Source organism: Equus quagga, chromosome 9, assembly GCF_021613505.1.
Source record: "Equus quagga isolate Etosha38 chromosome 9, UCLA_HA_Equagga_1.0, whole genome shotgun sequence".
NCBI lineage: Eukaryota > Metazoa > Chordata > Mammalia > Perissodactyla > Equidae > Equus > Equus quagga.
The window spans coordinates 65,562,497-65,633,077 of NC_060275.1; the positions used below are offsets into that span (position 1 = coordinate 65,562,497).

The 70,581-nt window shown below is 50.0% G+C and overlaps 3 protein-coding genes across 3 annotated transcripts in view; 2 read left to right on the forward strand and 1 right to left on the reverse strand.

Annotated features, from left to right (window-relative positions):
- Positions 1–11,434: 11,434 nt before the first annotated feature.
- Positions 11,435–21,941, reverse strand: SMIM7 (small integral membrane protein 7). The gene is made up of 5 exons (XM_046671757.1): positions 21,847–21,941; positions 21,725–21,766; positions 21,185–21,237; positions 17,480–17,570; positions 11,435–12,553 (listed from the first exon to the last, which is right to left on the reverse strand). Exons 1-5 carry the CDS (start codon positions 21,870–21,872, stop codon positions 12,538–12,540), a joined length of 228 nt encoding a protein of 75 aa, XP_046527713.1. The 5' UTR covers positions 21,873–21,941; the 3' UTR covers positions 11,435–12,537.
- Positions 21,942–22,175: 234 nt separating this feature from the next.
- TMEM38A (transmembrane protein 38A) lies at positions 22,176–42,605 on the forward strand. The gene is made up of 6 exons (XM_046671756.1): positions 22,176–23,072; positions 35,714–35,870; positions 36,135–36,319; positions 38,584–38,671; positions 40,331–40,448; positions 41,216–42,605. The coding sequence occupies exons 1-6, from the start codon at positions 22,949–22,951 to the stop codon at positions 41,441–41,443; spliced, it is 900 nt and encodes a 299-aa protein (XP_046527712.1). The 5' UTR covers positions 22,176–22,948; the 3' UTR covers positions 41,444–42,605.
- A 20,741-nt stretch (positions 42,606–63,346) lies between these two features.
- Positions 63,347–70,581, forward strand: part of NWD1 (NACHT and WD repeat domain containing 1) — a 68,390-nt gene continuing 61,155 nt past the window's right edge. The window contains 3 exon segments of the mRNA XM_046672465.1: positions 63,347–63,389; positions 63,392–63,426; positions 66,356–66,472. Of these exon segments, the coding sequence (XP_046528421.1) occupies positions 63,347–63,389; positions 63,392–63,426; positions 66,356–66,472 (195 nt within the window).

Genomic DNA, 70,581 nt, shown 5'->3' on the forward strand with positions numbered 1-70,581 from the left:
TTTTGGGCTGCGGGGTGGGGAGGGCGACGGCAGGACTCGTCCTCGAGCAGAAAAGCCTTCCCCGCACTGATGGGGATGACAGGAGACGCGGGCGGGAGAAGCTGCCAGGTTGTCCGAGCCCGGGAGTTCTTCCCAGCCTCGATCGGCGCTCGTGGGGGCGAGGCGCACAGGCGTGCACGCCGCGACTGCGCGGAAGGGTCATCTGAGGGGCGCCGAGGCCAGCCCGTCCCCGCCCCGTCGCGGGGCGCAGGTGTGGGGCTGGGGTTTGCAGCGCCTCGCGCGCTGGCATCACCGAGAGACGAGGCAGTAGCGCCTGTCGGAGGAGGCGCCAACCCGGCTGCAAAAGCCCGGAAGCCAGCCCCAGGAGCTGACCCCAAGGGTTTCTCAACCTGGGCACCGTGACGTTTCGGGCCTGACCGCTCTGTTGTAGGGGCCGTCCCATTCACTGTAGGAGGTTCAGCAGCATCCCTGGTCTATACCCACTAGATGCCAGTAGCACCCTCTCCTCCATTAGGGACAAACAAAAATGTCTCCAGTCATTGCCAGACGTCCCCTGGCGGGCAGAATCGCCCTCTGTTGAGAACCACTGGTTTAAAGGACCCTTCCACCCTGCTTTGCATGGAAATGCTGGAAAACTGAATCAAACATTTCACAAAGGAGGAAAGTGAGACCCAAGGTCACCCAGTGTTACAGGTTAATCACAGAATTGTTAATGTCAAGTCTAAGGGCTGTCCCTGCCCCCGCCCCCTTACTGCCTTCTTTCATTGCTGTCTCTTCTCTCTGGAAGCTCTGTTAGAAATACTGTTATGAGAAGGAGTGGAAAAGCAGGCTGAGTGGATTATTAGCCGCAGCCCTGGGAGAAAGCACTTTTTTCGTTGTTATAGGAAGACCTAGATTTAAAACAGGAGAAAGGCAGCTGATGAGAACCACATGTGCGCCTTGGATGCACACTACACCTGTTAGTCTTGCATTTGTCTTGCTTCTGGGAAGCATTTTTATTTGCAAAAACGGCTGTTTCTGCACGTGGTTGTGGTTGCTTGCTTCTGCACACGTTAAAAGTTTTACAGCACACTTGTAGGAGAAAACAAACACAGGCAAAATACTTCTTTTTAATTTACTTACTCTCCCTCCTAGAATGAAGTGCTTTGTATACACGGTCCAAGTTGGAAACCCGCCACTTGGAGATATTCTTTATCTTACTTCAGATAAGCAAAATAAACAAGCTGTCCCCCAAGCATATTCCGGCCCCGCCTCTCTTTTTAATTTCTAACTCAGATGTATAATATCTTATTTTTTTAATCAAGGATTACATAGAAATAAGCAATGTGTTTTGCATGAGTCAGGTTATTTAAGAAAAATTTGGAAAGCACTCAACTTACCTGCTCTTTTTAAACTAAAAAGAAACATTAAGATGACAGTGGCATCTGCAAGGGCACTGACTCCACTCAGTATCCCAAGTACACAGAAAACAGCTTATGAAATATTTGTGAAGTGAGTGAATGAACGTCTCGTGAGATACCTGGCAGCTGTATACACCCAGACACAGGTATACAGCTCAGAGCCACAGATCTGGCACCCCAGTCGGGCTCAAGAAATATTTAACGAGTGAATTAAATATTAAATATAATAAGTAAATACTATATATACGTGCGGATGCACATAGACATACACACAGATATATACGGTTTTATTTCACATTTAACATATATAAAAGGGTACTTGTAAAGATTAAATCAGCTGGCCACTGAATGGGAGTCTTGAAAATGTTAGCAGATTCTCTTAGGTCCAGAATAGACACTGCAGTTCACCTAGCAGACTTTCTGCTTCGAGGAAGAGACACTTGAAATGGCTCCTATCCCTTATGCACAGGTGGAGCTTGAGGTAAAACCTCTTGCTGTAATGTAATGGTTCTTCTCCAGCAATACATCCCTCAAGTTGAGTACAGAGAGCATAAGCCCCACTATCCTGAGGGGACAAGATCTTTTGTGCTTGGAATGCCCTTGAAAAGGCTGCCTCACCTCTTAGCAAGGCGGTGTCCAAAGAGAAGAGATGACTCTGAGTCCATGCCTTGCTCTTGCCATGGGAAGTGGCACGAAGGCAGTTTCAGGAGCCCAAGTGCAGAGCATCCTCAGCCCAGCCTGGCAGTGAGGGAGGGGGCTGGTTCTCCTTTGGCGAACTGCTGTGGTCCAAGCTGGACAAGCAACGGCATCACAGAAGGAAGCCATGAGCAGCCCAGCTCCTACAACTGCACAGGACCAGTCTTCAGCAGCAACACCACATGGGGCAAGGAGCGACAGCAGGAATGCACAGGGCAGACTCATTTCTAAAGTGAAAAGCAACCGTGTGCCCCTTTAGACACACAAACCCCTGCGAGTTACTGGCTTTACCCCAATCAAGTATGCGAGGGTTCCAGTGATTAACAGGAAAAATAAATGTTTCCTCTCAGTTTAACAGTCTGGTGGGAATTTTTAAAAACATTCTCTCTTGTATTAACTCAATCAACAATGTCAATGATCTCAGAAGTACCTAGAGATGGGTTTCAGAGTTCTGCTTGGCTATGCAGCAAGTCCTGTTTACTCTAACCAATTTCAATTGGTTTTGAATAGTCCTGAAATGTCACTTTTTTTAGGAAGGGCATCGGAGATAGACAAGAGAACTCAAACCATTTTTATCATGCCTTCAGGTAGGGAGATGCAAAGATGCACAGAGCTTGCTCCTGAGGATCCAGCTGGAAGCCAAGCACTGACAACAGGCTGAGGGCCCATTAATACAATACCATAATTGTACCGTCCGAGCAAAATGCAGCAGGAGCACCAAGGAGGGGAAAGGCCAACCTGGACAAGAGTATCGGGAAAGATGTTTGACAAGGAGGCGGCATTTCAACCGAGAGCATTCCCATATGTTCATGTCCCCAACCCAGCATTTCACAACTTCTAGAAATGTATCTGAATGAAGCAATCAGATGCAGACAAATGTGTATGTACATGGAAGTTCAGGGCAGCATCGTTTATAAGGGTGAAAGACTGGAAGCAGCCTATGTGTCCAGTAATAGGGGGGTATGTAAATAAACTGGGGTCAATTTGTGAAAATGGGAAGGTTACAGACTGAGAGGGACCACAGGATTCTGTAATTCCACCTGAGTGGTGGTCTTGTCTTATGAGTGTATGCAACGTATAAATTCATCAAGCTGCAGGTTACTGTAGATTAAATTTAAAAAATAAATACATAAAAGGATATACATATAGACAGATAGGTGATCTAGCCATTAAAAACCAGTATTGAATAACATGGGAAAATGCTCCCAATTTAATATTAAATGATAAAATGCAGCATATAAACTATATCCATTGATTTTAGTTTTATTAAAATATATTTACTTATGCACATGATGCATAGAGAAAATACTGGAAGGAAAGAAACCAAAATATTTACAGTATTTCTCTCTGACGGGCAGAATGAGAGGTGATTTTCCTTCTGACACCTTTGCCTGCAGTTCCACATTTCCTAGAAGGAACAGGTGGGGCCTCCTGGTCATCTCGTTCAGTGCTGGGGTTGTTCTGACCCCCAGCAGCCTCTAGATTCCCCCCTTGTGACTTGGGTACTGCTAATCTGAATGTGCCCAGAATCTCCAAAATCCTGAAGGTGGATCTGCTATCAGGCCAACCGATGGATGTGAAGCTAAGTGCTAACAGCTTATGTTTTCCCTCCTGCCCCAGTTTTGCATCATTATTCTTAGTAATTAAGGGAATAACAGGAATTGACATTTATTGAGTCCCTACTACACGTCAGGTTTCACGATGAGGGCTTCACATGAGGATCCTGATGAACCCCTTTAGACAGCCAGGCCTTCATGTGGACCACTCCCCACGACTCTGGAGGGGCCTGCAGCTCACTTTAGCCTAGAGAATGCAGTGGAAGCCATGCTCTGCCTGGTCCAGGCTAAAGCTTAAAGAAGGCCCAGGAGCTATCACACAATCCAGCAATTCCACTCCTATCAATCTCACCAAGAAAACCAAAAACAGGCACCCACACATACTTGTACAGGTAGATGTCCATTGCAACACTATTCTGAACAGGTGCAAACACCAAATGCTGTCAACTGGTGAATGGATAAATGAAATGCACATCTACACAGCGGAATAGTACTCAGTCATAAAAAGGAATGAAGCCCTGGCACATGTTACAACGTGGACAAACCTCGAAAACAACATGCTGGGTAAAAGAAGTCAGACACAAAAGGCCACATAGTATATGATTCCATTTGTATGAAAAGTCCAGTACAGGCAAATCCACAGAGACAGAAAGTAGACTGGTGGTTGCTGGGAGTGAGTGGGAGCGCTAACAGGTGCAGGGTTTCTTTTGGGGTCATAAAAATGTCCTGGAATTAGACTGTGGTGATGGTTGCACAACTCTGTAAATATACCAAAAACCATTTAACCATACATTTTAAAAGAGGTGAACTGTATGTGAATTATATTTCAATAAAGCTGTTACACAAACAAAAGAGGAGATAGCAGCCTTGGCAGTGCTGGTCTTGCCATCCTGGGAGGACTGAGCTGCCGTGTCAGAATCCGGCGACTGTGCTGGAGGGCCACATGACAAGAGAGAGCAGCCCGGGGCCTCCATGGAAGAGAACGAGGAACCTGGCACCAGAGAATGCTGAGCCCCACATGCCTGAGCCCAGCTGGCTGGGCCATCCTGGCTGAGGCACCAGACATGAGGGTCAGAAGCATCCTAAGGGCTCAGAGACAGCCCCACTGTGCCACGTGCACTTTCCTGCCCACAGAACAGGGACTAAACAGTGGACATGTTAAGCCACTTCATCCTGGGGTCGTTTGTTACACAGCGCTAGCTACCTGGGACATAGTTGCTGTCATATTCCTTAATGACAGACGGGGAGCTGAGGTTGAAGAGTGAGGAGACCTGACCATGGCCACATAGCCCCCAACAGTGCAGCTGGGACTCCAGGCTGGACCCTTCTGACTCCCACCTCTGCTCTGTGGTTCCTCTGTTCCTGTCCCCTCCTGAACCACACCCTGCGCCAGTCCTCTCCCCTGCTGGCTGTCCTCTCCTCCAATTTGCTGGATGCAGGCATCCAGGAAGCTCTTTTTTATTTTTAGCTTTAAATTATCTTATGGTAACCTTCATTCAGTTATGTGCAAGGTAAAGAATAATCATACATAAAATAACACAGTACACACATCTTCACACACAGAGACACACAAACATGAAGGAAATAAAGGATCAATCTCTCTCTCTTCAGATTCCACTGCTGTCCATGCTTTTTCTAAGGGCTATAGGAATGCCTGGATCAATCTTTTTAGTTTATATTTAATTCTTCAGAACACAAACCAGATAACACACTTTGTAAAACTGTAAAATCGATATTTTCTGTCTTTGGTTTGTAGTCCTAAAATTATTATTCTTGTTTTGTTTCTCTTTTTAAAAAAAAGACCTTGGAAAAAACTTGCTCAAATAATGTGCAATCTAATTGAAATGTTCAAATAATCTAATCACTCAATCAGAATGATCTAATCATTCGTTAGATTAGATTAGAGGCTATTATTCTGCTTAACGCAATTTTATGTCCTCTCAATTACTCTCATGAAGCAAAGAAACAAAATCAGTAGCTGTTCTAATTCTCTAGTGAATGATTTTTTTTTTTTTAAAGATTTTATTTTTTCCTTTTTCTCCCCAAAGTCCCCCCAGTACATAGTTGTGTATTCTTCGTTGTGGGTTCTTCTAGTTGTGGCATGTGGGACGCTGCCTCAGCGTGGTCTGATGAGCAGTGCCATGTCCGCGCCCAGGATTCGAACTAACGAAACACTGGGCCGCCTGCAGTGGAGCGCACGAACTCAACCACTCTGCCACGGGGCCAGCCCCTCTAGTGAATGATTTTGACCAACATTTTATTTCAGTGTCTACAGAAATAAAATAAACAATCATTGTTTTCTCAGTAAAGGAATTGCAGGATAAACTCTAAATGTACCGTAGCTCCTAGCCATGATTGGCCTTTTCTCCTCCAGGCAGCTCCTTCTGACACAGGGTTTGAATCTTCTCGTCCCCTCCTCTAAAAACTCAGTGGTCTCCCACTTCATCTAGCCTAAGCCCTTGCCTAGTGAGGTCCTCTTATCACATACCACCCATGTCACAAACTGATACGTGCGTACACAAGCGCTATCCATGTTCTTGGCCATCTTATTTCTCACCATCCCTAAGTGGGCTGTCTCCACTCCTGTCACACTGGTTACCTAACTATGCAACCAGATGACTTGGTCCTTGCTCCTCAGAGGAGTGAGGTGGCAAAGTCATGTGGGTGGATTTTGGACAGGACAATGGCTCTGGCCCAGAGCTCAGGGTTCCCCGACTTACAGGGAAACACATGAACCACATCAGGTACAAGCCACTTCCCCAAGGAGCAGACAGTGCCAGGGGCGAGTGCTGAAAACCAAACCAACTAGAAGACAGTGAAGAGGGTGGAGCAGATGGAACCGCCACAAAAGACCCCGAACGGGCCAATGGAACTTCTCAGAAACAAAGGCGCAGCGGTAGTGCCCCAACACAGAAAGCAGCCTGATGAAGGGGCACATGCTCCAAAAAGTATGTCCTAGGAACACTGCGGGCTACACAGAGAGACGGGGCAAGAGTCAAGTCCTGGTGAGTACCTGGTCCCAGGCCGTCCCTGTCACAGGCAGAGAAACTGATGCCCAAAGAGGAGGGTCGACTCTCCCAAAGAGAGGGAGGACAGGGACTGACAGCCAGGCCCGCGGTTCCTTCCCCACCACTCCAAAACCCGGAAGCTCTGACAGCTGTCTTGGGAAACTAAGTGTGCAGATGTCCTTGTATTTGAAAAGGGTCTGAGGGACGCAAGCCCACTGATTCAGGAAGCCGCGTGCCCTGAGCGCGCCCTGGGCTCTGCCAACGTCCTGGGCGCACAAAAGTGAGTGCGGAAAAGGATGGCTCCTCTACAGGGTCCACCTGGGTCTCTTCCCTTTGTCACCTCAACACAGGGCTGGTTTTCCTCATGTTTCCTGAATGCTCTCACATTTACTTCTTTGTGTATTTTTTTCTTTCCTGATTACAAGAGTAACAGATGTTTGGTGTAGAAAGCCAAGTACAGCAAAATATAAAAAAACATTTTGAGAAAACCACCCCTGACATACGGGTATGTGGGAATGCACCACGCTAGTCTACCTTTGTATGTGTTTTCAATTTTCCATAAGAAAGTTCAAGACAAAAAAAGGGAAAAGCAATCACACAGCCAAGCCCATTCGTTTATGTATTGTCTCCGGCTGTCTTCACACTATAGGGCAGAGTTGCATCGTTGAGAAAGAAGAGTGTGTGGTCCACAAAGCCAAAAATATTTACTGTCTAGCCCTATGGTAGGCAGAATAATGTCCCCTCCACCTCCAAAGATGTCCCCATCCTAATTCCTGGAACCTGTAAATAAAGTGTGATGGGGGCCGGCCCGGTGGCGAAGTGGTTCACCAGTTCGGATCCCAGGTGCGGACACGGCACCGTTTGGCAAACCATGCTGTGGTAGGCTTCCCACATATAAAGAAGAAGAAGATGGGCATGGATGTTAGCTCAGGGCCAATCTTCCTCAGCAAAAGAGGAGGATTGGCGGCAGATGTTAGCTGAGGGCTATCTTCCTAAAAAATAAATAAATAAATAAATTTTAAAATCACTAAATAAATTATGCTACATGGGAAGAGAGAATTAAGCTTGCATTTGGACGTAAAGTTGCTAATCAGCTGACCTTAGGATAGAGAGACTATCCCGGCTTATCCTGGTGAGCTCAATGTAACCCTTAAATTGGTCCTTAAATGAGGAAGAGGGAAGAACTCAGAATTGGAGAGAGGGCATCATGAGAAAGATTCAAGCAGCCACTGCTGGCGTGGACAATGGAGGATGGGGCTGTGAACCAAGGATGCAGGCAGCGTCTAGAAGCTGGAAAGGCAAGGAAACGGATTCTCCCCAGAACCTCCGGAAGGAAGCAGCCCTGCCCACACCTGGTTTCAGCCCCATCAGACTTATTTTGGACTTCTGACCTCCCGAACGATAAGATAAGAAATCTGGGTTGTTTTAAGCAATGAAGCGTGTGGGCATTTGTTACGGCTGCCATAGGGACTCATACAGTCCTTGATTTAAAAAGCTGACCAGCCTCTCCCTTAGATGCAGCACTGCCTAATTACAGCTTTCTGCAGTGGAACGCACTTGAAATGTAGCTACTGTGACTGAGGGACTGGTTTTTAGTTTTAGTTTCTTAAGATGGAAAATGATATAGCCACATGTGGCGAGCAGCTACTCAGTGGACAGCAAAGGCCCTTGCTACTCAAAGTGTGGTCCAGGGACCAGCAGCATGGGCAGCCCCTGGGAGCTGATCTTAGGCTCCACCTTGAGCCTGCTTAGTCAAATGCACACTTCGCCAAGACGCCTGGGGGATTCACGAGGACATTAAAGTCTGAGATGCCTGGTCAAAGACACCATCCACTTCCACACAAATGCTTTACTACGGAACATCGGGAGGCAAAGACCCTTCATAGCAGTTCTCAGGGTGCTGGCCTAGACCTCACAGAGTGTTTTTAATCTCTTGACATATACTATTAGCCAAGGAGATGAATTAACAGCTGTAGAATGTCTACCACAGGCCAGACTCTTGACCATCTGTTATGGACTGAAGTGTGTCGCCCCCAAATTCATATATTCAAGCCCTAACCCCTAGTGTCTGTATTTGGAGATGGGGCCTTTAAGGAGGTAATTGAGGTTAAATGAGGTCATCAGGGTGGGGCCCTGATCCAATATGGTTGGTGTCCTTATAAGAAGAGAGACACCAGCAATGCCCACGAACAGAGGAAAGGTCATGTGAGGACACAGCAAGAAGGTGGCCATCTGCAAGCCAAGGAGGGAGCCCTCACCAGGAACCAACCCTGACAGCACTTTGATCTTGGACTTGCAGCCTCCACAACTGTGAGAAAATAGATGTCTTCTGTTTGTGCCACCCGGTCTGTAACATGTTATGGCAGCCCAAACAGAATAAGACACCATCTCATCTAAGCCTCACCAAACACCGCTGAGGAGGTCTTTGAATCAATGTAATGATAGTGATGAAAACCCCACCACTTACTGAGGGCCTGCCCCACATCAGGCAGTAACAGCACATGTCAAGGCTCTCTCCCGCATTGTCCCCATGTCACGCAAGAGGACATGGAGGCACAGAGACCAAGAAGCTGCCCCACATCACACTCTGTAAGCAACAGAGTCGGGGTCTGGGCCAGATCTCCATCTTGCTTTCTGCCAGGACCGTCTTTTCCACTTTTTTCTCTAATTCACACAATAAACTCTAATCAGATGTACCAAACCTTTATTCCCCCTAAACTAAGTTCTACAACTTCCCCCACACAGTCTACACTTTGGTGGCTGACACTTAGCACAAACAGCCACAACAATAATGGGAACAAAACAGAGATGAACAGGACCCTCCCATAAGATGTGTGGGTTTTTGTTTAATTCTCTAGCCCAGGGGTGAGCCAACCTTTCTGTAAAGGTTCATAGAGTAAATATATTCAGTTTTGCAGGCCAGATGGTCTCCAAGAAACTTGAATTTCCTTTCATTTTCTCCCTGAGTTTTTCCAACTATTTCAAAACATAAAAGCCATTCTATCTCATGGGCCGTGAAAAGACAGGCTGTGGGCCAGATGTGGGCTGCAGTTTGCCAACCCCTGGTTTAATTCAAAACAAAAAGAAAGCCACCAAGCCATATGCTGAACTAATTCTTGCAGTTTTCTTATTGAAAAACGTAGACTTTGAATTTCCAATTTGCGACAGACCTGTTTGCCTGATTTCTCCTCCAGGAATGCTGGCTATTACCACACTCTCACTTCCAGGAACTCTCAAGGGCCAGAGAGGGTCTTGAAGAGGACCAAGTCCTTTTCTCTGCCTAATAATGAAAATCAAGTGAATGGTGAAAACAAATCTGCAAGTAGAATTTACATCTTTTACAAAAAATCACATGCCTTTTGCTTTATAAACAAACAGCATACGTCTGTCTTTAACACAGGAAAAGATCAGGAGGTTTGTCCAATATTTCATAAACTCCAATGTAGTGAAGGAGATAATGAAATGGGTGAAATGAAAAGACAATGCCTCGCTAATGACAGCCTCGCTGGCTTTTCCAATCTCATCACTTCAGACGAGAGCCAATCTCATTATCACGTCTCACTGCTGCGTGGGGGTCGCATGGGGTCCGTTGGGGACCGCTGCCCACACTCCGGAGAGAAATGAAACTGGGTTTTGGTCTATTAACCACATCCCTTGAAATGGCTGGCTTGATTTTCAGCGAATTTGAAAAATGTGTTTGCAAATGTGTTTATTAAAATCCAGGCCACCAGGCAAGCAGGCGATTCCACCTGAGTGGCTTTGGGAGCGAAGGGACACCTTGAACTTCTCTGTCATCCCCCACCTGAGGGGTCAGCACATTTGTCCCGTAAGTGGGCCACTAACTATAAAAGTGTACAGCAGCCTCTGATACGCATCCCCAAAGCTACACTGCTTATAAGAACTTGACAATGAGATAACAGATCTCTGGAGAAAAAGGCAACTATTAAAACAAAATCTCGGGGCCGGCCCGGTGGCGCAGCAGTTAAGTTCTCACGTTCTGCTTCTCGGTGGCCCAGGGTTCACCAGTTCGGATCCTGGGTGCGGACACGGCACCACTTGGCACGCCATGCTGTGGTAGGCATCCCACATATAAAGTACAGGAAGGTGGGCACGGATGTTAGCTCAGAGCCAGGCTTCCTCAGCAAAAAAGAGGAGGACTGGCAGTAGTTAGATCAGGGCTAATCTTCCTCAAAAGAAAAAAATCTCAATGACAGCATTCTCTTCTCTGAGCACAATTCCTCCCCATAAACGCCTCGCCTCATTGAAACCTCCAGGTGAGTCTGAATAAGGCAGAGAGGTTTCATTCGCAGGCATGACGAGTGATCAACCAAGATCTTGGCACGCCTGTCCTTGCTGACAAGAACACACATCTGCAAGGGTGAAGCTTGATTCAGCAGCTACGTACGTTCCCTGCTACCTACAAACCACCAGGTGATGCACGGTCTGGATTTGACAAGGGAATAAATTATAGAAGCGATCAAGAAGAATGATGTTAGCTGAGAAGCAGTAAAAATGGACTCGACCCTGGTTTAGCAAAACCCCACCATTGTCACTGGCTCTTTCAAACCTTCCAACAACAGCCAGGTCACAACCATATTTGCCCAATTCCTGCCTGACATTTACTGGGGAAAATTCAGAAAGGAACAGCTAACATCACCCCTCTTCTGACTTTCTGACAGCCTCCAAAATGAATCCTAGGTGCTTCCCACAGCATAATTTGAAACAACTCAAGTTGAAAGTCAACTTGTTGGTTAAAAAATGTATAAACAAAAGGTCCTTTTTAGAAATGAGCTTTATTTTCAACGCTATTTCGTTCTAAAAGCCTGCGTATTTCCTTTTTCCTCCCACCAGGTTTACCTACAAATCAGGATTTCAAAAACCACCAGAAACAAATCAAACACCTGTGGGAAGCAGGCGCCCACCACCAGCGTTTCATTTTGGAGATTAAAGCAGGACTCTTTCAACGAGGCTTTCTGTGCAAAACGCTGTGTTTCCTCAAATGAGGCTCATTGTTTTTCAAACTTGAAATCACCCACTTGAAAAGCAGACCCAAAAACCCAAGCTTTCAGAACTGGGTCCTCATATTACCGCATAAATCACTCTCAGTCTAAAAACTGTACAATTAATGGCCCCAACAGTTACTTTAGCAGAGGGCTTGAAGGCAAGGCCAAATTTCTCACAACACCCTCGTCCGGCCCTGCCAACGGCTCTGCACCTCTCTTGCGTGGGAGTCAGTCAGCCCTCACCCTCAAAATCCTGGGGACGACCGCAGGGCACAGAGTAGCTGAGCAGAGCCAGGGGGACTGGGAAGGAATATGGACGCACACCCAGCACTGCTGTCAGACCCAGCAACAGTGAACTTGCTCCTTATTCATGAACGCAGTGCAATAAAGAGGCTGCAGGAAACGTCAAAGCCAACCTTTCTGCTTCAGATCCTTGGACAAAAGTGAGTTTTAAAAATCTGTATAATTTGAACCAAAAAGGATGGTTATTAAAAGTAAAGAAAGAAATATCAGAAACGAGTTTCTAGTGAAAGCTTGGTCGAAGAGGAATTCCAATCCAACGAAATGATCTACACGTGTTCTTTCCTCTACGGGGAACCAGAGTTATGACAGCCCCTTACAGGAACCCTCCTGAAACTCCTCAAGTAGGCAGCATTTCAATGCAGAGACCAGAGTGAAAATATCTTTGAAAAGAAAACAGTGACGTGGCTGGGAAACCGTGAGCATCTTGGCGAACATTTTTTCCACCCACCACGAGCTTGGGCTTTCTGGGAAGGTCACCGGTTTTCCAGGCAAAAACATTCTTGAAGTTGTCAGGAACGCAGGGGAGGAGACTCAGCTTCTGGACGTCTGTTCCTGGTTTCGTATCTGGGGTTCAGGAGCCAAAAAGCCTAGAAAAGTCAGAGGGCAGAAATGTCCGTGAGGACGGGATGCTGGCGCTCTGAAAACACTTGTAGTAAATATTTTATCTCCCTGTTCTTAAGATTATTTTACATCATTTTGTGACTTTATAAGTAACTCTCCTGTTACACAACAATTTGAATATACTTAACACAAACAAACCGTACACTTAAAAAAATAAAAGGGGCCAGCCCGGTGGCGCAGCGGTTAAGTTTGCGCACTCTGCTTCAGTGGCCCAGGGTTCGCCGGTTAGGATCTTGGGTGTGGACCTAGCACCACTTGTCGAGCCATGCTGTGGCAGGCATCGCACATATAAAATAGAGGAAGATGGGCACGGATGTTAGCTCAGGGCCAGTCTTCCTCAGCAAAAAGAGGAGGATTGGCGGCAGATGTTAGCTCAGGGCTAATCTTCCTCAAAAAAAAAACAAAAAAGTAACTCGTTTTAAAAGTACCTACTTTACATGAATCTGCAACATTTTAGCCCATTTTTTATTACTGCAAGTCAGTGGTGACTTTCATAAATAAAAAAAGACCTTTAAATAAAGAAATGATTACAGTTAACTCTGTTCCTTAAAGAAAATCTGGACTAGAAAAGGCGTGGAAACTGTAAAACTGTCCATGACGTTTGGGAATGGGAGCTAAGTTATGACCCAGGCCTATAGGGAAAGCCACAGAGCTATTACAAAGATAAAGAAGAGGATTCTACCATCTCTGCAACATTTTCATCAACCTAAACTGTCTCCAAAATGAAAAGGTCACTGGAAAAATGGGGCAGGAACAACTGGATCACCACATGCACAAGAATGACACTGGATCCCTATCTCACACCATATACCACAATTAACTCAAATTAATCACAGACTATTAAAATTAAAACTACTAAGCTCTTAGAAGAAAATTTAGGCATAAATCTTTGTGACCTTGGGTTAAGCAATGACTTCTTAGCTATAACAAAAACCACAAGTGATAAAAGAAAAAAGATAGATTGGACTTCATCAAAATTAAAAATTTTGTACTTCAAATGACACCATCAAGAAAGTGAAAAGGCAGGGCTGGCCCTGTGGCTGAGTGGTTAAGTTTGCATGTTCTGCTTCGGCGGCCCAGGGTTTCGCTGGTTCGGATCCTGGGCGCGGACATGGCACCGCTCATCAAGCCACACTGAGATGGCATCCTACATGCCACAACTAGAAGGACCCACAACTAAAAATACACAGCTATGTGCCGGGGGCTTTGGGGAAAAAAAGGAAAAATAAAATCTTTAAAAAAAAAAAAAAAAGAAAGTGAAAAGGGGCCAGCCTGGTGGCGTAGTGGTTAAGTGTGCACATTCCACTTCTCAGGGGCCCGGGGTTCACCGGTTTGGATCCCGGGTGTGTACATGGCACCGCTTGGCAAAAGCCATGTTGTGGTAGGCGTCCCACGTATAAAATATAGCAAGATGGGCATGAATGTTAGCTCAGAGCCAGTCTTCCTCAGCAAAAAGAGGAGGATTGGTGGTAGTTAGCTCAATGCTAATCTTCCTAAAAAAAAAAAAAAGAAAGAAAGAAAGTGAAAAGATAACCCACAGAATGGGGGAAAACACTTGCAAATCATGTATCTGATGATGGACTGGTATCCAGAATATAAAAAGAACTCTTACAATGCAGTAATAATCCAATTTAAAAAATTTGAATAGTCATTTCTCCAAAAAAGATATACAAATGGTCAATAAGCACAAGAAAAGATGCTCAACATTATTAACCATTGGGAAAATGAAAACTCCAACCTTCATATCCATTAGGATGGCTACAATCAAAAAGCTGACAATAACAAGTACTGACAAGGATGTGGGGAAACTGGAACCGTCATACACTGTTGGTGAGAATGTAAATTGGTACAGCTACTTCAGAAAATAGTCTGGCAGTTCCTCAAAAGGATAAATATACAGTTACTATATGACCCAGCAATTTGACTCCTAGGTACGTACCAGAGAGAACTGAAGACATACGTCTGCACAAAAACTTGTACCCAAATATTCATATCAGCATTTGTTACAGTCAAAAAATGGAAACATCCCAAAAATTCATCTACTGATGAGTGGGTAAACAAACTGTGGCATACCCTTAACAACGGAAAGCAATGAACTACTGACACCCGCTACATGAAAGAATCTAGGAAACACCATGCTAAGTGAAAGAAGCCAGACATAAAAGGCCACATAGTGTATGACTCCATTTATGTGACACGTTCACAACAGGTAAATCCATAGACACAGAAAGTAGATCAGTGGTTGCCAGGGGCTGAGGGAGGGGAGAACAAGGAGTGACTACTTAATGGGTATGGAGTTCCCCTCTGGGGTGATGAAAAAGTTCTAGAATTAGATTGTGATGATGGTTGCACAACCTTGTGAATATACTACAAAATACTGAACCGTGAGGACCGACTTCCACCTTGTACTTATAAATCCTCCACGGTGTGACACTCTCCTTTTCTCCCTATCTTCCCCCCCATATTTTAGTATGAAGATTTCAACATAGAGAAGAGTTAAAAGGACAGTTCAGTGAACACCCACATACACACCACCTACTTTCTGCAACGAACACTTGGCTTTATCATGTATCTATCCATTTATCCATCTCCCTTACTTGATGTGTTTTGAAGTAAGCTGCAGACACAGTACCCTTGGTTTGTAAACATTCAGGTGTATTCCTCCCTACATTTTAAGTTTCTCGTGACTTGTAAAATTTTCCAAAGTAGCTCAGCTCAAAAAATATAGAAGTGGGTGCAAGGAGTAGTGAACCATCCCTCTGCCCCACTAACTCCTTCAACAGTCGCAGCACAGTCACCTCCGTGGACAGTCTGGAGTGCATCCTTCCAACTCCTTCACTAGAAGTGTTTCCCTCACAGACTTCAGGCACTCATTCAGCATTTATCCAAGGTTTACTGCATGCAAATCACAACTGGAGGCCAAAATGTGCATGCAGGTGACCTATGGCCTTCTTTCCTAACATTCCCCGTGTAGACAGAACCTTCCAGCACACCATCAGTGATGGCATCGTCACAGTCAGTCCCACAAGCATCCTTCGAGTTACCTGACACTTCCTCTGTTCTTGGACATTTAGGTAATTTCCAGTTTTTTAATATCCTGGGAAAGTCAGTCACCGCCTCCCTGACAGAGTCCTCTCTGGAGAGAATCTCCCCTCACTCATGGCCCCTGCCCAAAGAGCCAGCCTAGGTCAGGGGTCAGCCCCCTCTTTCTGTAAAGAGCCACACAGTAAATAATTCAGGCTTTGCAGGCCAGGCCACCAGGTAGTGCAAAAGCAAAAACAGGCAGCAGGTAGACATGGCCCATGGGCTGCAGTTTGCCGACCCCGGAGCTAAGTGGTTTTGCTGGAGTCAGGAACCCCCAACCCAACTGGACCTGGGTAACACTTGGCTAGGTCACTCAGACTCTGCTCCCGGGAAATGAAATCAGGACACTGGCTACCGACTATGTTGGCCTTGGGGAGCTGAGCGAGGACGTCATGGAGCCTGAGGCTGCCACCCTGGTCACAGCCCAGCAGATGAGCAGTTAAGAAAGCTAGTCGGGCAAGAGAGGATAACAAAACTGATGGACAGAAAAGAACAGAATGATGAAAAAATTCCGATTTTCCCCCTGTCCCAGGACCTTTGCATATACTGCTTCCAGCGCTACTGTCTCTCTCCAGCTCTGCCAATGGCAGGCTCCCTCTTGTTCTTTAGGTCTTGATTTAAATGGCACCTTCTCAGCAAGCCTCACTGATCAGCTGCTAAATTGAGAGTCCTCTCACATTAGCCACCTCACAATTGATTTTTCCCTATTTGCTTGTTTCCTTTCCTTGTTGTGCGTGTTATCCTGTACATTCGCTGATGGCAGGGACGATGGGTGTCTTGGTCTCCGCTGTCACCCCAGAGCACAGCCCACAATGAACAGTTGTGAGTGAAGGAATGAATGAATGGACAGGTGGGAACCTAGAAATAAAGGCTGGAGGAGCCCCCAACTCTGTTCGCCTTCCTGTGAGTCCTGCTCACGCTTCCTATGCTGTTCTGTGAATTCCCTGATGTCTTCGTGAGCCCTCTCTGTACCTGGGCAGGCCTCATCCGAGCTCCCAAAAAGGGTCTCTCGGGGTATACACCACAGGCCTCGTTCTGGGCTCTAAAACATCCCGTGACACAGTGAAACCCTTCCTTCCTCGCTCTCCTAGGTCCTCGAATCATCTGCTCAAACAGCCCCTGGCCTGGCACAAGCACTGCCCGGCAACCCCAAATTCAGCACCTCGATTACTCAGGACAGCTGACTTTTCATTTTCATCCTCTTTGGGGGAAGCACACAGGGATAAGCCCAGAATCGCAGAGAACATCAGCTTCTTCTGTTTCTTCCCTGAGTCTGTTTACTACGAGTCTCATAATTCATTACCAGCAGCATCGGAATTATGGCCCCGACACCGGAACGAAAATCAACCCGACTGGATTTTTTTAGCCTAATTAGAAAATGGAAAGAGGCATAAAAACAGAAGTCAAGTCTGAATACACTGCTGCTGGCTTCCAGCTGGGCAGGGGCAGGATCCAGTGGCACGCTTGCCATCAAGCCACATTTTCCACCTTGGCAGATGCCAAGTGCGGCAGAGCTGGTGAGGGCGACAGGGCCACAGCTCAGGGCAAGGCCTCCCCTGGCAGCCCCTGCCGAGGGGCCAGACACAGCCAGGCCATGGAGAACGCCGTGTTCCAACCAGAGTTCTAGCCTGGATCGTGGTGACAGAGTTGAACCCCTGTAGCCCCTAGTTTCTTCTCTAGCTTGGAGAGTGCTTATTTTGAAAGCAGAAAGCGTGACACAAAAATGTAGTCTGAGGATACAGAGAATGACCACCAGGTAGATCGCTCCGGAGAATGACGCTGAGGCCGTGACACTGAAGGGGACTTACACGATCATGCAGAACATCATGAAGACGTTCCACAGGGCGATGAAGATTCGGAAGTATCTGAGGCTCAGTAAGAACTCCCGGATGTTGTCACCTGCAAAGTCAGAAAGTGTTTTTATAAGGACTGCTACCATTTCTGCTGGCCCAGCTGCAGCGTGCTTCCGCTGTCTCTGCCTCGGGTTCCAGTGGCAGCAGGCCTTCCCTTTGGGCTCCCCAACCCTCAGCACTCAGGCTGTGGCTCCCAGACCAATCCCGTGAGGGCACCAAGCCCCCAGCCTCTGACTGGCTCACTGAGGGGCGCGTGACCCAAGTGTGCCCAGTGAGAGTCAGCCCTGGGAGTTCTGCCCCAACGACTGGGATAGTTGCTTTCTGCCAGCTGTGCTGGGCTAAGAAGTTATAAACCCAGTACTCCAGGGCAGGGGTCAGGTAACCACAGCCCGGGGCAGAAGCTCGCCCCTGCCACCTGTTTCTGAACGGCCCAGGAGCTAAGAACGGTTTTTACACTTCTTTAACGGTTAAGAAAAACATAGGACATTTTGTGAGATGCAAAAATTACATAAATTCAAATTTCAGCATCAGAAATAAAGTTTTACTGGAATACAGCCGTGCTCAATCATCTACATATCGTCCATGGCTGCTTTCGAGCTGCAGTGGCAGAGCTGAAGTGTTGTATCAGAGACTGCATGCAGCACAAAGCCTAAAATATTTACGATCTGGTCCTTAACAGAAAAACGTGCAGAGCTCTACTCTGGGGTCACCTTTGTCGATACAAGCCAGCCTGATAAATAAAACCAACCCAGAAGGAAAAAGAGAGCAGGAGACAGGTACACACTGGAGAGCTGGTTTGTGCCCTAAACGCAAGTGGGCCTGAAGACGGCTCTACCTTTGGACATTCCCATTTGCTTTGACTACTCTGAGCCGGGTGTTGACGGTTTGCAACTAAAAGCATACTGATTCGGACGAGGAAAACGGGAGTTCTGCTGTGGTGATGACTTCCTCTCGTCCCCTGATGCCGAGGAACAGAAACTGCTCCGAGAAGAGGTCATTTGGTATGTTAAGACTCCAGAGACCTAGATTCCAGAACCTTACTGCAGGGTTTCGAGCCTCTCAGCCTCCCTGGCTAGGCCTCCAGGATGAAACAGACAGGCCTGGGTTAAGTGATGTAGAGGGGTGCCACCCACAGTATCATCGGCAGACTGGAGCTGTCCAGTAAAGACAGAAGACCGGCACGAGCTGAGAAATGTCCCCAACAACCCAACGTGATGGCCACCTAATGATGCTGTGCCATCCAAGTGTGTGGTCAGCGTGTGGTCTTGCTGAACAGGGCCCAGACATGTCCAGTACTGTCCAAGCCACAGAGTTAGCCACATGCGGCACAGCCTATGTAAGTGTTGGCCCAGGACAGACTGCAAATATCAGAGATGGGTCCATCTCCAGGATGTGTGAGAGGCGCTGCTCAGCAAGGCCCTTCTCCGAGCCCAGGATCATGAAAAGGGGCTCTCCTGCCATCAACAGATGCCAACTGAAGGCCACTAGTTCCCAGCAGCAGCCAAGTGCAGGAGACATAGGGAGGAACAAGACAGGTGTCCTGCCCTAAAGAGCTCACAGCAAGGACAAATACTAAAGAAGTGATCAGATGTGATTATTCATGTGACGAGGGCCACGGCAGAACACACTGGGGGGACCCCACCTAGTGCGTGTTGGGGAGGGGTCGGAAGACAACTCTCTGAGGAAGCGCATGAGCTCCGACCTTAAACGGAGACAGGAGTTTACTGCCCTTCCGTGGAGGTGACATGGGCCAGTGTCTGACTTGTCTGTTCCCCAGTTTCCTCCCATGCAAACGGGGCTGATGAGGGTCTGGGAAGACCTTGGCACAGTGCCTGGCACACACCGAGCCCTCAACAAACGCAGCCACTATGGTATTAGGGTCAGCCAGGTAGAGGATGGAGGGCAAGGAACCCTCTCTGCAGGGAGAGGGCCCTGGCTGGAGGGAGCCTTGCAGGGAGCCCCTGATCAGGACACAGCCACCTCAGACCCAGTCTCTCACCCATCACAGCTCCTATTCAGATGTGGGCCACAGCCTCAGGGCCTGGCAGGCTGCCTTCCACAGAGCAGCTAAGCAATACACACAGCTGCTGAATGAATGTACGAATGAATGAATGAACAGATGGATGGTCCAGTGACTGAGAGAGCCACCTCTGGGGTCAAAAAACCCAGGTTCTTGGGCCTGGCCCGGTGACACAGCTGTTAGGTTCATGTGTTCCGCTTCGGGAGCCCGGGGTTGGCCAGCTCGTATCCTGGGCGCAGACCTACACACTGCTTATCAAGGCATGCTGTGGCAGCGTCCCACATATAAAGAAGAGGAAGACAGGCATGGATGTTAGCTCAGGGTCAGTCTTCCTCAAAAAAAAAAAAAAGAAAGAAAGAAAAACCCAGGTTCCAATCCTGATCCTGTCACTGACTTGCCAGGTGGCCATAAGCAAGTTAAGCCACATCTCTGAGCCTCAGTTTTCTCATCTGTAAAATGTGAAAACGCCCTTACCTTTTAGGAATGAAGGTGAAGTGAAACACCCATGAGAAGCACCTAACAAGGTAGCCACCACCAGGCAGGCCTCCAATAAAGGGGAGCTGTTGGACTGTTTTCAAAACCACTGCTCTTCGGGGTTCCCCTCACCTTTGGACAAAGCTCGATCACTGGACCCACCACCTCGTCTGCGACGCCACCTCCCAGAGCACCTTCCTTCCACACACCCCAGCCAGGCAGCAACCCCATCACCGCCCCCACCTGACGCCCCCTCCTTCACCGTTTCTTCCTGGTGTAGGAAGTCTGTCCCACCCCATAGTAGCACAGCCCACAAGGCAGGACTGACTTTGGTCTTGTCCTCTGCTCTGTCCCCAGCATCCAGCACAGTGGCCAGCATGTAGTGGGTGCTCAGCAAATGCTCGATGAATGGATGGATGGATGGATACCACAGTCACGGGCAGGGCCCATTAGATTCCAAACAGTCACTCGAATAAACTCAGCAGGAAAGTGTACATGCCAGGGCCTCCGGGGACCAGGCAGGTGAGATGACGTAAAGACGAGAGGGTTGGGGCTGGGAGGAGGTAAAGGCCACAAGCCTTGCTTCAGTGGGGTCCTGCTTCTCAACCCCATTCAACAGGTGCCAAAAGGTCATTGAACCCCGAGTTGTAGAATGTTCTGATTTTTCTTGAAAAATCAGACATCTGAATTTCTTATATGACATTTCCTGACTTATTTGAAAGCTAGTGTTGGCATCTAATTACAAAACAGAGGACAGGTCTACAGTACTCTGAAAACAACAGCTCCTGGTGAGGCTGTTCATTCACTCAATCATTCATTCATTCATTCATTCATTCCTGCTGGAGTGCTGGCATCGCGAGGGCACAGGGATGAGCTGAAACTAGCTGCAGCCTCTTCTCTGGAGCTTAAGGTCAAGTGTGAGGGGCAGACATTTGCCAGATGACAGCGCACATAAAAAAACTATATCTCTGGGAAGTGACCTGAGAGCTGACCTACGCGGACAAGGGGAGGTCTGGTAGGAGGAAGAAGCCCGAGACAGGTGGGCAGAAGCCACACCCTCAAGCCCGTCACACAAACACGCGCACACACAGTTCAAAAGGACCTGGTGACAAAGAACTGCCCTCTCTGAAACGGAGCGATTCCAGAGACCAGAAAGGAGGCCTTACCTGTGCTGGGCTCCCGTGACTCATCCCCAAAGCCCTGCGTATCCTTCTTTTTCCTGCAAAAAGAAGCAAACAGAGTCCATTTTCAAAGGGACATATAGACTGCTCAGTCCCCTGGCCCTGACCCCCAGCTCAGAGGGGAGCTCTAGCCCTACCGCTGACTTGCTGTGTGACCTCGGGTGGTTCAACGACCCTCGCTGGGCCACCCCCTGCCCCGCCAATCACAGCCAGGCCTGCAGCCGCCGACACGGTGTCCGCGGGTGCCGGGTGCGGGGCCGAGGGTACGGGGAGGGCTAAAAGCTTCTTAAGGGGTGGGCCTGAGGCTCACCGGGGCTACGTGCGAGCAGAGGGACCCGGGGGAACGGAGCACCCGTATTTGAAGTCTGGACGAGGGGAAGGTCACAGGAGGACAGTCCAGGATGGAGGCGGGGCCAGAGGACGGGCTGGGGCTGGGGGCGGGGCCTGAGGCGTGGGGCGGGCTCGCGCCCGGAGGGCGGGGCTACGGGTCCCCGGGGGAACCGCGGTGCGACGCGGCCTACTCACAGCTTAAAGTTGAGCACCGCTCCGGCGTTCATCAGCAGCGTCCTGCGGAGGGAGAATGCGTTAGCTGCGCCGCCCCCACCCCGTCGGGCCCTCACGCCCCAGCCTCTGGTCCCCCGAATTACCCGAACAGCAGGACGTCCCCGATCATCGTTACGACCGAAGCTGCAGTCACAACCGGAAGCGGAAGCCCTGGCGTGGGCGGGGAGAAGAGCACGAGCCAACCAATCTAGAAGCAGCGCTGGCGAAGGCTGGGCCAGTCGACGGCCAAGGCAGACAGCTCCCGCCCTCTGCAGGCCAGGCCCCCTTAGCAAAGACCTAGCCTCCCAGCTGAGGATGCTCAGAGGGTGGCGAAGAAAGGGCCGGACGAGCTGTGACGTCACCTAAGGGGCGGAGCCATCTGGGGGCGGCATTGGAAGCGTGACGCGCATGCGTGAGGGCTCTCGAGAGAGCGGGGCTGCTTTTACTTCTCCTCAGCTGGGGTCTCGGATGAGGCTTCTGGAGAAACTGGGCCCGCTAACCACTGAGCAGCACGGGGGAATGGGTCCTGACGCAGTGGGCTCTCCCAGGCATGGACTTCCATGATTGGACTCCAAAAGGCGGTCCTCCTAGGCCCCACGGAGGTGGGGATCCCCACTAGTCGGGCATTACGGGGGCTGGGGTCCCACGGAGGACAGGGGTCCCCACGGGGTATAGAGGTCGTGACTTACGGAGGAGTGGGATCATGACAGCTCCATCGAGGACAGAGGTCCCGACCGAGTGGACCCTGTGGGGCACGGGGGAATGGGGTTCACAGTGATCGGGCCCCACGAGAGATAAGGGCCCCATCCAAGCGCTCCACGGAGGATGCGGGTCCTAATCGAGCCTCCTAATCAAGTGTGGGGTCCTGACTGTCCGTCCTGCCTGGGTGGGCTCCATGCGAGACGGACCCCTCAGTGGACAGGCCCCCCGTCCAGCTCTCACTCCACAGGGCTCCGCACCCCGCCTCGCTGGGCTGAATGGGGTCGCGGTGGCCTGAGGGACAGAGCAGGACTCTGATCCGCCGGGATCTGGAGAGGGCGGCCGCATGATCCCCGTCGGGGCCAGCCGCCGCCCCTCCTCTCCCGCGGGGCCGGGTTGGGGGCGGCGCCTGGCGGGCGGGGCGGGTCCAGCGGCGGGGGCGCAGTCTCCGGGCGACGTGCGGCGGACGCACCGGGCCGGGGGCTGCGGTGGGACCCGGCGGGCGCCATGGACCTGCTGTCGGCGCTGAGCCTGGGCGAGCTGGCGCTCAGCTTCTCGCGGGTCCCGCTCTTCCCCGTCTTCGACCTCAGCTACTTCATCGTCTCCATTCTCTACCTCAAATATGAGCCAGGTGAGCCAGGGCTGGGGGCTGGAGGGGGCTGGTCTCGTGGGCTTGGGGTGAACCCGGGAGTCTGAAAGGGGAAGCCCTGCATCGTGGGGGGACAGTCCCAGGGACTGTTTCGGGGGAGCAGGCAGGTGCTGGAATCATGGGGTTCTCCCACACGGGGGCGGGCACGGGGAAGAGAGGTGAGGGAGGGCCAGGAGAGAAGCCCCGGAGATGGTGGGGCTGGGGGAGGGGAAGCAGATGAGGGCTGGAAGGAGAGGAGTGATTGTTCAGAGGAGGGGGAACAGGTGCTGGGGACGGGGCAGGGAGAGAAGGTCAGGCATCCCGGCGGGGGAGGATCGCATGAACTTGGGCAAGGGGAACGTGTCTTGGTGAGGGCGCATGCAGGGGTCGGCGCTGCCGCCCGGCCAGAAGTCCCGGCCGCCCGCAGCCGTGACCTCCTTCCTTGCCCTTGGCCCGCAGAGCGGGAGCGGCAGCTGAGTGTCTATATAAGGGCCGGCGGTGCTGGGGGCTGTGATCAGAGTCAGAGAAAGTGACACCGGTGCCCCCTCCCCGCTGCGGCCTTGGGGCAACCTCCCCTCCCTGCTCCTCGGCCCGGGCCCCGCTGGACCTCTGCGCCGGCGGGAATGCCTCCAGCCCTGGCCCCGATCCTTTCCACTTACTGAGCAGAACCGGTCCGAGGGCGCCGTGATTTGGGGTCAGTCTCCTCCACCAGCTCCAGACCCCCGCAGAGACTCGCAGGAGGGAAGACCTCACTTCTTGGATTTTCTAAAAACATGTTTTTAAAATGATGGCAAATGGCCTCCTTAGAATGTGTTCTATTTTTATACAAGGTTTACTGAATGTTTCTTGTTCATCTTCCACTATTTTCATTATTCTAGCCTACTAAATAGACTAAAGAATTTAGCTTGAGAAAAAAGATCAATCACCTGGAAACTTTGTGACCCTTTCTCCCACTTAGATGCAGATAACCCCTATATTCTCTTCTCAGAATGGAAATAGCTCTATTTCTTTTTTCGGATGATAAAAATAGGTGCTCATGTATATTTAAAAATCCACTTGAAAGCCCAAAGGAAAAAAGATAATTACAGCGGACATGGTGGCCACCTTTCCAGACCTCTCTTCTAAACATTTATGCCCCTGTAGTCATCGATGTAGACGCATGATCTTATGCTAATAGGATCATGCTCTGCTTGCCAAGCGTTTCTGTTCCGTTTTATTTTTTCCAGTCCACATGGCAGAGCCTGTTTCTTTAAAAGCTCTTCTGGAGAGCAGTTACTTTGCAAAGCAAAATAAGCTTTGTATTGTCATAGTGTGAACACTGGGCTGTATTTCCTGCCTGGGGACGAATTTCTAGTGGCTCAGGCCAGTCCCCTCGGTGAGTACAGAACCCAGCATACCTTAGCAAATCTAAAACTGTGGTGGCCAGGAGCCTTGTAGGGATATGGGACACAAGAGTCTGGAGGAAATCGGTTTCAGGGCCGGCAGGGAGCATGCAGAAGGGTTCCGGACATTCCTGCCAGAATCATCTGAACCAGGGGTACTGGAGCCTGGAGGTTGAGAAGGTTCAGTGGTTCTCAGCCTTGGCTACATGTTAGATGCTCCCAGGGGCTCTTAAACCCCCGTCTCAAGACCACCCCAGACCAACTGAATCAGAACATCTGGGATCAGGCCCTAGGGGACTCATGTTTCCAGCTTCCCTGCCACAGTGATTGCTGTCAAGGCGGAGAACCCCCTGCCTAGTTCAACCCCCTCCTTTTGTAAATGGGGAAATAGGAAAAAGAGGTCAAGCTAATTTACATACACAATAAGCCTTCCGTCCCATGGCTGGTAGATGGCGGCCTTGGGATTCGATCCAAGGTCTCCTGTACCCCAAGAATCACTACGATTGCTCTGGATACTTCCTTCTCCTTAACAAAGGGAGATGTTGGACTTAGCTCTTAGCCCCCAGTCTGAGGTTCCTGCTGAGCCTGTGTAAAGGTTTCATCTCAGAATCCATGTGCTGATTGCAGGACCAGTTCCAGAATTTTCCGGGCCCCTTATTCAGACATTAAGAATTTCAAGACGGTGACAGCAGAGCACTAAACTGAATGTGGGCCCTTCTGAGCGCAGGAGTCCTGGACGACTGCACAGATAGCACACTCGTGAAGCTGAGAGCCAACTGGACTTTAAGGGACAATCTCTGAATTGGGAGTCAGTTCTGCCTCTAGTGCTGAGTAAACCCTGGGCTGGTGGCTGTGCATCGTCAGCTTCAGTTTACTCATCTGGGAAGTGGGCTCATTGGTATGATAATCCTGGATGCCCTTTCCTGGCTATTGTGAGGCTCTACTGAGCACTTCACCAGTGGTGGGGTATAAAGCACTTGTGAGAGGTAGTTACAGTTATTTGTAAGGCCATAGGGGAATGTGTTTTCTGGGATGCAGGCATTTTCTGGGTCAGGGTTTCCTGAGACTCCTGGATGAGGATGAAACACAGAGTGGTCCTCAGGTGAACAGCATCTGCGTCCCCTGGAGCTGGTTAGAAATTCAGAACGCCGGCCCCCTGCAGACTTGCCAAATCATAATCTGCATTTGAACAAGACCCCACACAAGCACACTAAATGTTTGAGAAGTGATGGACTAAAAGAGGCTGGAGCTCTTATGAAACCTGGAGTTCCTTGGTGGGGCAGGGAGGTCCACAGCCCGCTCACCTCCAGGACTCCTAGCTCTATGCAAGAAGAAAGAAGCAGTGAGTGCTGGCTGCATGATTGAAGGAATGAGTGAACGAGTGAATGCAAGACAATCCTGGATACCTTAAGCCCTGACCCATGCAAAGAATCTTCCAGACCAGTGGTTCTCAAATATGGCTGTATATTAGACTCATCTGGAAGGGTTTTAAAAATCCTCTTGTCCAGGCAGGGGGACAAGCATTAAAGTCAGAATCACTGGGGGTGGCACCAGCATCAGTATTTTTTAAAGTTCCCCAAATGAGAACTGGCTCTCTGCACCAGAGTTTCCCAACCTTAGCACTAGTGACAGTTGGGGCCAGATCATTATCTTCAGTGGGGCCGTCCTGTGCGTTTCAAGATGTTTTGCAGCATCCCCGGCCTCGACCCACTAAATGCCAGTAGCACACTTCATTGTGACAATTACTAATGTCCCCAGACATTGCCAGTGTCCCTGGGGGCAAAGTTATCCCAAGTTGAGAACGTTGATCTAGACTGAGTCTCAATTGCCAGTGCTTCCAAGGGCCGGTCAGATGATCCATGGGAAGCAGAAAGCCAGCCTGGTGGGGACCATCCACAGGTGAGACCCAGCCAGGCGCTTCTCTACCTGGTTGGGGCTGGAACCACCAAAACTGAGTTTTCAAGGGAAGCTGGAAATGTGATTTGCACCTCCCCATGTTTCTGTGTGACTGTTCCAATACTTACTTTCTTTTTCCTTTTTAAATTACAAGAGACTTTACTTTTTAGAACAGTTTTAGATCCACAGCAAAATTAAGCAAAAAGTACAGTTTCCATATACTCTCTGGCCACACCCCCAACATACACACAGCCCCCCTGACCGTCAACACTCTGCACCAGAGTTGCTCATTCATTACAATCAATGAATCAACATCATTATTATTATGTAATCATTATTATCATATATTATCAACATCATTATAAACCAAAGTCTTTAGTTTACATTAGGGTTCCTTTGTGCTGTACATTTTATGGATTTTGACAAGTGTATACTGACATGAATCCATCATTATAGCGTCATACAGAGTAGTTTCAGTACCCCTAAAAATCCCCCAAGCTTTACCTATTCATCATTCCCCACTACCCCCAACCTCAAACCCCCACCAACCCTGATCTTTTTACTGTGTCCATAATTCTGCCTTTTCCAGAATGTCATAGAGTTGGAATCACACCGTCTATAGTCTTTTCAGATGGGCTGCTTTCACTGAGCAATGTGCATGTAAGGTTCCTCATGTCTTTTCGTGGCTTGAGAGCTCATTTCTTTTTGGCGCTAAGTAATATTCCGTGGTATAGATGTACCACAGTTTGTTTAATCACCTATTGAAGTACATCTTGGTTGCAGTTTGAACATTTTAAAAACGCTGCGTGGTGGGGAGTGGGGGAAGGACCGGCCCGGTGGCGCAGCGATTAAGTGCACGCATTCTGCTTCGGTGGCCCGGCATTACCCAGCGGGGATCCCAGGTGCGAACTTATGCACCGCTTGGCAAGCCATGCTGTGGCAGGTATCCCACATATAAAGTAGAGGAAGATGGGCATGGATGTCAGCTCAGGACCAGTCTTCCTCAGCAAAAAGAGGAGGATTGGTGGCAGATGTTAGCTCAGGGCTAATCTTCCTCAAAAAAAAAAAAAACAAAAACGACACTGCGGGAGGCCAAAGAGAACCATTCCTTCATCTCTGGTTTGAACTGCAAGCTTTTTGAGGGCAGGGGGCTGCTCAACCTCCAACCTTTCAAGGCAAGGGCTGCCATCTCCATTTTATAGGGAAGGAAACTGAGGCAGAGAGCTAGGTTCAAAAGCTCAAGAAAAGAGGACTTGTCTTAGAGTCGCTGAGAGACTGTAAATAGAGCTCATGTGTTCAGACCTCAGACTAAATATCACAGAACACAGGGCAGGGCTGAAAGGCTGTGGGGGTCTTCTAGCACGTCCTTGCCATCCACAGACAGGACACTGACCCCTGGAGAGGGGATATTGTGGAGTCTGTCAAAGGCCTGAACTAGGGACCACGTTGGGGCTTCGCCCTCCCTCCTAAGCAGAGCTGATGTTTATAAAAATCCATCCACTAACAGTTCCACCCACAGGGACGTTCCGTTTCAGTTCAGCTCTGGGCATAACACCCGCGTAATTGCTAAGCACTAAGCACTTGCCTGTCATCCTCACAGGCACCCTTTGAAATGAGGGACAGCACCGGGGTGACCACGTCACTCAGGTTTGCCCACAGCAACCGTCGGCAGTCCCATGTCCCAGGAACCCCTTTCTCAGCCAACCGAGAGGCTCAGTCCCTCTAGACAGCACCCCATTATGTACACGAGCAAACTGAGGCCCAGAGAGGGGAGTGATGGACACGCCAGGGCTCTCCAGTGAGGGGGCTGCTTTGGGGGCATACCTGCCATTGAAACCCACATTCTCTTGCTTCCTTGTGCTAGCACAGGGACAGAGCCAAGACAGTTTCTCGGGCACTGCCTTGCTTTGGAGCCTCTGGGCAGGCTGTCCCTGTCAGCCTCAGCCTTCTCCTCTGTGGCAATGGAGAGACTCGTCCTGTCCTTCTAGGGTTACTGGGAGGGTAGTGAAAAGGATAAGAAGTACACCGCCTTGAATCGTCAGTACAGTTCAGTGACAGGGTGCTCTCATTATCCTCTTTTGACAGCAGAGGAAACTGAGGTGGGGGGGAGGGGCAGTCCTTTGCCCAAGGTGCCAAGGCCACGCCAGAGTGAGCAGCAGAGCCAAAACCAGAGCCTGTGTCTTTTCTCCCAGGACTTGCCCATAATGCAAACACGGGAGCCTGCTACAGTCCCACAAAACCCAGACTCCCGCCCTCACCCCCTCTCCCTGGCCTCGGTTCCTGGGATGGTCCCAGAGGGCACGAGAAAGACCCTGGAAAGAATTCAACCCCTGGGGGTTATTTTTAAATGGAGAGGTATCCATTTCTGCAAAACATGGGTGCCTCACCTGACCCGGCCCCTGCAGGACCCACCAGCTGCTCCGAAGGATTAACTCTCAGCTGGTGGTGTTTTAAATAGATACCCTGGAGAAGAGAGGAGAGCAATGTGCTTCATCCTTTAGGACCTCAGCAGCTGCTGAGACTGCAGACAACCCTTGAGGGCAGGGAGAAGATGCGCTTTGGGCTTGAAACGCCGGGGTGAGATAAAGGAGGGAAAATTCTATTCCAGCCTTTGATAGGTGTTGGGCAAAGAAGGGATTAGGGTTTCTGCCTGACAGAAGGAAAGGAACCCAGAGAGAAAAAATGGTTTTTCCAAGATCACATGGTTAGTCCATGGAGGTGGCAGAGAGAAAAAGGAGTGTGTTGATGAATTACTCTTCAACAACTTGTATTAGGCATGTTTCCTGATTATAAAATGTAGTGTGTGCAAGAGAATAGATAAAGAACTTGTGGTCTCTTCCTACAGGGGAATACTATACAGCAGTGAAAATGAATATTACCCTTGAAAATATCATGTTCAATGTAAGAAGCTAGATGCAAAAGGCCAGGTTATATGATTCCACCTATATGTAATATATAAGTTCTAGAACATTTCCATCACATCAAAAGAAAACCTCATTCCCATGAATAGAAACTCCCCATCCCCCTTCCACAGCCCCTGGCAACCACCAACCTGCTTTCTGTCTCTGTGGATTTCCCTGTTCTGGACGTTTCATATCAGTGGGATCATAGACTGTGTGACTTTTTGTGTCTGGTTTCTTTCACTCAGCGTGTTTTCAGGGTTCATCCATGTTGTGGTATGTGTCAGGGCTTCATTCCTTTTTAAGGCCGGATGCTATTCCACTGTGTGGATCTACCACATTTTGTTCGTCCATTCATCTGTTGGTGGACACTTGGGTTCTTTCCACCTTTTGGCAATTGTGAATAGTGCTTCAATGACATAGACTTTTAAGAGTGTTCCCGGAAGCTATTGCTGGGTTCTTATGGATAGGGTAGCATGGCACCCCACTGCCCACCCAAAGGGCAAGGCCTCCTGTTCCTGGATCCTCATCCATGGCCATCAGCAAAAGGGGCAGGTCGTGAGGGCCCCACGAGGGGGCTCAGTGCAGACTGTGCGCATCCGGTGATCATGCGGGACAGCACTCAGTGTCCTGCCTGCTTAATAGTCATCAGGAGACTCTTGTTTTTTCTGGTTTTGGTGATAAAATATTTCATACACCCAGAATAAATATTACCGATACCTCTGTGTCCTCCACACAGACTTAACAGATATGGACAAAGATTTGCTTCAGATCTGGGTTTTTTTGTTTTTCTTTCTCTTTTTTGGGGGGAGGGGATAGTGAGGAACATTGGCCCTGGGCTAACATCTGTGCCAATCTCTCTTTATTTTGTGTGAGGGGGACCACCACAGCATGGCTGCGTGAGCAGTGTGGAGGTCTGTGCCTGGGATCTGGAACCCGTGAACCCCGGGCCACCTAAGTGGAGCATGTGAACTTAACCACTATGCCACTGGGCTGGCTCCTCTTTTGTTTTTTTTTAAAGAAATAGTGACAAACACGGCCAGCCCTGAGACTTCCCCCGTCCCTCCCTGTCTAGATGTGACCACTGCCCTGAAATCAGCCTGTACTATTCCCAGGACTGTGTTCATACCTTCACCTCTGTGTGTGTGTCCGTGAACTACATGGAGCATTTTGTGTTGTTTTAGATGCATACATAAAATATACATAAATGTATCACTTCGCATCCTAATTTTTTCACTCTGCAATATCCTGATGGGATTTATCTATGTTGTTAAATCGAGAGCAGTGGTTCTCAACCAGAAGGGATCCTGTCCCCAGGGGATATTTGGCAATATCTGGAGACATTTTTGGTTGTCACAACTGGGGTGGGGGGCTTGCTACTGCCATCCAGTGAGTAGAGGCCAGGGATGCCGCTCAACGTGCTGTGGTGCACAGGACAGCGCCCACCACAGCAGAGAATGATGTGGCCCCTTCCGTCAGCAGAGCCACAGTTGAGGAGCCCGGGTCTACATCTAATTCACTTTAAATAGCGTCTCTGTCATCTTCCGTTTTGTATGACTCTCCACCCCCTCCTGAGAGACAGGATACTTGACTTTCTTCTGTTGTAGCACTACGGCAATGAAACTCTCCTCACCATGTCTCTTTGCCCACATTCGCTGGTTTCTTTTGGGTCAATAGCAAGGAGTGGAATTGCTGGTACACGGGACACACAGCTTCCAATTTCCCCAGTATTATCGAATGGCCTCCGAGGTGATTATCTCCCTTGGTCCCCCAGACTGTGTGAGAGGGGAGACTTGGGCTTTCTCCCTCTGGAGGAGGGGAGGGTATCCGCCCACCCCCACCCCCCACTTCTCTGTGAGTTGACAAGCTGAGAAGAAGGCAGCTCCTTCTACAGAATAGAGAGGGCTTCATGCTTCTTTCCCCAACACGGGCATTAGACCCAGGAGAGAGCCCGGACCTCATGTGGGAAGGTGTGGGGTCTGTGTGGCTCTGGCTTGGTCACTTGCTTGCTGGATGTTCAGCCCATGCCAACCTGACCAGTGTATCTTGCACCGCGTAACCTTAGCTCTCGGCTCTCCTCCGCCTTCTCCCTTGCTCTCCCTCTGCCTGTATTGTCATTGCATCGCGCCCCACGCCCCAGCCCCTGCTCCATCCCCTAGGAAATCCCTGCTCGCTGTTCAGATCTCTGCTTAAGCGCCACTTCCTAAGTGAAGTCTGACTTTCTCCACTAGGATAGTCCCCCGGTTAGACCCTTCAAAGCACCATGTGCCTCTCCGTTATGAGGTCTGCCCTTCATCTGTGGGATTATTTAACCATGTTGCCTCCCTGCCAGAGCAGGAAGCTCACAAAGGCAACGTCCAAGCCAGCTCTTCTGTGGCTGCATCGCCAGTGCCTAGCAAGGGCCTGGCACACAGTCGGTGCTCAGAAATACTCACTGAATGCGTGGGTGATCTTGGGTAAGCTGTTTGACCTTGAGGAGACTCAGTGCCTCATCTCTCAGGTGCTGTGTTAGTTTCCTGTGGCTGCCATAACGAATGACCACAAACTGCGGGGCTTAAAACACCGGAAATTCGTTCTCTCGCAGTCTGGAGGCCAGAAGTCCAAAGTCAAGGTGTCGGCGGGTGAGTTCCTTCTGGAGCTCTAGGGGAGATCCTTTCATGCCTCTCGCCTGTTCCCGGGGCTGCCAGCAATCATTGGCTTGTAGATACATCGCTCCAGTCTCTGCCTCTGTCTTCACGTGGCCTTCTGTGTGAATTCCCTTTGGCTGCTGTAACAAAGTACCACCAACTGGGTGGCTTAAACCAGAAATTTATTATCTCACAATTCTGGAGGCTGGAAATCCAAAATCGCAGTGTCAGCAGGGCCGTGCTCCCCCCAGTGCTTCTAGGGAGGAATCACTCCGTGCCTCTTCCGAGCCTCTGGGGGTGGCTGGTGCCCTTGGTATTTCATGGCTTGTAGCTGCACCACTCCAGTCTCTGCCTCCGTGTCCATATGGTCTTCTTCCCTGTGTCTCATCTCTTCTTATAAGGAACGCCAAGCGTTGGATTAGGGCCCACCCTAATGACCTCGTCTTAATTACATCTGCAAAGACCTTATTTCCAAATAAGGTCATGTTCACAGGTACCAGCTCTGTGCCTGCTCTGTGTCTGTGTCTCCTTTTCTCTTCTTCTAAGCACACCTTCATTGGATTCAGGACGCACCCGGATACTCCAGGATAACCTCATCTCGAGATCCTTAACCTTAATTACATCTGCGTTGACCCTTTTCCAAATAAGGTCACATTCTGAGGTTCTGGTGGCCGTGAATTGTTGGGGGAAGAGGAGGGGGACACTGGTGCCTCCTATAACTCACTACAGGTGGGGATATTGATCCCCAGGTTGAGTGTGGTTGAAAGCCGGGGCTCTGATTGCTGAAAAAGCCTTGAGGGTGGAGTGAGGGCATCGAGTTGCCTGTGACAAAATAGTAATTCAATAAATAAATGGAGCAGGTGAAGTTGTTGTTATAATGTAACCAAAAGTGCCCAATACAACCTCAGTGCCTAGGAGGCATTCAGTCCACTTTTGCTGGAATGTAAACTCCCGGAGGGTAGGAGCTCCTTCATTCATTCCCATTTGTTGAGCAGCTGCTCTGTATCAGGCACAAGGCCACACACTGGGGGGTCAGGAGCAAACGAGGCTGATGAGGTCCCTGAACTCACCGAAGAATTAAGATCAAGTCAACTTGTCGAGGGTATCGATTGTGTGTGTGTGTGTGTGTGCGCGCGCACATATATACACATATACATATATGGCATTTATGTCAATAGTTCACACGTAGTCCATGGAATGGAGAGGCCAAGTGTTCAGATTTGACAATTTAGACACAAAAGGCAGCCAATCCTTAAACAGAAAGAGGCACTTTGAACTGTTCATTGCTTTGATCAGTCTTTTGATTAATAGATCACATAATTGTGGCCGGGTCATCTCACGTCCACGTTGAGTGGGGTTTTCATTGGATTTGAGGACGTCGTTTGAAGACAGTCATTGGTGTGAGCTCTGGCCGTGAGAGCTGGGTCGCTGTGTCTTACGGCTCCATCCTCAGGTCGTTCTCTGGAAGATGGAACTAGTTGGGGAGACAAGGAATCGAGATGATGAAATAAGTTGTCACACCAGGAGACACCCAGGTTCTGACAAGGGGTGTGGCTGTAGAAGGTAATGACTTTATTAGCATAAAGTTAGAACCTAGCTATTTATAAAGATTCTGAAGACTTTAAGAGGAGAGTACAAAGTGTAAGAATTTGAGTGCTAGCCATTAATCCTGTACCCCTGGGGTTTTTTGTAAACTCGTTTTTTAAGAACTACACCCTGCCCTTTATTTTAATTTGAGATTTTTAAAATAGTTTTTATCTTGAAAGAGTTGAAGACTCACAAAAAATTTCAAAAATGATACGAAAAGTTCCTGGTCCTCTTCACCCACCGTCCTCCCATGACAACATCTCATAATGATGGCTCATTATTACAACCCGGAAATTGACATCCGTACAATACTGTTAACACCAGCTACAGACTGAATTCAACAATTTTTGCATGCACTTTTTAAAGATTTTATTTTTATTTTTTTCCTTTTCCTCATAAAGCCCCCCAGTACATAGTTGTGTATTTTTAGTTGTGAGTCCTTCCAGTTGAGGCATGTGGGACGCTGCCTCAGCGTGGCTTGATGAGCAGTGCCATGTCTGCACCCGGGATTCAAACTGGCGAAACCTGGGCCACCGAAGCAGAGCACGCGAGCATTTGCGTGCACGTCTGTGTGAGCACCGAATTCCCGTTTTCAAACAAAATCTTGTGCTGCACTCTGAGATGATGCCCTATCTCCCTCCTCACTCTGTTCGTGTAATTCTACCTTCGAGGACCCCCTTATCTGGCTTTGCTCATCACCCTGCACCACTGCACACACATGTGCGTGCCCTGTGCTTTCCCCGTCCGTCCCAGCACTAGTGGCTTCCCTCTGCCCTGATGACCCTCCCCCAGCAAGACCGGGCTAGGGAGCTCTTCAGCTCCACCTTTCAAGTCCCTTCTGCTCTGCCTTCCCATCTGGGGCCAAGCAAAGCTCTTTTCCCAGCAAGTGACCCTTCTCCATACAAGGGAGGGAGCACAACTCAACAACAAAAATACAACCCAACTTTTAAAAAATGGGCTAAGGATACGAACAGACAATTCTCCAAAGAAGATAAGCCATGACCAACCAGTGCGTGAAGAGATGCTCAACATCACTGATCATTAGTGAAACACAAATCAAAACTACAATGAGATACCACCTCACACCCATCAGGATAGCTACTACTAAAAAACAAGAAACAAGTGTTGACAAGGACGTGGAGAAGTGGAACCCTTGTGCACTATTGGTGGGAATGTAAAATGCTGCAGCCACTGTGGAAAAGAGTCTGACAGTTCCTCAAACAGTTAAACATGGAATTACCGTTTAATTCAGCAGTTCCACTTAAAGAATTGAAAGCAGGAACTCAGATACTTGTACACTTGTATTCTTAGCAGCACTGTTCACAATGGCCAAAAGGTAGAGACAAGCCAGATGTCCCTTGACGGATGATGGATAAACACAATGTGGTCCATCCTTACAAAGGAACATTATTCAGCCTTAAAAAGGATGGACGTGCTGACACATGCTACAACATGGATGAACCATGAGCACCTTATGTTCAGTGAAATAAGCCTGACACAAAAGGACAAATACTTTGTGATTCTACTTACATGAGGTCCCTAGAGGAGTCACACTCACAGAGACAGAAAGTAGAACCATGGGTGCCAGGGGCTGGGGAGTGGGGGGTGGGGAGGTACCGTTTGAGGACAGAGTTTCAGTTTTACAAGGTGAAAAAGTTCTGGAGACGGTGGTGATGACTGCACAACAGTGTGAAAGTACCGAATGCCCCTGAACCATACACTTACAAATGGTTAAAGTGGTAGGTTTTACATATATTTTACCACAATGAAAAAACTTTTGTAAAGAGGGAGAGGCCAAGAGTGCAGATGTAAGCTGGTAGGGACTTGGCGTCTGCCCAAGGCAGGAGTCACCGCGTCAAGGGCAGGCGTCCCTAGCTGCACGCGCCCCATCTCTCCCAGCCTCCACCTCCTCATGAGGATGGTAAGAGGGATTTGCTCGGCTGCAGTTATCAATGAGGATTTAACACGTCCCTCTTATCAACGCTGAACCAGTGTCTGAGACCTGGGAGTGCTTGCTAAACATGAGCTGGCCTTTTGAGTATTGCCACCCCTCTGAGTGCAGAGAAAAGAGCTCCAACCTGGCTCAGCCTTCTCTCTCTGTGACCTCGGGCTTGTGTACAGCCTCTCTGAGCCATGATTCTTCCTCTAAAATGGGCAAGCTGCAAGGCATTGGGTGGGCTGACCAGAGGGCATGTAGGTGAAGCATGCCCTTGGCACCCTGGTGACAGTGGGGGACACCCCCATTCCCCCAGGAGCAGTTGAGCTGTCCCGGCGCCACCCCATGGCGTCTTGGCTGTGCGCCATGCTGCACTGCTTCGGGAGTTACATCCTGGCTGATCTGCTCCTCGGGGAGCCCCTGATCGACTCCTTTGGCAACAACTCCAGCATCCTGCTGGCCTCAGCTGTCTGGTAAGCATCACCAGGCTGGTGGGGCATGGGGGATCAGAGCCACGGGCAAGGGTAACCCAGCCACCCGGGAAGTGGGAGGCAGGAGGTCGGAAGAACTAGGAAACACGAGCACCACCTCCACAGTGGCCCTGAATGCACTGCCCTCCACTGCCCAACTCTGTCCTGAGCCTGGCAAGTGGGGGGGGGGGGTCTGGACACAACCTCACCTTTTAGGGGGGGCCCCACAGTCTGTGCACCCCAACACTCCGCGTTGTCTCCACAAAGGTACTTGGTTTTCTTCTGCCCCCTGGACCTCTTTTACAAGTGTGTCTGCTTCCTGCCGGTGAAACTCATCTTTGTGGCCATGAAGGAGGTGGTGAGAGTCCGCAAGATTGCCGTGGGCATCCATCACGCACATCACCACTACCACCACGGGTGGTTTGTCATGATCGCCACCGGCTGGGTCAAAGGTAAACAACCATGATGACAACAGAAAATCACCCCAGCTGAGACCCCCTGCTCAGTGGTACATCTTGGGCACCCCGGGCGGCACAGCCATTCCTCCAGGCTATGGGGCGTCAGAACCACTGTAGGAGTCCAGACTCCCCATAGCCCACATCTTTAGGGTAAATGGGAAGATTCTTCTAGAAATTTAACTCTCAGAGGTAAATAGGACAATGAATCACTGACAGCTGATGTCTCTAGAGCAGTTTCTCAACTGCAGCACCAGTGACACTTGGGACAGGTCACACTCCGGTGGGACCGTCCTGGGCACCCTAGGGTGTGGAGCAGCATCCCTGGCCTCCTCCCTGTAGCATCTGCCAATGTGACAACCAAAAATGTCCCTAGACATTGCCAAATGCCTCTTGAAGAGGAAACCCACCCTCGCAACCACAAGGGTTCTTGAGCTGTGTGAGCCACAACTCTTCTGGCAGTCCAGGGAAGCCCTTGATGTTTTTAAGTGCATCAAATAAAATATATAGGATAATAATGGAAGCCCATTAATTTAAAAATAGTTATCAAAACTTTTTTCAAGTCTGATACAGTAATTTTACGCATCTTTACTAATGCATTAAATAACAGACCTTCCGCTAGCGCCTAGTAACTCTGGAATTTTTGAAGTACTGTGGAGCACAAATGATGTTTGAAACCATCTGCAACAACGGGAATGTGAAAAGAAAAAATTCTGGGTTCTGTTGGTAATAGAGTCACAGCCTTGCAAATCCTGCTGAAGTTATTGCCTCCCTTCACGACGGGAGGAAAGGCTGGGTTTCAGTGAGGGAGGTGGAAATGCAGATGTAATTCTGTTTTCTGTCTGGGTTCATGGACTCTAGGTTAAGACCCTTGACCGAGGGCTGGTTTTGAGTTGAGGTCTTTGTGCATTTTATCTCAGTTGATCCCTAGAATTCTTTAGAAGCAGTCTAACATCATTGTCTTTTACTGACGAGGGAAATGAAGTGGCTTACCCAAGGTTATGAAGCTAAGAGGGTGAAGCTGGGCTTGACTCCAGGGTCTCTGAACCCAACATCCACATTCATGACTACTTTGAAGCCCCCATTTTTCCTCTCCTACATCTGTGCTGAGGCAGACCAAGATAGACTTTAAAACAAAAATGTTACTAAAAATAAAGGGGGACATTTTATAGTGATGGGTCAATCCACTAGGAAGATATACTAAGTGGAAACATATATGCACTTAAAAACAGACCACCAAAATACATAAAGCAAAAACTGAGAGAAGTTAAAGGAGAAATAGACAATTCAACAATAATAGTTGTAGAGGTGGACCAAAGAGTAACAGGAAGGCAGGGAAAGGAGGCTCAAGCAGGTGCTAAACACCACTGGGCACCTCATCCCTGCTTCCTGCCCACCAAAGTGAGTACCTCCCAAATGCCGGGTCCTAGAATCACCGTTTATTGAGCCACGGCATCCTCAGTACCACTGACACTTGAGGCCGGATCATGCTCTGTGGTGGGGCTGTCCTGTGCCTTGTAGGGTGTTGCACAGCATCCTTGGCCTTGATCCACTAGATGCCAGTAGCAGCCCCTCCCCAGCTGCAACAATCAAAATGTCTCCAGATATTGCCAAATGCCTCCCCGGGGGCAAAATCACCCCAGATGCAAACCCCTGGTCCAGTGGTACACATGTAGTCATTTGTACCCCAGTTAGCACAGCTGCTCCTGGAGTAGGAGTCCAAACCTCTTAGCTGAGACATTTGGGATAAATGAGAAGATTCTTGTAGAAATTTAACCATTGTGTCTCCGCATGAGTCTCCTTATTCTCTCTCCAGGGAGCCTGTATTGCAGAGCAAATTCCCCAGGGGTACAGCATGCCTCCCAGAGGACAGGTGGCTTGAGAAAGATTGAAAGCTCAGAGCCCTGAGGAGGAGAGGGGCTGGGGTGGGGAGCCCTCTGGAAGCCTCACGCACAGCTCAGCGTCCTAGATTGGGGATGTTGGGGCAGAAAACCTGGATTTGTCCAAGACATACCTTGCAGGTGAGACAAGACCTCAATTCTTCACGGTGGTTTTGCTCTGAATGTGCAGTGTGACCCTTGGCAAGACTGTACCCTCTCTAAGCCTCAGCTTCCCCACCTGCAACTGATGATCATACACCCCAGGCTCAGTGTCCCTCTGGAGAAGACTCCAGGAGCAAAGAGGCTGCCTCCTTGGGAATTGAGTCACGAACAACAGGGAGTTGGGGTGGCGGGCTTGTTCAGAAGCACCCTGTCCCGTAGGTTCTGGCGTCGCCCTCATGTCCAACTTTGAGCAGCTGCTCCGAGGGGTCTGGAAGCCAGAGACCAACGAGATCCTGCACATGTCCTTGTGAGTACCCATCCTCCCCTCTGTCCTCCTGCATGCACAGCTGCCCTCTGGGCCTGATCCTAGGTTGGATACTCTTGGTAACTTGGAAGTCTCAGCCCCTGATTCTGCTTCCCAGAAGCTTCCAGAGCCCATGGCTAGGAGACCCCAGAGGGGGGAGCCACAGCTCTGTCTTGGGAGCAGGGGCAGGCAGAACTGCAGGGAGATGAGACACTTGATTTGGGTTTTGAAGAGTGAGTAGGAGTTTTCTGGCAAAGAAGTAGCCTCCGGACAGAGGCCAGCACCTCTGCCAACTGTCAAGTCAGAGAAGAACAGTGATTTTGCCCAGTTCTACTGGGTCAGGGTACAGAGTATAGGTGGGGAGTGAGGGATACACAGCATGGGCAGAGCACATGGGTAGGGAGTGTGGCTGGCGCTAAGTGGGGAACCATGGGCAGGGCCACGTGGTGGCATCCAGGACCCAACCTAGGACCTCACACTGCCTATAGCCTAAGACATTTTTGAAAGACCTAACAGCTTCAGGGTAGTTAAACTATCTCCCAATCTACAATAAATAAGGCTGTTGCTGTTAAAATATGACAATTAAAATCACCCATTTGCCAGGGAAAATGACCTCCCATTTCACACTTTAGAAAACACTGCTTTATCTCATTTCATCCCCATGAGAAGTCTGTGCCCACCCTCAGTTCACTGACAGAGAAATGGGGGTCCAGACAGCTGCATCCCTTGCTACTAAGCAGGCAGGTGGCTTTCCCTCTTGGATTCTATTTCCACGTCACCAGCTGAGTGTGAGGGCTCTGTGCAGTGACACTCGGATGCCTCCTGGCCCGGGTACCTGGGGAGGGCTTTGGAAATATTGGACGGAACTGTCGTCATTAAGTGCGTACCACGAGCGACAGGCACCAAGAACAGACATCACGGGTCTGTCTTCTGCAGCAAGTTAAAACATTGGAAACCTGTTCTGCAAGGAAGAAAAAGAGGGTTAAGTAAAAACCGTGTGTTTTAATCCCATCTTCTGGGGGAGTGTGCTGTTCAGGGATCCCCAAGACCACCCTGGGGTTTGACAATTCACTAGAAGGATTCGCAGAACTTGGTGAAGCCGTTATACTCATGCTTATAGTTTGTTATAGGGGAGGGATACAGATGGCGATTCGGAAGGTAAAAGGTGTGTGGGGCAGTGTCCAGGAGAAACCAGGGGTGAGCTCCCGGTTGTCCCCTCGGTGGAGCTGTGCGGATGGCGCCTGTGCTCCCAGCGTCCGTGTGTGATGGTGTGCATTGACTAGTCCCAACCAGGAGAGCTCCCTGAGCCCTGGGGTCCAGGGTTTATGAGGGCTTGGTCACAGACACAGGTGACTGCCTGCACGGCTGGCCTTAGCCTCCAGCCCCTCCAGAGGTCGAGCTGATACCACGTGGCCCAAGACCCCACCCTAAATCACACTGTCACTAACTGGTGTGGCCCAAAGCCCCTCATAAACACAGACACTCATCAGGTAGGACATCCCCAGGCTCAGAGGGTACCTCTCAGGAGTCAGGCAAAGGCCAGCTCTCTCTGGGCCGCGTTAGCACTCTCCTGCCCAGGGAGACACTATCTCCACACCCTGCGGGGGTGGGCGCAGCAGGGGGCGGGAGGCGCAGAGGTCTGACCGGGCGGTGCCCCCGCAGCCCCACCAAGGCCAGCCTGTACGGAGCGGTCCTCTTCACCCTCCAGCAGACCCGCTGGCTCCCGCTGTCCAAAGCCAGCCTCATCTTCGTCTTCACCCTGTTCATGGTGTCCTGCAAGGTAAGCTTCCCATCGCGCTGCCGCTGCCCCACGCCTCCGGGGCAGGCTTGGACCTGCAGCCGCGTGTCCCAGAAAGGATGACCCAAGTGGGTGTGAGGGGGCTCGCCAGTAGGTCTGCGGGTGGGAGGAGGGTCTGAGAAGAGCAGTGTCCAGCAAGTGGGGACAGGGATGGAGGAACAAGGCCTCTGGGCCGGGGCGCAGCCTGGGCAGAGGCCAAGAGGGCAGCTGAAGTGTGTGGAGTCTGCGGATCCAGGCTTCTGGCCTCAGGTGTGGAGTGCCAGGGGACCGGACGCAGGGGAGACACCCTCAGGACGCCTGGGACTCAGGCTGGACCAGGAAGGGTGCTGGTCTGACCGTCAGGCCTTGAGTTGGTGTCACGCCACCCAGGAGGGGTCTTCAGGGACCACCCTCTACCCCCTCCCCGTGGAGCTGGGGAGCTTTGCTGCCGGCGCCCTGGGAGGGGACCGCAGGCCAAGCACAGCTCCTCTTTGAGCCTAGGTGGGGAGTGCTCCAGGGAGAGGGTGAGCCACCATCCTGGGGTGCCCAGCATTGTCTGGGTTTTATCACCAAAAGTCCCACATCCTGGGAAACCCGGGACACTGGGTCACCCTCCTGGGGATGCATGCAGCCAGAGGGCTGGGTCTGGGCACCTGACCTTGACCTGGCTGACCTTCTCTTCCCTCTTCCCCCCACCCCCTGTTTTGCTTTCTGCATCTGTCCTGCTCTGACTTTCTCGCTGTCTCCATATCCCCCTGCCACCCCTTCAGGTGTTCCTGACAGCCACTCACTCTCACAGCTCCCCTTTTGATGTTCTGGAGGGCTACGTCTGCCCTGTGCTGTTCAGGATGGCCTGGGGGGGCGACCATCACCACGACAACCACGGTGGGTCCCTCAGCGGCGGTGGGCCCAGCTCCGCGCACTCAGCCTTGCCCACCAAGTCCAAGGAGGAGCTGAGCGAGGGCTCCAGGAAAAAGAAGACCAAGAAGACAGATTAGGAGGCACCTTGGGGGCCTGCAGGAGGCCAGAGAGAGGACCCAGACCCGGGACCCACAGAGCCGGAAGGGGGGTATCCTGGGCTCAGCTCTACCCTCTCTGGGCCTCAGCTTCCCTGTCTGCAAACTGGGGCCATCAGCCCAGCCTCCAGGGCTGATGTCGGGGGTTAGGTGAGATGTGGGGGGTGAAGCGTGTTTGTAGGAATGGTGGAGTCCCTCTCTTTCCTGGCCAGGCCCCCATAGTGTCACAGCTTTTTGGAGGGCCCACAGAATCCCGGCAGCAGCTCCAGCCAGAAACCTAAGCATTTATATTATTTCCTCTCTGAAATTACATCTTGACTCTGAAAGAATTTCAAGCCACATGGAGACTCGTTCATTTGACCAGCATTTCCTGCGTACTTGTGCTCCTCTGTATGCGGGCTGCTGCGAGGTGACGTCGTGGCCGGAGCAGCTCACAGCACCATGCGGGCAGGAGGGATGCTCCTTGTGCTGAAGAACGGCTTTGCATTGTAGAGCATTTGTGTGTGTGGATCAGAGAACCCCACAAGTTCCCTGGCACAAAGGAGGCCTTCAGTAGACATGGCCAGGCCAGATTTGAGAGCTTGGAGGGTGGGAAGGCTTCTGATCCTCGGCTTCAGGCTGCCCCTAAACCAAAGAAATGCAGCCGGCTGCAGACTCCAAGACGCAGCTCTGGAAGCATCAGGCCTCTCATGCTGGTGCCCCTCATCACTGCTCATTCAGTCATTCAACAAATATACTGCTGCCCGCTCAGTGCCAAGCCTTGTGCTGCTGCTGCTGGCCGGGCTGGGACCTTGGGTCAGGGTGAGCAAGGGGGATGGTAGCTGAGGGCCCCTCCTGGCCATCTTCATCTCAGCCTAGGTCAACAGGATGTCTGAGACAGGTGGGTGGGTTGGGCACGGCCAGTCTCAGGCTTAGAGCTGCCCTCTGCACACGGGTGCTCAGGGCATCAGCCTACAGCTGCGTCGAGATTGGCGCAGGATTGGCAGGGGTCCCAGGTGTTGCACAGCTGTTTGGAAAGTGCCTCAATCCATTGATACCTGGGAGGTGAGTGGCTCCTGAGCCTGTAAGGCCCCCAAATTCATCCTCTTGCATGTCCATCGAGGCTGGGCGTGAAGGTTCAGCTAATAAATCTGTTGTGAAAGATCCTGTTGGCTTGTCTGATTCATTCCTGCTCTCTCGGCCTCAAGACACGGTGGGGGTCTGTGTCCTTTGAAATGCTCGGAGTGTCCAGGGGAATGAGGCTCATGGCAGCCCCCGATTGCCAAGAGGAGATAGTGGCTGGGGGTGAAGTCTGTGGGGTTTGGCATCAAGCAGACCCAGGTTGAGATCCTCTCTCCACCACTGACAGGTCATGGGGCCTCCCCTTCTCCAAGCCTCTGTGCTCCTTGGGGAAAGGGTCACGATTATCAATGTCCTTCAGAGATAGGTGGGAGGATTAATGGGGTGGTTGGGATTTGCAGCTATGAGTCTGTGCCGGATGCTGCTAAGAGAATGGAAGTCAAGCCACAGACTGGGAGAGAATCTTTGAAGTCACACATCTGGTAAAGAGATTGTATCTAGACTACATAAAAAATTCTCAAAACTCAATAATAAGAAAATGAACAGCCCAATTTTATTTTATTATTATTCACTAAGGAAGATTAGCCCTGAGCTCACATCCATGCAGTCTTCCTCTGTTTTGTATGTAGGTTGCCATCACAGCATGGCTGATGAGTGGGGTAGGTCTGCACCGGGGATCCGAACCCACGAACCCGGGCCACCGAAGCCAAGCATGCTAGGCTTAGCCACTACACCATTGGGCTGGTCCCAAACAGCCCAATTTTAAAATGAGCAAAAGATTTGGATGGACACTTTGCCATAGAGAATACACCGAAGAAATAGAAATAAGCACATGAAAAGATGCTCAACATCCTTAGCCATCAGGGAAAGAGGTGGGAAGATACGCCCACTAGAATGGCTAAAATTAAAAAAACTGATCACACTAAGTGCTGGTAAGGATGTGAAGTAACTGGAACTCACACCACAGGTGGGAATGTAAAAGGTTGCAGCCACTTTGGAAGACAGTTTGGCAGTTTCTTAAAAAGTTAAACATGCACTTATCATACAACCCAACCGTTCCACTCTTAGGTATCTGCCCAAAGGAAGTGAAAGTATGTGTCCACACAAAGACATGTCCATAGATGTTCGTGGCAGCTTTGTACCAGCCACAAACTGGAAACTACAAACAAGTGTCCATCAAAAGGGGGATGGACGAATAACTGGTCCACCAATGGAACAGTGCTCGGCAATAAAAAGGAACTGACATGTGACAACATGAATGAGCCTCAAATGCATCGTGATGGGTGAAAAAAGCCACGCAAAGAAGAATGTATGCGGTGTGCTTCCATTTATATAAAATTCTGGAACAGGCAGCTTCATCTACAGTCGTGCTCCCTTAACAAAAGGGACATGTTCTGAGAAAGGCGTCGTTAGGTGATCTCATCGTGCGAGCATCGGAGAGTGCACTTACACAAACTTCGATGGTACAGCCTACCACACAGCTAGGCTCTATGGTACTGATCTTACGGGGCCACCATCGTCTATGCGGCCCGTCGTTGACCGGAACATCATTATGTGGTGCATGACTGTATAATAACATAAAACTGATCAGTGGGTGCATGCGAAGAGAGAGACAGGAAGGGGTGGGTGGGAGGAATGGCAAAGAAGCACAAGAAAACTTTGGGTGATGGATGTCTTCACTGTCCTGATTGTGGCGATGGTTTCACAGGTCTACACAACACGTCACAACTTATCAAATTGTATACGTTAAATATGTGCAGCTTACTGTATGTCAATTTACCTCAATAAAGCTGTAAAAAATACTTCAGTAAGGAAAAAAACAATAAAAAATTGGGCAAAAGATTTGAACAGACAGTTCACCAAAGAGAATATAGGGAGGCAGGTAATCACATGAAATACACACGAAAACCGCAAGGAAGTGCTGCCCCATGTCTGTTACAGGCTCAATTGTGTTCCCTCCAAAATTCGCATGTTGAGTGCTAACCCCACTACTTCAGAATGTGACTGTATTTAGAGACAGGGACTTTAAAGAGGTGATTGGGTTAAAATGAGGTCCTTAGGGTGCACCCTAACCCAATATGATTAGTGTCCTTATAAGAAGAGGGGATGAGGACACAGGCACGCACGGAGGAAGGACCCTGTGTGGACACTGGGAGAGGATGGCTGGCTACGTGCCAAGGAGAGAGGCCTCGGAAGGAACCGCATGTGCTGCCAACACCTTAGTCTCAGACTTTGAGCTGCCAGAACTGTAAGAAAATTAACTTCTGTCGTTGAGAGGCAGCTCTGTAGGAGTGCCCAGAGCGTCTGCTCGGCTCCTCCAGCACCTGATGGGTGTTGGCGATCAGCCTACCCCTGCCTTCTGGCTCAAATGTTCTGGGATCTCATTTCCTGAGAGAACGGATTGTACCAAAATAGCCTCCCAGCCAATTCTGGAAGAGGTTGGGCAGGCCGCTAGCTGGCTGGTGGGGGATGATTGGCAGGGCAGGCCGACCCTGCCGTCCCAGGCAGATGAAGGAACTCAGGGCCAGGTCTCAGGCCCAGCCTAATTTTAGCTGCAGGAGTCACACTCAGTAACTTCTTTGGTCTTGGATTGAGAGAAAGTTTCTTTTATGATTGAGATTATGATTGTGGTAAAATACACAATGTAAGTTTACCATCTTAACCATTTTTAAATGTACAGTTGTGGTGTTAAGCACATTCATGTTGTTGTGCAGCCATCCCCACCATCCATCTCCAGAACTCTTTTCATCCTGCAAAACTGAAACTCAGTACATTAAACACAAACCCCTCATCCCCTCCCCCAGCCCCTGGCCCCCACCATTCTACGTTTTGTCTCGTGAATTTGACTATTCTAGGCACCCCATATAAGTGAAATCGTACAGTATTTGTCTTTTCATGGCTGGCGTTTTTCACTTAGCATGATGTTCTCAAGCTTCATCCATGCTGTAGCATGTGTCGGAATTTCCTTCCTTTGTAAGGCTGCATAATATTCCTTTGTATGGGTGGGCCACATTTTGCTTATCCATTCATCTGTCAGTGGACACTGGGTTGCTTCCACCTTTCAGCTGTTGTGAATAAGCTGCTATAAACATGGGTGTACAAGAACCTCTTCAGACCCTGCTTTCAGTTCTTTGGGATACACACTGAGAAGGGGAATTTCTGGATCATATGGTAATTCTATATTTAATTTTTCGAGGAACCACATCCCATCACTTACATTATATTCTATTTGTTAGAAGTAAATCTCAGGTCCCCTCCACTCAAGGGTAGGGGTACACAACGATGTGAGTACCAGGAGCAGGGACCCACAGAGGCCACCGTAGAAGCTGCCCACAACCTCTCGTAAGCAAATCCACCCCACCATTGTGCCCAGAAATTTCTATTAAGCACTCACAATTTTACAGAACCTGAAGTGAGTTCGCTCACCCGTTGTGCAGCAAGCCAATCTCTGACACCGGGTGTGGTGGAAGAAAGTAGGAATTTTATTTTTGCACAGCGCTGAGCAAGGAGAGAGGGCAGCTAACACTCAAATCCCAAACTCCCTGAAAAGCTAAAAAGAAGGGTTTTTATTTGGGGTTTTAGGTAGGGGAGGGGGAGTATATGGCCTTGCTGGTCAGAGCTTTCCCACCAGCCTGTCTTTGGCCTTGAGACACTTGCAGAGAGGAGGGAGCTCATGACCTTGCTGGTCAGCAGCTTTCCCACCAGCCTGTATCTCTTTGCGGGAGGAGATAGTCCAGGTGCTTGTCCTTGACAGTGTCTGTCTCCATGGAGGATAGTGGATTCTGGAGCCAGGAAGCCAGAGAGTAAGCAGGGAATGAGTGTTTTGGTTTTAACCCATATATGCTGGGTTTAATGTGGGGAAACTGATATCAGGGTCAGTATCAACAACATGCCAAGCACAGAAGCAGGTATCTGACAGATAGTGTGTCTGGAGGTGGGTTGTTACCCTCATTTTATGGAAAAAATTGAGGCTCAGTGGAGAAGTGACTTGACATCAGTCACCCAGAGCTAATAGTGGGGCACATTTAACATCCAAGTCCATCTCATTCCATAGCCCACACTTTCTCCTTCACACCTCACTTTTTGAGTCTCTTTGGGGAAGCCTAAGCTTCACACGTGGGGAGAGTTCAGCAGAGGCTCTGACGCTGATCCAGCAGTTACCGCAGGTGTGGGCGGTTGTAATACATTCCGGTTGGTACCTGCCTGGAGGCCTCTGCGAAAAGCCCCAACTCAATTAGTGGAGGAAACACACACCTAATTGAGCCCATGTAAGCCAGCCGAGAGGTCAGAGGAAGGCACAAAGACAGGATATTGGCAGATCTGAGCATGAGTTTTAGTTTTGCTTCTAATTTGCTGTGTGATCCTGAGTGAACACCTCCTTGTTAAATGAAAATCTTGGACTAGGTCAAGGGTAGGTGATCTATGGCCCACGGGCCAAATCTGGCCCACCACCTGTGTTTGTAAATAAAGTTTTATTGGCACACAGGCACACTCATCCATTTATGTGCAGAGTTGAGTCATCACGACAGAGACTCTCTGGCCCACACAGAAAAGATTGGCCTTTTGCAGGAAGAGTTTGCCAACCCCTGGACTGGATAATTTTTAAGACTCGTTCTAACTGCAAAAATCTGATAATTCATAGAAGAAATGAACTGTACAATTAACTAAGTAAAACCAAGACAGTGGTATCAAACTTTGTGCCACACCAGAAATGGGCCTCACACCATCCCTCAAGTGTCCATGCTTCCTCTATAAAAACAGACCTTAATCAGGCGTCTCAGTCACTTCGGGCAGCTTCAGTCCTCACTACAGGCCCCATGCCATGGGGCTGCTCACAGTGTGGCAGTCACTTCCCCAGAGAGAGAGAGAGAGATCCCAAGATGGAAACCACAGTCTTGTATAACCTCATCTTAAAGGTGACATCCTGCCACTTCTGCCATTTTCTTTTGGTCACCCAGACCAACCCTGGTCCAGAGTGGGCGAGAACCACACACGGGAGTACTCCCTGGGAGGTGGAGACCAACAGGGCCATCTTAGAGGCTGCTTACCACACCCATGAATACTGTGTGGCTGTGGGCATCATCTGACTACTCTCAGCCTCAGTTTCCCCATCTGTGCAGCCATCTGAGCCACAATCCATTGCTGCTTATGGTAGCTGAGGCCTGCCTGGCAAATAGCTGGGTGGGTGGTCCCTTTTCTAATCCCTCAGTCTGACCACCTCCAACTTTGACTTCCAGCCCCTCCAGAATGTTCCAGAATGTTCTAATGAGGAAACATTAGAAACAATGCAAATGTAAACCAACAGGAGGATGAACAAATTACTTTATAGTCATATGGTAGAAAACCATACAGCACTGAAAATGAATAAACCGCAGTACGGACAAATCTCAAAAACACGCTGAGTGTAGAAAGCAAGTCGTGTCAGAATAACTACAGTGTAGTTCCCTTTATATAAAAGCCCAAAACACACAAACCTAGTGATATATTGTTTCGGGATACATATTTGTATAGCAAAACCATCCCACAAACAAGAGAAGGACGAACGCAAGACGCAAGATCATGGCTGCCCTTTGCGGGGGAGGTAGGGAGACAGAACTGGGGGTGCACAGGGAGCTTGCAAGGAGTGCAAACGTTCTGTTTCTTAAGCTGGATCCGGCTCGTCTGATTTGGGGCCATTTGAGAGCTAGGAATGGATTTTACAGTTTTTAGTGGTTGGGGGTACAAATCAAAAGAGGAAGGCTGTTTCATGATGTGAAAGATGATATGAAATTCAAATTTCAGCATCTGGAAATAAAGTCTTGTTGGCACATATCACACCCATTCGTTTATGTATTGCCTATGGCTGCTTTCCAGCCACAATGACACAAGTGAATAGTCGAGTCAGGGACTGGTGACCGTCTGATCTGCAAAGCTGAAAATATTTACTATCGGGTCCTTTATAGAAAAAGTTTGCTAGATGGTGAGTATACGGGTGTCCATTTCGTTGTTTCTTATAGCTTATAGCTAAATTTTATGTCATATCAAATATTGAGCCTCATCAAGCTATTTGCAGTTCTTACAACATGCCAGGTTCTCTCTAATCCCTGGGCACCCGCACATGCCGTCCTCTCCAAGCAAGAATCCTTCTTCACCTCTACCAGCTTCCGGTGGCTCCGGGGATCCTCCGCTGTGGCTGCATCGCTCCGGTCTCTGCCTCCCTTTGTCATGTAGCCTTCTGCTCCTCTGTGTCCCTGTCTTCCCCACTTCTCTCTTGTGAGGACACTTGTCATTGGATCCAGGCCCATCTGGGTAATCCAGGATGATCTCCTGCTGAGATCCTTACCTTAATTACATTGGCAAAGACTCTTTTTCCAAATAAGGTCACAGTCACAGGTTCTTGGGTTAGGACGCGGATCTATCTTTTTAGGAGCCCCCTTTTGGCCCACTCCACTTGGTTACATGAAAATCTATTGGTCAGTCTTGCATTCTGCATGGACCTATGATGACTGTGCCATCACGCATCGGTCATTTGGAAACTATTAGTTGACTGACTTATGCAGAGGTTGTCATATTTCATCCTTCACTGTCAGAGAGTTGCATTCATTAATATCACCACCCATCTCGTCAGACAAGCTTTAAGTGTCAGAGCGGCCAAGCTCACAGTGGCAGATACAGGTTTTCCAAAATTCTGATTTCCCCTCGAAAGTTTGACTTTTATCATTGGCAGCAAACACTGACAGTCATTTTCCTTGAAGTGACAGGAGGCTCATTTTGTGCATTTCTGAGAAAATGTCTGCCAAACGGCTAAGTCTGAATCATAGTTTTTCAGACATTTCAAGTAAAAATGGTGTTTCCTAAAAACAGACATCAGTTGGACTCTAACACTTGTTCAAGTGCTTTTCCTGGAGACGGCCTTGAACTTGACGCTCAGGAGGGCGGGATTTATAGGTACTTCCCATTTTGTCATCAAAAATGTTAAAAAGACATGGACTCACCCATTAGGGGTCAATTGTGTCTCCCGGGAAGATGCGTAAAGCCCTAATCCCAGCCCCTGTGAATGTGGCCTGACTTAGGGATACGGTCTTTGCAGATGTCGTCCAGTTACGATGAAGCCATTGGCGTGGCCCTGATCCAACATGACTGGTGTCCTTATAGGAAGAGGAAAGTTGAACTCAGACATGAAGAGAAGAAGGCCATGTAACAGTGGAGACAGACTCAAGTGATGGATGCGTCTACAAACCAAGGAACACCAAAGGTTGACAGAAGCTGGAACAGGCAAGGAGAGATTCTCCTCCTACTGCCTTCGGAGGGAGCAGGGCCCTGCCCACACCTTGATTTTGGACTTCTGGCCTCCAGAACCGTGAAAGAATACATTTGTGTTGTTTTAAGCCCCTAGTTTGTGGTACTTGTTATGGCAGCCCCAGAAAATGAATTCAGCCCCCCCCCCCCCAAAATCCTGAATGGACAGAGACTAGTACAGACAATGAACAAGTGCACATGTATGTAAACAAGATTAATTTACAAATTAAATAACAAAATAGGACACAAGGGGAATCAAACACCGTGGTGAGCTAAGAGTGTCTGGGGATGGAGGTGAAGGGGGAAAGCCACTTTTAAGGCCTTAGTGTAGACCTGAAAGATAATAGCATAAGAAGACCTGGGTAGAGCCAACCAGGCAGATAAGAATGTCATGTGCAAAGGCTTGGGGCAGCCCATAGTGTGTCTTTTTTGGAGAATGGAGAGGAAGCTAGAGCTGAAGTAGCACAAGGGAGGGGATGGGGCCGAGATCTAAGCTTACTGCAGATCCACTGGGCCTTGTTGGTCAGGGTTAAGCACTTTAGATTCAAACCTAAGAGTAATAGCAAGTATTTTGAATAGCTTAAAGCAGGGGAGTGACATGATCAGATGGACATTTTTCAAAGCTTCTTCTGGCTGTCCTTTTCTGCCTGGCAGACGGGGGCAGAGGGAGGTGCAAGAGGTGCCAGACAGTGGTAGCAGGGGACCAGGGCAATGATCAAGGTGCATTTTGAAGACGGAATCGTCTACATGAACACCTCCTCCTTTCTTCTGCAATTACTATCCTGTCTCCCAACTTGCCAAGTCAATGCCATCCTTCAGAGAGTGGCTGCCCACAAGCAAACCATCCCCTCTGTCAGGGCAGAGGGGCTGGTTTCTACCTGGCCTGGAGCAAGTGCCGTCAACAAGCTCGGGGCAGGTGGGACACTGAGGCCGCAGAGATTCATCCAGTGGGAGACCAGATCATCCCACAAGGTCCTCCCTACCACCAGAGAAAATCCAGGCTTAGAAGCAACATTCTGGAAATTTCTGCCATGCCTATTCCGTCCTGTGGCTAAGGAAGCCCGCTTAGTGAATTCTTTGGGTTTCCATGGAGGCGGCGTGTCTCCCTCCCTGGGAATCCTAGCTCCAGGTAGGAGGCTGAGGGCAGTAGTCAAGGTTTTGTTTAATGATGTGGTGGCCATAAAGAAATTCCAACGTGGAACCAAAAGAGAAACCGTGCTGCCCATAGCCATGTTCACATTTCGACAGCTACCTGTGAGCTCAAAGGCCACTGTGACGGTTTGCACGGTGTCCCCCCAAAGTTCATATATTGAAGTCCTAGCCCCCAGTCCCTCAGAATGTGACCTTGTTGGAGACGAGGCCTTTAACAAGGTGACCTAGTTAAAGTGAAGTCATAGGGTGGGCCTTGATCCCATGGGACTGATGTCCTTATTGAAAAGGGGATCAGGACACAGACACACAGAGAGGGAAGACGCTGTGAAGACACAGGGAGAAGACGGCCATCCACAAGCCACCGAGAGAGGCCTCAGAAGGAACCAACCCTGCCCGCACCTGGACTTCGGGCCTTCAGACCTACGGGACCATCGATTGCTGTTGCTCATGCCGCTTGGTTTGCAGTACTTTGTCCTGGCAGCTTCAGCAAACAAACACACCCATTAAACAAAACGCCAGGTGGAGCCCGCCAAACCATGAACCGGAAACAAAGTTGCAGCTGGCTGAGCAGGACAAGGCGCTGTGTGTCTGGGCGCAGAGAGGAGCGGCTGCCACGCGGCAGTCACGCACTGCTCCTCACGGCAACTCCAGGCCGCCTCCTGAGGGCAGAGGCTTACACCCCAAAGAGGCAAAGACTTTTGTTTGCGCAGCTTTCAGATTTTTTTTTAAATTCTAAAAACATGACGGTCTGATTACTAAAAATGCCAACTATAGAGAAGTGCATAAAGTAGAAAAAAAGAGACTTCCCACCTCGCAGCCACACCCCCTTCCCAGAGGGAATGACTAGGAACAGGCCTTTTGTTACACACACAGAAACACGTGCAGAAAAATGCCTCTGTTTAGACTAAAATGGAATCATACACATGCTGCCTTTGGCACCCCACTTTTGTCACCCCACTTTTGCAAGTTACTTCTCCTCTCCGTCTCCCTTGCTTCAGCTGAAAATGGGGATAAAAGTTAGTCCCCGATGATTGATTGGGTTCGTGGCAGTGACGGACGAGTTAGCGCCATCATGAAGCGAGCTCTCAGAAGTGGCCCGGTTACTCGCGCCTGTTGTGTACGGATGGATATCTCTTTAGTAGCAAATTGCGAGCTGGTTCTTCCTTAAACAGGTGAATCTCAGGATACTTGGCTGACCTTCAGCTTCTTAGTCTGGGTGTCATTGGCCTCTGGCAAAGCCCAGGACAGGAATCAGAGGGTCCATGGATTCCCCGAGACGAGAGGAAGAATTATGTGCTTGTGTTATTTTCTAGAAGAGGGTTCAAAGCGTTTATTGAGGATGTTAAAGTGTGGGTCTGTGACCCCAAAAAGCTTATGAACCGCTCGGCAAAATTGAGGCCAACTGTTGATTTCCACTGGGCGGGCATTCTGGACCCTGCGGGGCTGGGGCCTGTGCTAGGCATTGGGAGAGGGACAAATGAGACTTGCAGGCCGGGGCACAAGCGGCTAAATGTGATCACCAGGAGGGGTTGATCATGAGCAGTGCTGCTGTGAACACACGTGTACAAGGACTTGCTTGCACACCTGTTTTCATTCTCTTGGGTCTATACCTAGGAGTGGAATCGCTGGATCACACGGTAATTCTATGTCTCACTTTATTTTGGCAAGGAAGATCATGCCCGAGCTGACATCTGTGCCAGTCTTCCTCTATTCTGTATGTGGGACGCCACCACAGCATGGCTGATGAGCAGTGTGTAGGTCCATGCCCAGGGTCTGAACCTGCAAACCCCGGGCAGCTGAAGCAGAGCGTGTGAACCTAACCACTAGCCACTGGGCTGCCCCATCTACGTTTTGCTTTTTAAGGCACTTTCAAGCTATTTTCCCCAGCAGCTGCAGCATTTACCTCTCCACCAGCAGTGCACAAGGGTCCCAGTTCCTCCACAGCCTCACCAATACTTGGTATTTTTCACTTTTTAAGATTATTGCTGTCCTAGTGGGTGTGAGGTGGTATCTCATTGCAGTTTTGATTTGCAGATTAACAATATTTTAAAGTGTTTTTTTTTTAAGATTGGCACCTGAGCTAACAACAGTTGCCAATTATTTTTCTGCTTTTTCTTCCCAAATCCCCCCAGTACATGGTTGTATATTTTAGTTGTGGGTCCTTCTAGTTGCAGCATACGGGTCGCCGCCTCAACATGGCCTAATGAGTGGCGCCATGTCCGCGCCCAGGATCCAAATTGGGGAAACCCTGGGCCACCTAAGCAGAGCGTGGGATCTTAACCACTCAGCCACAGGCTGGCCCCTAAAGTTTTTAAAAAATAAAAATCAATGCAAAAAAATCCATGAGGAACAAATATCAAAATCTTAGCAAAAACAGGATCCATCCCTTTATTTGCATACCTACCTCACTCACCTCACCATATTTAAAATTGTGATATTTCATTCATTGTGGGTTTTTCTGGATTGATTTGGATTTTTTAAAATATTGCATTAAAATATTTATCCTTTTACCACAATAAAAGACATTGGAAAAAATGTTGTTTATCTTCGGTGCTGAGTCGTTTTGGGTTTGTTGGCGGCCCCGGGCCAGCCCGGCCCTGGGTTCCAGCGGCTTCCCTCCGCTCGCGGCAGCCCGCGCGCTGGCCTCCAGGGGGCGCTGCTTGCCCGCCCAGGCTCGGTCTGGGCACCTCCTTCTAGCCGAGAGGTTGATCCGGTTTCTCTACGTCTCCGCCGCCGGCCGGGAGCCCTCGTCTGTGAGGCGGGAATGAGGAAAGTCAGGAGTGCAGATAGCAGAGGAGGGAGGGAATCCCCTGGCCGAGGGCTCAGCGCCCACTCCACACATAGATGATCATGACTACTCCTGCAAAGCACAGATGGAAGAACATTCTAGGCTGTTCTACAGAGGATTTCAAAGTCACAAAAGTAGGCAGAAAGGTATGAAGAGCTCCTGCCAGCCCCAACCACCATCACCCCCTGGCCAAACCCCACCCTGCCCACCTCGCCAGCTGGAATTAGTTCAAAGCAAACCCAAGTCCTTCCATAAATCTTCTCATTCTGTAACTATTTCCTATGTCTCCAAGAGATAAAGACCCTTTAGGACACCTAAGCACAATACCATTATCACACTTAAAAGACTTTGCCAAGAATTCTTGGGGCCTGCCTGGTGGCGCACCGGCTAAGTTCACACGTTCTGCTTCTCGGCGGCCTGGGGTTCGCCGGTTCGCATCCCTGGTGGGGACATGGCACTGCTTGGCAAAAGCCATGCTGTGGTAGGCATCCCATGTACAAAGTAGAGGAAGATGGGCATGGATGTTAGCTCAGGGCCGGTCTTCCTCAGCAAAAAAAAAAAAAAAAAAAAAAGAGGAGGATTGGTTGGCAGTAGTTAGCTCAGGGCTAATCTTCCTCAAAAAAAAAAAAAAGAATTCTTTAATGCCCACAGATTCCGGTGTGGCAGACGACGGTAGGGGTCTGACTCAGTTCCGGCACCCCCTTGCCTGGAATGGCCTCGGGCGGGTCGCTGTCCTTCTCTGGAGCTCATTTTCACCCTCAGTAAACCAGACGGCAGACTGAAGCCCTCAGGGTGCTGGAGAAGTGCAGGCGCGGTGTGTGTTGGTGTGTGTTAGCGCCTGCAGGTAGGAGTCCCTCGGACTATAGTAACGTGATTGTAGCAACATGAATAGGTAACATGACGGAGCAGCGGTTCTCAGCGGGGCGGGGGGACTCTTGGCACTGTCCAGAGACGTTTTTGGTTGTCAGTGATCGGAAGTGGTGGTGCTGCTGGCATCTAGTTGGTGGAGGCCAGGGATGCTGCTCAACACCCTCCAGTGGCCAGGACGGCCCCCTCCACAGAGGGGGGTCTGGCGCCAAGTGTCAGCGGTGCCGAGGTTGGGAAACCCTGCTCTAGAGACTTAGATGTCATTAGCGCTTCCTGAAACGTTGGCATAGGAGGCTTTGATTCCTGGCTCTGATGCTTGATGAGTGAACCTGGTTATAATAGTAATTTATCATGGCCGACATTTCATGGGTCCTTGCATGAGCCGAGCGTGGTGCTAGGCTCACTATGTGCATGCATTCATTCTCTTACCAACCCAGGAGGTGGTGGAGAAGACTCAAGCCCAGAGAGGCCAAGTGGCCCACGCAAGGAGCTTCACCTCCCTGGACCTCATTTCCTTCGTCCATGGGACAGGATCTCGGGGTTGTGTGTGGACTGCCGATGCCAAACGCCAACTGGCCGGCCCCTTGTGGACCCTTGACAAAAGGCATCTGCTGTGATGGACCTATTAGCCCGGCACACAACAGTTAACTGCCAGGTCTGGCCAAGGGCCCAGCTAAGCCAGCCTGAGAGCCAACAATTCCTTTCATTATCCCAGTTGCTGGGAGAATTGGCAGGAAGAGACCTGCGAAGTGCCAAAGACAAAAGTTACTAGGATTGCCGGAGCTCGTCTTCCGGGCAGTGCTGGGCCCAGAAAACTGTCTTCTCCAACCTACTTCCCCAGAGGATTCTAAACTGGCCCTTCAATCACCAGCAGGAGCTAGAGGGAGGCAGGAGCCCCCAAGGAAAACCAGAGGACGGGCGCTGCAAGGGGCTCCTGTCCTTCCTGGAGAAGGCCGGTCTTGCTTAGTTGTCTGTGGTGACAAGCAGGGGTCAAGGAAGATGGATAGTTGTGGGTGAGCATGTTGCTGTGACAATTATTTGCTGGGCACCTGCTGGGCACGCTGACCAGGCAGACAGGATCCTTGCACTCATGGAAGTTTGTTGTGAGAGAGCAAACAGTAAACAGGCAGAAACAAGAAGAAACATCAGCTGGTGGTGAGCACCATGCAGAGAATTAAAATAGTTTGACAGCATGGGGGGTGACTTGGGAGGTCGTTGAGTAAGGAGACAGTCAGGGAGAGCCTCTCAGCAGGTGGCATTTAGGCTGAAATGTGAATGACACGAAAGGATACCGGATGGAGAGTTCGGGTATGGCACATGCAGAGGCCCTGAGGCAGAAATAAGTTAGCTGTTGTAGACCACGGGTTCTCAACCCGGTAGGATTCTGCCCCCTGGTGGACATGGGCAATATCTGGAGATGTTTTTGATTGTTACAACCTGGGGAGGGGGTCTGCTCCTGGTATCCACTGGGTTGAGACCAGGATGCTCCTTGACATCCTACAACGCACAGGATGGCCCCCACTGCATAGAACAAGCCAGCCCCAAACGTCAGTTGTGCTGGGACTGGAAAAGTCTGGGCTAGAGGAATAGAAAGCAAGCCTGGTGTGAGTGTCGAGGTCAAACCCTCTGATCCTCCTGTGAACACCAAGAGGTGGCAGCAAGGGAGCGTGACCACGGGCTACAGTGGGGTCAGGTCCACGGGGCCCGGTAGGGACTCAGGGAAGAGGGGGAAGGAACAGAGACTTTGAGGGGGGCAAATTCGAGGTCAGGAGACTGGTCAAGAGGTGCTGGAAGAAGGGCCTAGACTGACGCTGGAGTCTGGAGCTGGGGCCTGAGTGAGGTCAGCTGGGCACGGCTAAAGCAGAGCGTCTGGGTGGATTGTGGGAAGGTGGTTGGATGGCAAGGCTGGCTTTCGGGGTCCGTGAAGGACAGGGTGCCAGAGCAGCACTTGCTCGCTGACTCTGCCTTTTCGGGCTAGTGAGGAAGTTCTCTGAGCCTCAGTTTCTTCATTCATAAAATGGTGACAGTCAGCTCTGTGTCACAATACTTAGCAGGTCTGTGTAGGAGAGGATTAACTCAGCAGGCCTGGTTGTCCACACCCTGGACGTGAAACGTCTGGCCCTTGCCCAGCTCCTGGCAGTGTCCTTGGAATGTCCTTCCTGATAAGAAGCTCTTCGTTTAGCTGGGGGCCTTGGGATGTACCAGATAGTCTATGCTAACACTGTGGCTTATAGCGGGGGGCCTTGGGACATGTGTTACCAGCTTGACCTGGAGGGACTGGAGTCGGAGGTCACCTGAGCAGGAGGTCAGACTTGCCTATGTGACCAACGCCCAGTAAAAACTCGGAACACCTGGGCTCCAGCAAGTTTCCCTAGTTGGCAGCACACCATGTGTGTTGTCACACATGGCTGCTGGGAGAATTAAAGTCTGTCCCCATGACTCCACTGGGAGGGGACAACTGGAAGCTCACCCTGGTCTCTCCTGGATACTGCTTTATGCACCTCTTCTCTTGGCTGATTTTAATGTGTCCGTTTTTGTATGAGTGACTTCCTCAGAGAGGCCCTCATTAACTACCCAATCTCAGGCAGAACCTGCTTGTTAATCTTTTTCATGGAACCAAGGTTGGGGTCATCTTACATTTAAAGTCTTCTTTCAGCTAACCCTGTATTAGCAATTAAACACTTACAAAAGCAAGGGGCATCAAAGAGGCATTGAGTGTAGCTGTTTTTCTCTAGTTTAGAAGGCATTTTGGAGCTCTGAAGGACTACCCGGAATGCATCCTTTCTGTTATGTACTAGCGTTTAAAATTGAAAATACAATATTTTAAATGGTCACCATTAAACCATATAAAAACTTATATATTGAAAAGTAAGGGGGCCGGCTCCGTGGCCGAGTGGTTAAGTTCGCGCGCTCCGCTGTGGCGGCCCAGGGTTCGGATCCTGGGTGCGGACATGGCCTTGCTCGTCAGGCCACGTTGAGGTGGCGTCCCACATCCCACAACTAGAAGGACCTGCAACTAAGATATACAACTATGTACTGGGGGGATTGGGGAGATAAAGCAGGAGAGAAAAAAGAAAAAAAAAGAAGATTGGCAACAGTTGTTAGCTCAGGTGCCAATCTTAAAAAAAAAAGAAAAGAAAAGAAAAGAAAAGTAAGTTTCCTTTCCCGTTAAGGCCTCTACGCTCCCTACCCAAAGGCAGCCACTGTTAATCTGTGTCCTTTCTCTGTAGTGTAAGTGGAATAGCTTTTGTGGATTCTCTGAGTCCTTCTAGTGAATTCTGCAGACCTACGGTGGTTGTGGGGACTCCTGAATGGCAGTCTTTCCTGGGTGGACAAGGCAGGGAGGGAAAGTAGAGGCAGAGAAGGAAAAGGTATGACAAAGTTCAGACTGTTCAGTAGAACCGATACCACTGTTTATCCAGTGCCCGTATGTGGAGTGGGGACTTTGCGCCCCGATCGCCCAAATGCCTGTTCACATTTTGTTCATCACGGGCGTGTTGGCATTCCTTTTGATTTTCAGGCACATGATACTTCCTTAACGTGTTGATCCCGAGGCAAATGCCTCACTCTCCTCACCCCAGCTCACCGTGAGTGGTTCTCACTCCCATTTCACAGACGATGCAGCTGATGCTGATGTCCCAGAAGAGAGGCCACTTGCTTAAACCCTCCAGGACAGCGCTGAAGGAGCCGGCATCCCAAGCAGGCCCATGGATGCCACGGTATCCGTCCTTTCTGTCTGTGGTTTGTTAATATTGAGAGGTGGGTGGGCAGGACTCACATCACCAGGGCATTTTCAATAAGGTCAAATTGTAAGAAAGTCTTTCGCTGGTCATGCAGCCCATGTTTTTAATGATTTTTTTCCTAGTGTTATTGAGATGTATTTGTCATATAACATTGTCTAAGTGGAAGATGTACAACGTGTTGATTCGATACATTTATATACTGCAAAAATGTTACCACCACAGCATAGCTAACACTCCATCATGTTACATAATTACCCTTTTTTTGTGATGAAAACATTTAAGATTCACTCTCTTAGCAACTTTCACGTGTGTAATACAGTATCATACATTAGAGCCCCAGGACTTGTTAATCTTATAACTAGAAGTTAGTGCCCTTTGACCAGTATCTCCCCATTTCCCCAGCCCCTGCTGACCACCATTCTGCTCTCTGTTTCCACGAGTTCAGCTTTTTTAGATTCCACATGTAAGTGAGATCGTACAGTATTTGTCTTTCTCTGTCTGACTTATTTCACTCAGCATAGTGCCCTGAAGGTCCACTCACATTGTAGAAAGTGGCGTTTTTCGATTATTTCCGAGAGCACATCTCAGTTTGTTGTAGGCAGATCCTTAACCGCCCTTGGAGACTTGCCCATCTCCCCTCTTTTCAAAGCGGGCCAGCTGCAGGCCCCACACCTCTTGCAGGCAAGGAGATCTGGCTAGGGTTGATTTAAAGCTGTTCTCAGTTTCTCAGCACTGCTGACATTTGGGGACAGATAATTCTCTCTGGTGGGGATGTCCTGTGCATTGTAGGGTGTTGAGCAGCATCCCTGGGCTCCACCCACTAGATGCGAGTACCTTCCCCCGCCCCCCGTGGTGACAACCAAAATGTCTCCAGACACTACGAGTGTCCCTTGGGGACCAGAATGGCCCTCAGTTGAGAACTGCTGGTTTAATAGTACACCCTGTGCCTGGACCTCATTGGAGGGTGAGCACAGGATGGGGTGGGGGTTCCACTAAGTGTTCGTCCTTCTTGCCTGCCCTGCTAAGGCTGGGCACAGCTCCCAGCATCCCACAGCCTCTTTCTGCACACCTGGGCCCAGGTTCAACTTATGTGGAGCCCCGCAGGACCCAGGTGTTCGAGAGGCTGGCTGGTCCCCAGGCCCCAACACCCAGTGCCGGGAAACCACAGTTGCTGTAGCGACCACTGAGCTCTCAGGGCAAGGAGCTGGTTGGTTGAGAGGTAAACATCCCCGGTGCCTGGAGGAGCCAACATCCAGGGGCCTTGGTTGAGAGGCCGTTGTCCAAGGTCCCCTGTTAGCACTTACAGACAAAACAGAGCAGAGAGGAGCAGCTGGCTCAGCTCCACAGGACACTGGAGGTGACAGGGGCTGCAGGTCCCTAAGAAGCCTTGGAGGGTGCGACACTGGAGGTGACAGGGGCTGCAGGTCCCTAAGAGGCCTTGGAGGGTGCGACACTGGAGGTGACAAGGGCTGCAGGTCCCTAAGAGGCCTTGGAGGGTGCGACACTGGAGGTGACAGGGGCTGCAGGTCCCTAAGAGGCCTTGGAGGGTGAGGCAGGTGCCCCCCGGATGGCCCTGCCTGTCTGACCTCATGAGGGAGGCTGCCAGGCCACTGGCGTGAGGTTTCTGAAACCCAGGCCCTTTCCAGGGGAAGGATCGTCCAGGGGGGTGGGCAGCATGAGCATGGACCCCCTCAGCCCGGACACCCACCAGCGGCTTCTCCAGGGTCAGGCGGGCCCCCTCCCAGCGCCTCCGTCCAGCAGTGTGGCCATCTTTATCAGCTCCACGGTTTCAGGTAAGGAGCAGGGCAGGGCTGGGGGCAGAGGCAAGCGAGCACTCTCGGGGGGTGCCAGGGCAATGGGCATGGCTCACAGGGTCCTCTGAGAGACCTGGATGTGAATGCAGCCTGGCCCGTGATCCACATGGGAACCCGTGAGGGGGAGCCTCCCAGACCCTCTGTTTCTTCTTCAGTAAGCGAGGGTGAGAGCCTGACTTGATAGAGTGGCTGTGAGTGGCAAATTATATTCCAACTAAATTTGTGATGAACATGGTGTGCACCAGGCTTGAAAAGTGCCAGAGTCTTTCCACGGCTACAAAGCCCGGCGAGTCTGGGTCCTATGCACCTCCCCAGCCTTGTCTTGTATGATCCTTTCCTCACCATGTGTTGTGGTCACACCGGCCTCTGGCAGGTCCTGGAACTCATGAAGCCCCAGCCCCATCAGCTGAATTTGGTCTTTGTTGAATGCCTCGCCCCTCCGACCAGGCTGTAAGCTCCATGAGGGCAAAGACGACACAGTAGTGTGCTGGCAAGTGTTTGGTAACCTAATCTCCAAAAAGCAAAAAACAAAATAAAACTCCTGTTTTGCGCTGTATGCCAGTTTCCGTCGTGTAAATCCTCCCATGGTCGTCAGTTTCGAGCTGCCGTGTGACGTCATGAACAGGCGTCAGGCAGGGCTGTGCTGGCAGCTCACCGGCTGCCAGCATTTCCCTGAGACAAAATCAGTAGCTGTAAAGAGACTCCAGTGCAGAGCTCATGGTCACTGCAGTAAAATAACTTCTCAATGATGAGTTTTGAGTGTTTGCAATTTCTGATGTTACTATAATGTAAGTTCAGATCAATTTTCATAATGGTTGTGTTAATAACTGGCTCACAAAATTCCTGAAGATTTAGCAGTCAGCTCTCCCGAGCGAGGGGGCCGGCTCTGACACACAGGCACACCTTGGGGATGCTGTGGATTTGGTTGCAGACAGCCACAATAAAGCCAATATCACAATAAAGCGAGTCACGCGATTCTTTTGGTTTCCCCATGCATATAAAAGTTATGTTGAGGGGCCGGCCCAGTGGCACAGCAGTTAAGTTTGCACGTTCTGCTTCTGTAGCCCAGAGTTCACCAGTTCGGATCCCGGGTGCAGACACAGCACCAGTTGGCAAGCCATGCTGTGGTAGGCGTCCCACATATTAAGTAGAGGAAGATGGGCACAGATGTTAGCTCAGGGCCAGTCTTCCTCAGCAAAAAGAGGAGGATTGGCGGCAGATGTTAGCTCAGGGCTAATCTTCCTCAAAAGAAGTTATGTTGATACCATACTGTAGTCTAAGTGTGCAATAGCATTATGTCTACAAAAACAATGTACACATCTTTTTTTTAAAGATAGTAATGGTTATTATTTTTCTTTAATTTAATTTTTATTGAGTTAATGATAGGTTACAATCTTGTGAAATTTCAGTTGTACATTATTGTCTGTCAGTCATGTTGTAGGTGCACCCCTTCACCCTTTATGCCCACCCCCCAGCCCCCCTGTCCCCTGGTAGCCACTAATCTGTTCTCTTTGTCTACATTTTTAAATTCCTCATATGAGTGGAGTCATACAGATTGTCCTTCTCTATCTGGCTTATTTCACTTAACATAATTCCCTCAAGGTCCATCCATGTTGTTGCAAATGGGACAATTTTGTTCTTTTTGGTGGCTGAGTAGTATTCCATTGTATATATATACCACATCTTCTTTATCCAATCATCTGTCGATGGGCACTTAGGTTGCTTCCACGTCTTGGCGATTGTAAATAATGCTGCAGTGAACATTGTGGTGCATAGGACTTTTGGGATTGCTGACTTCAAGCTCTTTGGATAGATACCCAGTAGTGGGATGGCTGGATCGTATGGTAGTTCTATGTTTAATTTTTTGGGGAATCTCCATCCTGTTTTCCATAGTGGCTGCACCAGTTTGCATTCCCACCAGCAGTGTATGAGGGTTCCTTTTTCTCCACAACCTCTCCAACATTTGTTAACAATGTATGCATCTTAATTAAAAAATACTTTGTTGCTAATAAATGCTAACCATCCTCTGAGCCTTCAGCGAGTTGTAATCATTTTGCTGGTGGAGGGTCCTGTAAAAAAGCGCATATCTGCACAGCGCAGTAAAGCGAGGTATGGCTGCCCTGCCTCGTCCATGTTACCCCCTGCTGCTCAGCCTTGTCTGGGCGTGAAGTAACTTCCTAGTAGCTATTTTCTGGACAAATGGGATGGCCTGTGGGATTTCTAAGATGGGCATGGGAAGAGGAGGGGCAGGAGACAGAGCTGAGATTTGCGTCAGGTCTTCCCCCATTCGGAGCCTGGGCGGCTTCTCAGCACCAGTGGCTGTGGGTGTCTTTTCATAGACACTATGGTGAAACAGGTGTTCCCACAGCCCCGACCTTGCGCTGGGTGCATTTCCCTGCCTGGGTCAGTGGTTCAGCCAACATTTACCGAGCACCTGTGCCTGGTGCTGCGGGATCCGGGATGACCAAGACAGCAGAGGTTCTTGACTCTGGGGCTTGCAGCCCTGCAAAGCAGAGCATCACCCCCATTTTACAGACAGGAAACTGAGGACAGCCTGACACTCGGCACAGGCCACACAGTGACGTCAGGGCTGGAGAAGGTCTGAGCATCCCAGTTTGCCCCAGGTCGGGCTGCCAGATTTAGCAAAACCCAAAAACCAAAACAAGGGCAACATCAAAACCAGGACATCCAGTTCGATTTGCATTTCAGATAAACAAAGAATAATCCTTTCGGGTAAGTATATCCCAAATAGTGCCTGGGCCCGGACACACTTACGCTAACAAATTATTCGTTGTTTATCAGAAATGCAAATTTATCCAAATAGTGCGTGGAATGGGATATACTTATGCTAGCAAGTTATTCATTGTTTATCTGAAATGCAATTTCAACCAAGCAGCCTGTATTTTATCTGGCAACCCTAACCTAGAGCAACCAACGATGCTGGTTAGCTGGGACTGAGGAGTTTCCCAGGGTGTGAGATTCTTAGCGCCGACACCAGGAAAATCCCAGACAGCCCAGGATGGTTGACCTCCCTAGGTGTACCTCGTGTCTTTCACATCTTTTGATTTGCTGTGAAGGGCCCCAGCCTTGGTGGGGTGAGTGAGGCTGAAAGCAGAGCCGTGGGGCAGGGAAGAGCTCTGGGTTCTTCCAGCTGACCTCTTTCATGCTGTTCCTGCAGACATGGATGCAGAGAGAGAAGCTCTGCAGAGCGCCGCCTACCCCGAGGTGCAGACCTTCTGCCAGAAGCACGGCCTGATGTTCGAGGTGAGCACCTGCCCGCTCTGAAGGTCGGGAACGAGGGTGTGCCCTGGGGCAGTCACCAAGGGCCCTTTGCTCACAGGGACTCCGCACTCAGCTCAATGCTTTGCTGTTGAGTCTTGAAATTCATAATGACTTTTGAACAAGAGCCCCGTTTTCTTTTTGCCCTGAGCCCTGCAAGTTCTGTAGCTGGCCCTGGTCATGGGCCGTGGAGATAAAAGTCCTCTGAAAGAGCAGGTGGAGGGATGACGGCTACGGGCATTTTGATTAGCACAGGCGGCATGGCACAGCACAGGAGTGGCCGCCTGGGGACCCTGCTCCTTGGGCTTGGCCCTTTCCTGCCTTTTGTTGCTCTTTGCCCTCTTCTGCACTGGGGCAGCTTCGGGGGGAATCTAAGAGGGCTGCGGGATATTTGGGGCATGCATGGAAGTGGGACATGCCTTTTTCTGGAGCTCCAGTGGTGTGCCTGTGGGGCACAGTCGCCACGGGCCCCAAGCAGCCTCCAGGACTCTCACGCTGACCCGGGAGTGGGGGCGATGCTGCTGCTGCGCGTTTCGATGCAGAAACCGACAAACCGTCTTGGAGTCTCGGCTTCACTTGAGGCTATCTCCTTGCCATTGGGACAGCGACGCATTGCACCAAAGCTCCTTCATTGTAAGCCACGCCGTCATTTGTCTGCTACCAAAAAAGAGCAGTGCTGGGAGTTCCACTCTGCTCGCCGGTGGTCCTGAGACACTGCTCGGTGGCAGTGGCACTGGAGAGAAAAACATGCATGCTGAGTGGTCTTTGTACCCCATGCTGTAGTTCATCAGGAATTCATGTGTCTTTCCCTCTGGGCAAAACAACTTGGGGAAGCAGGGTCTGCTCTTGATGCAGGCTCAGTGAGCCGAGGAGTCAATAGAAAGATTTCTTGGACTCTCAAGGTCTGGCAGTAGAGCTCTTTTATTCAAGAATAGCATGGGGACAGGACCCATGGGCAGTAAGAGCTGCAGCATGGGGACGGGGCCCGTGGGCAGTAAGGGCTGCAGCATGGGGACGGGGCCCATGGGCAGTAAGGGCTGCAGCATGGGGACGGGGCCCATGGGCAGGGAAGGGCTGCAGCATTGGGATGGGGCCTGTGGACAGTGAAGGGCTGCAATGGGTTGAGGGTAGAGCTAAATTTATAAGGCATAGGTATGTGAGTTATTCCTTTACAAGACAAAGGAAAGGTCACAAAAAAAATTGTTAAAGCGGTTCAGTGCAGGTGGGGTCTGGCTATTGGGTGGAAATGATGCAGGGTCGGTGGAAATGATGCAGGGTCGGTGGGCCGAGGAGTCAAAAGAAAGATTTCTTGGACTCTCAAGATCTGGCAGTAGTGCTCTTTTATTTAGAGAATAGTGTGGAATAGCATGGGGACAGGACCCATGGGCAGTCAGAGCTGCTGCTGCATGGGGACAGGACCCACGGGCAGGAGGAGGTACTCCTGGCATGGGGAGCTGCTGCTGCCCACATGGGTGGAGAGTAAGGCTAAATTTAAGGTGTAGGAATGTGAATTATCTCTTTACAAGACAAAGGAAAGAATATGTAAAAAAGTTAAAATGGTATCAGTGCAGGTGGGGTCTGGATGTTGGGTGGTCCTATAACTTTTAGATAAGAATCAAATTGGATTAAGTAAAGGCCAGAAGCCACCACCCTAAATACTATCTTCAGCTAAAGACAAAGGAGGATGTTGGGGGGAGGGATCAGTTACATGAGGTTGCCAGACAGTAACCAACTTAAGTCCTTGCCTTCCCCATTAAGAGTTTCCAGAAATAAGGCCATCCCACCTTCCTCCTGGTGCAGAGAGGGAGGCATGGAGACTGCCTTCACAAATGTAAATGTTTCCCAACAAAGGGCAAGCAAACTCTGCTCCTCGGAGTTGCTTTTATTAAAGTAACCAGCCCCCTTCTCATCTGCAGTTTTAAAAGTAACCAGCCTAAAATAATCCTCATCAGTCCTATAACTTTGGATACAGGTCAGGTTGGGTCAGGTGAGGACGTCCTAGGCCTCCCGGAGGGTGCTGTAGATCGGCAGGCCAGGACGCCTCGGCCGTCTCTCCCGGGGCAGCCTTGCTCTGCATCAGTCTGAGTCCCCTCCTGCCCCCTCCTCATCCTTCTGTCCTCGGGGCCAGCTCCACCCTCTGACTTGCGGGGCTCTGCCAGCCCTCTCATCCTGGGGCAAGCTGGCGGAAACGGACCACTGCATGCGGTTGCCCCAGAGACTTTGCCTGTCCCGTTTTGGCTAAACTAAATGCCCTGCTTTGCAAAGAAAGCTCTGCGAACAATTGCGGACATGTCCTTGCTTAAAAAGGAACAGCTTCAAAATGCTTAAGTTCTTTAAAAATTTTAAATGTTTTTAAGTAAACGTCTGATTTCGGAATTTAGATCTACACAAAAGTTGCAGAGACGTCCAGAGTCCCCTGTGCCCCGCACCCAGCCTCCCTGAATGTGAACGCCTTCCGTTATCAGCGCGTCTGTCGCAGCTGAGAGGCCGACGGTCAGTCCACTGTCAGTGACAGACCTCCTGACGTTACTCGGACGTCACCAGTTCTTCTGTGCCCGTGCTCTCTCTGCTCGAGGACCTATCCTTGCAGGGACCCCACTGCCTGTGGTCGTCACATCTCCCCAGCCTCCCCTGGTCTGGGACGGCTCCTCGTCTTTCCTTGTTGCTCGTGACCTTGGGGTCTTGGGGAGGACTGGCTGGGTCCCGCGGGATGCTCCTGGTCTGGGTCTGGCAGATGCTCTTGTCACGGTTACAGTGGGGTTTGGGGTTCATTCAGGTTCTTTTAATCCAGAAATCCCCTCTGGGGAGAGGGTGTCAAACATTATTGAAAAAAATCTTTATGCCTTTGTCAAAGGGGATTGAAAAATTCATGCATCCTGCCACCTTCCTGACAAGCCCGTGCTTGTGTCCCCAGGTTGTTGATCTGAGGTGGGGTGTTCGCAGTGCCGAGGCCACTGAACACATGACCATGGAACTCTGCTTGGAGGAGCTGGACCGGTGTCAGAAAACATCCATAGGGCCGGCTTTTGTTGTGAGTCTCTCAGGAGGGAGGGGTTAGCTCTTACTTCTTGTTCCAGCACCAGGATATGGCCCTGCTCCCTAGCCAAACCCACCAGTGGAGGGAAGTGGGTGGCATTCTGCTATTGTACCCACTCTCCATAATCAGCCCATGGCAGACATTGCTAATCAATCACGGCACTCATTTTCTGCAGAGCTAGCTGGGATCCAGACATTAGCAGTCAAATGCATGCAGCAGGTGAGATGGAGAGGGTGTTGAAAGCCAAAGGGATGTTAGAATTTCCTCTGGACCTTCTCTCAGCTTTCCCACCCCATCCACTCTATGTTGGGGAACTTTGGGGTCCTGGAAAACCATAGGTAAGGTGGAACCCCAGGGTAACAGAAATTTCTTTCTCCCATGTGCCCCATGGTGTGGGGAGCAGACTCGACGGCCCTTCTGGAGCCTGCCTCAGGGGCAGACTTCCTCCAGCCCCAGGCAAGGCCAATGTTTCCATGTCACAGGGTCTTTTCTCTTTCCCTCCCAAATGTACTCCTTCTGTCACTAAAATAACTGCCAGCTCACAATGAACGGTTTGGGTTGTGATCAACAAATGACATTCCCAAGTCCCGATTTATTACCCCACCAGGTTCCAGATACATCCAATAACTGCCATTTTGGCTCATCAATCCTACAGCAGGGTTTAGCAACCTACAGCCTGTGGAGCAAATCCGGCCCACTGCCTGTTTTTGTAAATAAAGCTTTATTGGCACTCAGCCACGTCCACTCATCTAGGCATCACCCAGGGCTGCTTTCCAGCTACAGCTCGGAGCTGAGCAGTTGCAACAGAAACCATCTGGCCTGCAAAGCTGAAAATATTGGCTCTCTGGCCCTTAACAGAAAAAAGTTGCCGATCCCTGTCTTAGAATGTAAAGAGGGAGAAAGTCAAGAAAGTATCTTTGCCCGCCACACTTTAATCACAAAGACGTTCTGAGTCGCTCCAAATAAAAAGAAAAACCCTCCAAACCGCTCCTGGAAATAAGGGAGAATGTAGAAGAGAGTGGTGCCCATTATAAAGGCTGTTTTCTAGGGAAATAAAAAGAAATAGGCTGTTTGGCCTTAGAATTGCACTGCCCAATGCAGTAGCCACGAACCACGTGTGATGATTTAAATTTCAATTAATTAAAATCCAGTGGATGGGGCTGGCTCCGTGGCCGAGTGGTTAAGTTCGTATGCTCCGCTGCGGCGGCCCAGGGTTCGCATCCTGGGCGCGGACATGGCACTGCTCATCAGGCCACGTTGAGGCGGCGTCCCACATCCCACAACTAGAAGGACCTGCAACTAAGATATACAACTATGTACGGGGGGGTTGGGAAGGTAAAGCAGAAAAAGGAAAAAAAAAGAACATTGGCAACAGTTGTTAGCTCAGGTGCCAATCTTTAAAAAAAAAAAATCCAGTGGAGTTAAAATTCCACTTCCTCAGTTGCACAGCCACATTGCAGTGGCTCAGTAGCCACGTGTGGCAAGTGGCCACCATACTGGACAGCCACGATGAGAACACTGATGACGGTGCCTTGCTTTAGTAACTTCTACACTTCCAATGCTGCCGCGGAGATTAGGCCTCCCTACGAGAAACCAAGACCTGGGCGGGGTGTGCGAGCAACTGTCTTCATTATGTTTACGTTTTCTGTGCACAGGCGGGAGTATTTGCATTCTTTAGCTCTATACTTTTCTTCATATGTTGGCACTACCTTTTTTTCCCCTTTTTTCTTCTTTTTTGATTTTTATTGAGACATAATTGACATGCCACACTGTATATGTTTCAGGTGCACAGCATAATGGCTTGACTTACATATATTGTGGAATAATTATTACAATGTTTAGTTACCATCCATCATCTCGTATAAATACAAAAAGGAAAAAGAAAAGAAAGTGAGAACGTTTAGGGTCTACTCTCAGCAGCTATGAAATCCGCCACAAGGCAGTGCTCACGTGTCCCCACGCTGTCCATGACTCCCCAGGACTCACTCACCGTTTGCCTGGAAGTCTGTACCGTTTGAATCACCCTGTGTTAATTATTGTTGCTTCGAAATACATCCTCAGGTCTGGGAGGCTCGATGCCCTGCTTGCATCTCTCCTTCACGAATCTCTTTTCCAGTCTTCTCATTTAGTTTTCCAATTGAACCTGGTGATTGATCATTTTGTTGAGTTTCAAAAGAAAACTTTTTTAAAGAGAAAAGGGAGATGGGGAGAAAAAGAACTCCAGGAGGAATTTGATTTTGCAACCCAAGTCGCAGGCTGCGAAAAGCACAGCGTGGCTCCAGGTGGCACGGGGGACGGGGGACACTGTCCCAGCTGCCCAGGCCCCATGGCCCGGGGACCTTGCTTGTGCCTCCTCCTAGAAGGGCTCCTTGGGCGCCGGCGGACTTCTGCCCACAGCTGTTTGTTCCTGAACCAGGCGTGGCCCCCTGTCGCCTCAGAGCCACAGCGTCGTTGTCCTTGAGTGGCCCTGCTTGGGGGCTTCCCATGGAGCTGCGCCAGCAGCTCTTGGAGACACGTCTCTCCAGTAAATAAGTCCTTAGGCAGCATGGCAGGGACATCCCCACGGCACTTCCTTTGAGAGGCTCTGGGTCTCAAGGCCACCAGCAGCAGCTCCAGCGTCCCCAGAGAGTTGCTCTTGGTGCCTCCTTCTCGCCTCCTCTCTGGCTCCTCCCGGTCCCTCACGCTGGCCCGACATGCAGGGTTTTGTACTCTCACTCTCCTTCCTGAGAGCTCTGGTCTGTGGCCAGCTGGCCTCGCCTTTTTGACCTCTCTGGCTCCTCAGAGGCTGTTCCTGCAGGGAAGGCCCCTGAGAGCCAGGTCCTTGTCAACATCCTGTCATCACAGATTCCATTTATCCAGGTTTCCCAGAGGCATGCCCCGGGATATTCTGGAAAAACCCAATGAAGAGAGGAAGGGTGGTTGCTTCCATTTTATATGAGAAAACTCAAGACTTTGGGCCCTATATCCTAGGCGTAATTCTCTTGCATTCCACTTTTCACCTTCCTTGAGCGTGTTGGGATAGAAAGAGGGCCTCCTAGTGTCCTCGACATTAGGACCAAAATCTTAGGGCCTCCCCATGCCCAACAAAATCTTGCCCTTGTGGACAGCCTTTTCTCCCTCCACTGCCGCCACTTTGTTGGTGCTTCAGCTCCCCTGGCTTTCCTACACTGGCCTTTTGCCACACTTCCTGCCACAGGGCCTTTGCACATGCTGTCCCCTCTGCTTGCATATACTGCACTTCCTGCCACAGGGCTTTTGCACATGATGTTTCCTCTGCTTGCCAGGTGCTCTGCCCAGTGCACTCCTTCTCATGTCTTATTCTGTAGCTCGATCCTCACTTCCTCAGGGGAATTTCCCTGACCTCACAGCTCACGTGTGACCCACTTTACCCTTTCTGTCTAGCTCTATGACGGCTTCACTTTGACATTGGTGCAAATTCTCAGATTGATGCCAATTCCCAGATTGATGCTGGCCTCTCCTGTTAAGACTCCAAGGTCCAGGAAGGCACAGACCAAGACTGTCCTGCTTATTCTCTCAGCAGGACTGTGCTCCCTCCTACATTTCTCAAGGAGAAGCCTTGCTTTGCCTCTTCCAGCTTCTGGTGGCTCCAGGCATTCCTTGGCTTGTGGCCGCATCCCTCCAGTTCTGTCTCTGTTGTCATATCGTCGTCTTCTCTGCTGTTTGTGTCGAATCTCCCTCTGCCTGACTCTTAGTAAGGACTCTTGAGATTATGTTTAGGGCCCCCCGGATAACCCAGGATAATCTCCCCAGCACAAGACCTTTAACTTAATCCCATCTGCAAAGACCCTTGTATCAGACTTCTTCAGAGAAGTGGAACCCAAGTACATATGTGCGCTCGAGCAGAGAGAGGGAATCACCCTCCCTCCTTCTTTCGTTCTGTCGGGACCTTTGGTGGGTGTGGTGAGGCCAACCCGCGCTGGGGAGGGCCGTCCGCCTGGCTCAGCTCACCAATGCAAATGCTGACCTCTTCCGGACACACCTGCACAGACACACCCAGAAATCACGTTGGACAGCTCTCTGGGCGTCCCTTAGCCCAGCGAAGCTGACTCATAAAATTAACCACCACCACCCTTTCCCACAGA

Coding starts and splice junctions, on each gene's coding strand:
- SMIM7 (XM_046671757.1), bottom strand. CDS start 21,872: ATGATCGGGGACGTCCTGCTGTTCGG. Junction 21,767..21,846: donor GGGGACGTCCTGCTGTTCGG/GTAATTCGGGGG, acceptor CTCCCTCCGCAG/GACGCTGCTGATGAACGCCG. Junction 17,571..21,184: donor GTCACGGGAGCCCAGCACAG/GTAAGGCCTCCT, acceptor CTGACTTTGCAG/GTGACAACATCCGGGAGTTC.
- TMEM38A (XM_046671756.1), top strand. CDS start 22,949: ATGGACCTGCTGTCGGCGCTGAGCCTGGGCGAGCTGGCGCTCAGCTTC. Junction 23,073..35,713: donor CTACCTCAAATATGAGCCAG/GTGAGCCAGGGC, acceptor CCATTCCCCCAG/GAGCAGTTGAGCTGTCCCGG. Junction 38,672..40,330: donor GAGATCCTGCACATGTCCTT/GTGAGTACCCAT, acceptor GTGCCCCCGCAG/CCCCACCAAGGCCAGCCTGT.